Genomic DNA, 60,948 nt, shown 5'->3' with positions numbered 1-60,948 from the left:
TGTTAACTTTAATTTTATATCTATCGTATTCGTTAAGGAAATGTCGTTGTAAATTTGCTTCTGCATATTTTGAGCTCAAAGGTTATGTACGGTTCTTTTTAATTTATTTATCGATGTCATGATATCATTTATTAGAAATCAATATTTACTAAATGTATCGCAAACGTCATGTGAAATACTATCATTGCTGGAAATTGGTGATGTGTGTTTACATGTAAAAGCGATATTAAATTTTCTAAACAATCAAAATATAAGTTTAGTGAATGGTTTTACCAGTGTCAATAATCAAATTATCTTTAAAAGATTTCGAACCATCATTTATTTGTCAACCATCTAGTTTAAAACAATTTTTTATTGTTTTTTCAAGGGTTTTTAGTTCAAATGTGGTATATATTTGTAAAATAAAGTTTTTAAATATTAAATTTTTACAGGGTAAAATTATTAAATTAATATTAGTGGTTTATAAATGTTTTAGATTGTATTTACACAACTGGAGGCATAGGTCAAAAAGGTGAAACTTTATCAAGTGGGGAATTCTTAAATGTGAGGACAAATGTAAGAGAAAATATCCCTGACATGATTATTCCAAGAATGGGCCATGCATTACTTGCTGCAGGAGTTAAAGTTTTAATGTTAAACAAAATTCAGTTAACAAAACTGGTATTTTTTAATAATTTATTGTTTTTGTACAAAGTTATGTAACTGATAAAAAGATTTAATTTATTAGCATTGAAAATAGAACATGTTAAAATTGTTTAAGCTATATTTAAAACTTTAACTGTAAAATGTAATAGGTTCCAAAACAAATTTAAACGAACTGTTATTAACCCTTGCTATTACTTAAATACTTTAATAAGGTTAAAATGTTTTTTTTGGGTTAGGTAAATTATTTGCTATTGGGGAAAGTGATAACAAGAAGATGAGATCTGAATACTTTGATGTTAACGAACAAAAGTGGTATCTTATTTCTTCGATGGGGAGTTATATTCATGACCATGTAGCTGTTGTTTTGGACGACTATATATTTGTTATTGGTAAGTAACATTAGTAGTCTACCTAAAATATAATCTATTTGTCAAATAAATTTAAAGGATTACTTAATTAAATTAATAACAATTTTTGTTTTGTTAAAAATACACAAATAAGTTTTTGAGATGCAAATTTATTAGCGCTTCAGTCAATAATAAATATAATTTAATCTAAGGTGGAAAAAATTTTTCAACCCCAGTTTCATCAGTGATCAAATACAACATTTTAACTGATACATGGTTCGATGTTGCACCAATGAACAAGGCTCGATATGGTCACTGTGCCTCAGTTGTAGATGGCAAGATTTATGTTGTTGGGGGCAAGGATAATTGGTAAGTTAAACAAAATATTTAGTTTGTGATAATTTATTAACTCTGGTTTATTGTTTTATTATTTAGTTCTTCAGTTAATTCCATTGAAGTATTTGATCCCATGAACAACGAGTGGACAATCATTGCTGAAACAAATAGGCAAATATTAGATGCAACTGTGGCAAGCGCTTAATTCTTAACCGCTTTCCAACGGGTTAAGTTCATACGAGTTCACCGAGCCGACACGTCTTCAAAGTTGGTTCGGGCGTCAAGAAATTAGCGGCAAATGACGACGTTTTACCGGTCAGGCCATAAACAATACAATTTAACAGGCCAAACAACGCAATTTATCGGAACAATGCCAGCAATCAGACTTCTAACCGCTCCAGGCCGGTTCTAAAACGTCATCGCAATAGAAGAAACCAAGAAAAGGACGACTCGTATAACTTTCCCGACGCCACCTTGTTTTTATAATTATCCCGCCTTTTGGGTATATAAGCTTGTATTTTATTTTATAAAATCATTTACTCTCTGACGCTCTGACTCTTACGCTCTTACTCTTACTCTCACGCTCTCTTATTTAGTGTTTATGCGATCTGAAGTTTAGACAACAGCAGTCAAGTCTGGCCTTATGGCCAGACGCATTAATATAAAAATGTAATGTCAGTTTTAATTTAGTATCGCGCATTTAGTGTAATCAAGTACTTGTTTTATATTATTCGTGTGTGCAATATAACTCGCAATCCTTAGTTAAAAGTTTGTTATTATCAAATTAAATTAATCAGAAAGCTAAGGTGCAATTCAAGTTAAACGGAGTCTTGAATCTTAAACAATTTATTAATTAAATAGTCAGGTTTATCATAGACTTTAGTAATAAAGGCTATGATAGAACCTGTGGTGACCCCAAATTAGACAACTAACAATCCACAACTCAAATTCAATAAACCATCACAACCACCCCCCTCTAATATTATTAAAATTAATTAAAACGTTAAGAAAACCCTACACAAATAGTGACTTCCCGGTGTGATTAACGGTTAAATAAATGGTCAGTAGGTCCTGTTTAACCTAGAATACGCAAACCTTCCGATTTAAAAGTTATCAAATAAAAGTCAGACAATCAAAACCAAGCAAAAGTTAAAAACGCTAGGTGTAACGATTACGACGCTTGCAGAATAATTTAGACATTTTTTTAGAATAGAATACTTATAGAAACTTTATAGGCAGTATCAATAACAAACTTTTATTACAGCATAGGTTAAATTAAATCTGTTTAAATTTTGATAAGTGTATAAAGCTATATTTTGGTAATTTATTACCGACAAGATTTTTTTTCCTATTTTTTTTTATATTTATTTTTTTTAAACCTTAAACATTAATTAATAAACGATTCACGTTTATTTTACCTAGTTGTTTAATCGTTTTAATTGGAATCCGTTACTTCTGAAATAATTTCTTTACTCTTTTTATTTTTGTAAACACGACAAGCTATTTTAAATACTTTATCATTGATAACATAACTAACAATTCGTGTACTTATTTTTTCTGAAATAATTTGTTAAATAAGATCATAGATATTTTGTGCGTCATTTTGAGATATGAATTCTGATTTAGTCGACAAATCAGTTGTTAATATCGAAAAAGATACCGTTTCGCAATTCATGGGTAAAAATAATTTTTATGGCGTGAGCGTTTCACAGAAATTCACAACACCACATTTTAATATAACAACCACAACAACCTCTCATAATTCATGCTTTCCTACTTTTTCTCACTTAAATTCACGGTCTGCCGTGATTAATACGTTAAAACGCTGCTCTATTTCGCTTCCAACATTTTACGAAGAAGATGTTCAATTATGGTTCAAGTTAGTAGACCAGATTTTTAAGGAAGCCAATATTATTCAACAAGATTCTAAATATGTTTTGTGTTTACAAAACTTCAATAGCACGTTATTTGATAGAATAGCTTTCATCTTGCATGACATTGATAAAAATGCGCCTTACGACAACTTTAAAACACAGATGATAGAGTTATTTTCTGAAAGTCAATCTTCTCTTTTTAACACTCTTCTTCATAAATTAAAACTTGGCGACAACAAACCTTCGTTTCTTTTAAAAGAAATGCTCAAATGCATAAATTATAAACAGGACAACACAAGTATAAGCCTCATTCGCTTCTTGTTGTTACGAAATTTGCCGCCTCAAATTTCATTAATTCTTTCGTCCAAAACGGAACTATCTTTAGAAAAATTAGCTGACATGGCCGACAACGCAATGCCTTTCTTACACTCCATAAAAGACCAAACAACATTAAAAAGCAACAGACAAGCTCTTATTAATAACGTGTTAGCAAAACAGATAGCAGATTTAACGCAAGAAATAAAAATACTTGGGTTAAAACGACATGCACCAGTTAGTTTTTAGTTGGTTTTTGGGTTAAAACTTTGGGTTAAAACGACATGCACCAGTTAACAATGGTGGTTGTTCAATGCCAAAGAAGGTGTATTAGATTTTATTAGCTGTAATAGATTTTAATATTTAGAAATAGCTTTAACTTAAAACACGATTTTGTGGATTTATTGGCTAAATATGTTGGTAATAATATACCGTGTTTACTTTTTCAAAAAGTTAAGTTCATGATAAAAAAGTACATATCAAAAAACAAAGGAATGTTAGAAATAAATAACAACATATTTATTTTTTTACATTACAGTGACTTACTTTGGTAGTTACTGACTGTTAGAAAAATCAACTTCAATAACGGGTGTTCCGTTAATTAAATCGTGAACTTCGATAAAACTAAACCGTTACCTAAATACGAATGTATCGGAAGTTACCAAGAACGCTATAAAGACTACTGTCAGGCTGTCGACTGTACTATTAAACGTAAAAGTCTTAATAACCAGGCGTACAATTATGGCGCAATAAGAATGAAATAAAAACTAAAGCAAATTGCGCCACATTCGTCACATTTTGTAATTTGTTACCCCACCGTTTACGATGTAAGTATATATTGAGTCTTTAAAAGGTAACTTCGTTAATCAACGATTAACGGTTTGGTGCCCACCTTTGCCCATTTTACATAAAATTATGCGTTGAATATATTTAAAAACTGCATAATATTGTATTTAAATTTCTATATTAAAAACCGACCTCGAATTAATTTACTTTTGTTGTGCTACAATACCAGTTGCTTAAAAAAGTTTTTTGTATTCATAATTCATGCGTGTAAACTTTACCATAAGTGGTTGCTTAATCGTGTGTTGTATATGCAATGTAAACATGCATTTATATTTATTTTATTTTAGCGTTTTAATAATTTTTTTTGTGTTGCACTTAATTTTTTTTTTAATTTCTTCATTATTTGTAATTCAATATTACTGTGTTACCTTAATTATGCAATTGAATCCAAAATATATGCAAATAATTTATCATTTTCACAATAAATCATAGTTTTTGTTATATTTTTTACAGGCTTCATTAGCTCATCCTTTAATTCTTAAGTTAAAATATTTAAATTTTACTAAACTATCTTTATTATTTAAAACTCGACCTTTTTAAAATTGAAAAATACAAGTTACGTTCATATTACTGAAAACATATTAAAAACTTGTATTTGGTTAAAATAGCGTTTTCGGGCTTTAGATTTTTGGTCAAACGGCCCTTCTATTATAAGCAGTTAGTTTTGTAATTATACAAAATTACTTTTTAAACGTGAATAATTTTTACAACAACAATAATTACGTTTGTTAAGCTCCGCACAAATAGGTTTGTTAAAACAATAATTAATCCTTGAATATTTTAGAAATAGATTTGTGAGAATTTTTTTTTATATCTTTATATCTTTATCCTCGATGTGGGAAAGTCAAATGCGCGACTTAAACATAGAGTAACATAAGTTACTCCAACCCAGTCTCGAGTTGCCTGTGGCAGTTTGGGATATTATATAGTCTCTAATTGCCCGGTAATTATGCTGCTGATTAAGTGCTGGCTCAGCAGGAGTTTATACCGTTCATAACGCCTTACTCATGGGCGCTACAGCATGAGATCAGTGGGGATTGAACCCTCGACCTCATGTGTGGTGTAGCAAGTGTTCTTACCAAAGTATATATATAAACACATATATACTTTGGTTCTTACCACTTCACCACGCTGCCGGACAATGTAAATCATGTCATCTGCGTTGGTTTATATAATTACACTAGTTATTGTCGTAGTTGCTTTAATAAAATTATAAAATAATTTTTTGGCCGTCATTATTACCTAAGACTATATTATCATCAGTTATATCTAGTTTAGGCATCAACTAAGCATACGTTATGGCAGTGATTTTAAATCAATAATATAATGTGTTCAAAATAAAACGTAAGGACTAAACAATTTCACGTGGTATTTCGAACCTTAAAAACTTTAGCACAGACTATACAGTATCTTACCTACAAAAAAAAGTATTTTGCAACGCAAGTTTAGCTAGTTAGTTAAACTTAAATTTAGCTGGTTAGTTGAAGCTATTTTTAAATGTGGTTAGAAAATAAAAACAAAAAATATTTCAAAATTTAAGAATGGTAAAACTTTAAACTAAATTAATTAAAAAAAACATTAATTAAAAAAAAATTGGTTTTAACTAGATTTTTGTTGTTGCTTAGTACATGATAATTATTTGATATTAAATTTAATATTCATTTAAAATGTTTAACGTTTTTTGCCTGCCACAACATGATCAAGACTCTTGTTGATTATTTAAAATTTAAGTTTTTCGGAAGTTTGGTTGAAAAAATATTTTATGCAAATTATTTAATTAATTGTAAAGTTAAATGGTGTTAGAATCTGTAAATAACATGTTTATTAAACAGACACGACAAATTGTCATTACAAAATAATTTTGTAGTTAACTTACAATTGCCCAGTTTGTCAGTCTGCCGGTACTTCTGTACTTATAACCAAATTTGCCGAATTGGCAGATTGGGGATTGATTTTTGCATAGCAGCTTAGCCAGTTAGTTTGTTAGTAGGAGTTTAAGCGCTTTACTCGTGGGCCACACAGCATGGAAGCAACGGTGATCGAACTTAGGACATCATACCAATTATAGCGCCTTACTCAAGGGCGCTACAGCATTAGATCAGTGGGGATTGAACCCACGACTTTATGTGTGGTGTAGCAAGTGTTCTTACCACTACACCACGCTACTGGTCATATATATACAATATAGTGCTAAAACTTTTTAAGAACTATCAGACTATGTACCAACCTGATCTGCTGATGGGTTGTATTTGTAACTACCAAATTATTTGAATATTGTTTTTAAATTTTGGGTAAGAGTTCGGCAAAGTTAAAAGAATGTATATGGATTTTTTTTAGTTTTTTGTTTACGGCAATATTATTACTGTTTTAATAGATTTAAATATTAATTTAAAAATGTCAGCTGCAGATGAAGATACAGAATTGCGAGATCTTTTGCTCCAAACTCTGGATAAAAATGGAGTTTTAGGAAAAATTAAAGTAAGATGTTAGCTTTGTAATAGTCTTAAAAGAATTATTAAAGTTTGAATTTTTTAGAATTTACATATATATAATACTTTAACTTATTTTTTTTTTGTATAATTAGCGCAATCTATTTTAGGTTCAAATTTTGCAAAAAAAAATTTAAAAACAAAAATTTAATTATTTTTAGGCCGAACTTCGAGCCAGTATATTTCTTGCTTTGGAGGCCCATGATCAAAATAAGGTTATTCTTGAGCAATTTTACAGTTATAACATTTTTATGTTAACAGTCCATTTTACATTTTTTTTTAAATGCCTTTTCTTTGTAAGATCAAATATATATAATAGGCCTATTCATTTAAAAACACTAAATTTATGTTTTAAATGTTTAAAAACCTTTTTTTATGCTTAAAATAATTTGGAAAATTCTTCTAAAATTTGACCAAAAATATTTTAATTCAACAGTTTATTTTTACAACTTATTCCGCAGAATTCCAAAAGTTTAAGCAACCCGAAATTACAGAAGTTTCTGGCAGATAAAAACGGACAAATTTGTGTGGAGCTAATTCAAGAATTCCTCGATCATTTTCACCTGGATTACACTGCTGCTGTTTTCAATCCTGAAGTTTCAAGGGTTTGTATTGAAATTTATTAAAAGTAACAATTTAACATCAAATACCAATTTAAGTGTGATAGCCTATTAATTTTAGTATTAATTATTCAATACTAAATTGGGTCGGCAGCATGGTGTAGTGGTAAGAATACTTGCTACACCATGAGGTCATGGGTTCAATTCTTACTGCTCTCATGCCCTTGAGTAAGGCTCTATAAACGGTACGAACTCCTGCCGAGCCAGCACTTAATCAGCAGCATAATTATCGGGCAATTATAATCTATAATATCCCAAACTGGCACATGCAACTCGAGACTTGGTCGGAGTAACTGATGTTACTCTATGTTTAGGTCGTGCATTCGACCTTTCCACGAGGATAAATAAATATAAAATAAAGATTAAGTTCAATACTAAGCTAATGTAGTAAAGTTTAAGCATTTAAGGGTTGTTATTTTTTGCAAATAATTTAATTGGAATTTTTTTTTTAAATTTTTTAATTTTTTTTTAATTTAAACTTTAAAATTTAACATCAAAATGGCAGATTAAAAAAGACTAGTACTTACTAGTCAAATTTTGATAAATTTATATAGGCAAGATTAAATGTTTTTTATAAAATATACAAAATCATTTATAAAACATAACAGTAACATCAATATGTAAAATAAATTAATAAAAACAACGATAAACCACAAATAACTTGGTGGAAACAATGAAGTGGGAGGTTAATACAAATAAACTAAATTGTTTCACAAATATTTTTATGTCTACTTATGTATATAATGTATTTAATTTTTAAATATAAATCGCCTTTTGCCTGTCCTAAGATTGTATTTAACAAGAGCTAACATAAGTTTTTTTTGCAAGTTTTATACATAACATTTTTTGCAATTTTTGTTTATTTAGGTTTTTCACACATTAATGAAAGTAAATAAAAAGTTATATATACAATAAATATTACAACAATGCGACGGGAAAAAATGACAAAATTAATTTAATGATTTAAAACATGCCAAAAGTATTAATGTTTACACGAAGATTCTGTAGTATGTTATGGTATGGTCACAAACCTAAAATTTGTTACCATTAAAACATTATGTCTCTACAATTTAAAACGATTAATTTTTTTTTTTAATTATTATTTCTATTTCAAATATTAATTAATATATTATGTTCAAATATTATGTTTTAATTTCTAGCAAGGTAACAGTTCTCGTGAAAGCTTGAGTGAAAAATTAAAAGTTGATATTGAAGAAAATCAACCGATTCTTAGCTGTTTGCTCTCACAAAACAAAAACAAACCCAATAATGTAAATTATTTATAAATTTTAAAATATTTAAAATATTTATATAAATAAACAGTTTTTTTTATATATTTTAATTTTTTTTTCATAAAATTTTGCTATTTAAAATAAACAAATTTTTGTTTTTTAATTGACTTATTTTTTGTATAAATTTAAATTCATTTATTTTTTTATTTTTTTATTTTTTAGTCTCTTCCTTCATCTGAACAAATGGAAAAAGTGGAAGAGTGTTTTTCCCTTCACGAAGACAATGGTTTTATTGTTTCCACATCAGCCAATCAGGTTCTAGCTTCACTTTGTCCTCGATTTCCTGATTTCATGCTCCAGCGATTTCTCGATGAGGAATTACTAAACTACCAACAAAGTAAAAAAATTAAATAATCTTTTTTTTTATTTTGCATTTTAGCAAATTTAAATCTATTTTAACTTTATACATATATACACTTTATTCATGTACCCTTTTTGTATATATCTTTATCCTTGATGTGGGAAGGTCGAATGCTTGACCTAAACATAGAGTAACATCAGTTACATCGACCCGGTCCCGAGTTAACTTTGCCATTTTGAGATATTATATAGATTATAATTGCCCGATAATTAAGCTGCTGATAAGTGCTGGCTCAGCAGGAGTTCATGCTGTTTATAGCGCATTACTCAAGGGCGCTACAGAGTGGGATTACTGGGGATCGAACACAGGACCTCATGTAGTGTAGCAAGTGTCCTGACCACTACACCACACTGCCTGGTCAACTTCTTTTTAAACATTTTGTTGTTTTAAAATATTAAAATTTTTTAGATTTAAATTTACATGATGTCATGAGTTTGTACCAAAAATTACACGAAATATGTTACAACGTGGTCAGTCCTGGTTCTCCTAACAACTCAATAAATATCAATGATTTCACTTCAGTAAGGATGCAAAACTCAAAAGTAAGTTGATTTGTCTCCATATTTATTTATACTCGATGTGGGAAGGTCGACTTAATGACCCAAACAAAGAGTAACATTTGTTACCCTGACCCAATCTCTAGTTGACTTCAACAGTTTGGAATATTTTTAAACTAGTCCCATTAAAACTTAACTAAACAATCTACCTGTAGTGGGAATCAAACACAGAACCCCAGAATACAATTAATAAAACATCCTAATTTTTGTTTTTTTTTAAACATTTTTTCTGTTGTTAATTTTTATAAATTTTGTTTCAGAATGAAAGAAATATTTCTCCTTTATCTAAAAGTTTAACAGAACCAAAAGTTTCAGAAAATCAAGGTGAAAATTTTTATTAAATTTATTTTGTGACATTTTATAAATTATATATGTGAGTAATTTAACTAAATTTTAATTTGTTTGATAACTGACTTTTTAAACCAATTTTTAAGTTTTTACTAAATATATTCAAACAAATTTAGGTTTATCTGAAGATTATTTAAAACCAACCCAAGTTGAAGAAATGGAAAGTTCCGACAACTTTTTTGATGACGACGTTTACACATCAACTAAACCTGCTAGGTTCGTTTAATATTTTGATTTATCCTCGATGTAGGATTTGCCAACAACAAAATATTGAATTAGTTTTAATATTTCAACTTTCTCGATTGTTTGTTTATTAAACTAATTATTAGTTTATTGACTTAGCAGGAATTACTTTAAGGGCTAAAAGTTATTGCCTAACAATATATCAATCAATTTGTTTTTAGCAAATTACCCCCACTTACCCCATCCCAATCAACAAGCAACCCAACCATTTCAAACTGGCAGGGTAAGTTGAAACCTACAACTACTAATATTATTTTACAAACTAAATAAAGACAATTATTATAAGCCAAAAAGTGTATATTTTAAGATTCTAATTTAAATATTTGACAATATTTTAATAAACATGCACATATTTATTTGTTAAATGATGCTTATTGATTAATGTGTTAATGCTTTGTATGTCCGATTAAACAGCCGTCAAAATAAATAAAAACTGCCAGTTGTGGTGCACGGGTAAATTATCACAGGCATATATGTTAGTTGAGAGTTGTAACCATATGATGACAATTAAAATGCCGACCAAAGCACCGAGAATCAAAGGATCAACTAGTTTTGTTGATAAAACTTTACCAATATCATCACCCTAATAATAATAATATTTTATACCTTTAGAATAAAACTTATACTGGTAACAATATTGTCAATAAAACTCTAATATCAATAAGGTTTATAGTTAATTTATTTTAATTTGTAGCTGGTAGAAAACAACCCGATTATGAAGATGATTTTAACAGTGCGAGTCATCAAACTGCAAGTATTAGTGAAGATATACAGGTAACATTTTGTTTACATTTATGTTAAGAATATATTTCTTTATGTAAAATTATTCTGTATTTTTTTAGTAAGCTGGTTTTATTATTTATAATTTTTTGGTCTTTAAATTTACTTTGACCTAATGGTTCTCACTGAATTGTTTTATTAATTTAAATGTTACTTAAAATATATTTATGTACCCGGTCCTACTAATTACCACACAGGGTTATATAGGACAATACATTTACTGCACAAGATATAAAATAAAATCACGAAGACTGTTTATTTTATATTAGGGCAACTCGGGGCATTTAGTAAAAGAGAGTTAGGGCAAGGTTTAACAAAAAGTGTATTATTGTCGGTACCTGGCTTTTAATAAATGACAGTAAAAACAGTCAACGCGTCCTGTGTAGTTCTGTGCAGTAAATAGTTGCTTTTGTTTGGTAATTAGTTGGATCTTTTATTTTCCCTTGCCCCTATATATACCCTTCATAACTCTATAGTCACTACTTATCCAATGATTGGTTATTACTTTAATATTATTGCAATAATTAAATAATATTGTTCTCAATATTTTTTCTGTTTCAAAATCTCATTACTTTTTAGGGTCCAAAAAATTAAGTTGTTCAAACTGAAAAAAAAATTAAATATTTAAAAAAATATTTTATTTAACCCACTCACTTACATTAAAGGCAGGCGACAGTGTAATGAGTAGCACTCAGAGTTCAATGATTGACCTCACTGAAGATCACTCAATTGGAGAGAAACAACCTCGAAGGATGGACTACATGGAGGAAGTAAAATAAAAGGGAAACACTGAAATTTTGAGTCGTAAGAAGTGTTTTTTGTAACAAGTTTTGTACGAATTTACTTTGTTTATATACCTAAAGCAAAACCCTGTGTTTTAAGCTTAAATTTTTGGTTCTATTGTTGGATTTTTAAGTTTGTAAACTTTTGTTAACTGTTTGAGTTTTTAAATTTGTTAAAAAATGTTTTTTGGATTTGATTGAAAAACCAACCCCTGAAAAACCAACAAGTAAAAAAATATTATTTAGTTACCTATTATACCATATGTGAGAATTACTTGCCCCGTAAACTTTTAAACAATGTTTTAAAATTAATTTTAGATCATAAAGTAGATTTTTTGACTAAACCTCAAATTTTTTTTATAAATGCGAAAACAAAAGACAATAATTTGTATAAATAAAAATAAAAAAACAATTTAATATAATTTTAAAAATAAAAACCTTTTTCTTTACATATAGTTTGTTACTGTAACAAAATTTTGGGCATCATTTTTACACTTTTTTTAATCTTCTTTTATCTGTAAATTTCATATTTTCAAGTTCTTATCTTTTAACTCCAAAAAACAGTTTTTTGAAGTTTTTAGATTCAGTCCCCAATCATAATTTTCTGTGTAGTTGCTGCTAGTTGTGTAACAAAGTTTTACTTCTTTTAAAAATGAAACAATCCGATTTTTGTAACTTTTTTGTGGTTTTTTAATTTACAAGTTGACCAGGTACGATCACAAAAAAACTTCCATTTTTATAATTATTCCAATATCTAAAACAAAATTTAAAATTATTTACTAATAGTGTTTAAGAGTTAATACTGCCACAACATTTTTAGACCAAAGGTCTTAAGTTTAATCCCACTACTGTCTTATTTAAGTAGGGCACCAATGTTTAACAATAAAAATAAGGCTTTTTAAGAGAGTTAGGCTTAATCTTATAAGCCTAACTCTCTTAAAAAGCCTTATTTTTATTGTTAAACCCCATTATCTGTTTTTTATTACCTAAATTTCAATTTGTTTGCAAAGATTTTTACCAATCTAAAGGTTACTAGGAATTAAGTAGCCCCAAACTATATTAACACATGTTAAACTCAAGTTACAAACAGTAGGCATTTATTTTACCTGATTTGCATATAAATTGTAATAAAATGATATCGATACCAATCTGCTAAAGAATACCAAACTTCACGAGCAGTATGTATAAAATTTGCTAGTCCTGAGTTGTCCTAAAAATTAAAAAAATGAAGTTAGTTCTTTAAAAAAGGCTTTAAGTTTAGAAGATTTCTAGTAAAATGTCCAAGCACCTGAAGTTTAATTGGCAGTGTTGGTGTAGTGGTCAAAACACTTGGCTACAAAACATGAGGTCGTGGGTTCGATCCTCACTGCTTTCATGCTGTAGTGCCCTTGAGTAAGGCACTATAAACGTTATAAACTCCTGCTGATCCAACACTTAATTTGCAGCATAATTATTGGACAATTACGATCTATATTAACCCAAACTGCTAAAGGCAACTTAAGACTGGGTTGAGGTAACTGATGTTACTCTATGTTTAGGGCATGAGGTCGACCTACCAACATCAAGGATAAAGATGTACACAAAAAATATTTTTGGCGTAGTGCCCTTAAGTTAGGTACTACAAACGATATGAGGTCCAATTCAGCCAAAAATCAATATATACCTGCCAGTGTAGTACAAGTAATAAATATTGAATAGAAAATGTGGCCAGAAATCCAAAACTTAGACTTGATATTGCTAGAAGAATAATTCGTAGAATACTAAAAAAACAAAATTTTTATTTGTTGTATTTAAAATTTAAATTATCTATAATAAAGAAGATAACTTCACATTTTGATTACCACAATCATTTATTTAATAAACTAATTTAATCTTGGCAACAGCGGTAATCAAACCCATGACCTTAAGGCAAAAATTATAAAAACGATTACACATTGTAGCCCGATTTAAGTTACGTTATACTTACAATATAATTCTCCTAAAACTTAATTTCATTTGATGGCTAATGACTGTTGAGTCTGTCATAAACTAAAAATATTAAAATTCATTTATTTTTTGTCCATTTTATTTTCCTAAAATTTACGAAATCAAAACAATAAAAATCAGCTGATTTGTTGACAATAAAGTTTATGACCGTAATGTGACTTCAAATAAAAATCAATTATTATTATTTTTGTAATTAACAAATAAAAAATTATTTTTACTGAAATTTAATTAATTATAAACTACGTATTGTTAATTATGATCTAAACTTGATCGTGACGTCATTGGCAATAACAAGTGACGTCACACTAGTTCTTGTGTACGATTTGTAAACACCACTGTCATTCTGCTAGAATTTTTTTTTTTTTTAATCCTAGCAGAACTCCGCATTTTTCCGCGTAAGTGCATGTTGATATAAATTGGTAAATCGGTAATACAAAAAACTAAACATGATAAATTATTTATTGTTACATGAATGTTAATATTATTCTCTTTGTTTATTCCGATGTCGACTCGGATAATAATCCAGGCAATTTTGCAAAATGCAGATTTTGCGGTAGCGCAAATTATCGACCTTTTAAATAATATTAAATAAACAATATTGAAAGTTATATTAAAGTCAAAAAACAATAAAGAAACAAGATTTCGCTCCGACCCAATTAAAAATACTTTCCGAAATTTAACATCATATTAAACGAATTTTAATAAAAGTGTATGTTAGTTTTCAAAATGAACAAACTTAGTTTACGCGAACTATTGGCCGAAAACTGTTTTTTTGCGTTTTCGCTTATTATCGACATTTTAAATACTATAAAAGAAACAATATCCCGCTCCTTTAGGCGAAAAACGAATCCCACTCTCCAGCAGAAACTACCTTTCCAAAAAAATATACGAGCCAAATTTTATTTATAAATAAGTAATTGTAAATTAAAATTGCAAGCAAAGTTTAAAGCGAAAAAACATTTGTTTGCAAAAGTTATAGTAATTTCAAAAAACAATGAAGAAACAAGATTTCGCTCCGACCCAATTAAAAATACTTTCCGACATTATGAAATTTAAAAAAATTTAACATCATATTAACCGAATTAAAAAGAAGGTGTATGTTAATTTTTAAAATGAACAAATTTCGTTTACGCGAACTATCGACCGAAAACTGTTAACAAATATGTCGAAAATTCGACAAATCTTTTTATTTCCGAGTTATTTTAAAATACTTTCCGACATTATGAAGTTCAAAAAAATTTAATCACAGCTAGGTTCTGCAATTATCTAAAAGTTTGCGCAGTTTTAAGTTGCACATTTTGCGTTTTCGCTAATTATCGACATTTTAAATACTATAAAAGAAACAATAACCCGCTCCTTTAGGCGAAAAACGAATCCCACTCTCCAGCAGAAACTACTTTCCCAAAAAAATATACGAGCCAAATTTTATTTATAAATAAGTAATTGTAAATTAAAGTTGCAAGCATAGTTTAAAGCGAAACAACCTTTGTTTGCAAAAGTTATAGTAATTTCAAAAAACAATGAAGAAACAAGATTTCGCTCCGACCCAATTAAAAATACTTTCCGACATTATGAAATTTAAAAAAAATTAACATCATATTAACCGAATTAAAAAGAAGGTGTATGTTAATTTTTGAAATGAACAAATTTCGTTTACGCGAACTATCGACCGAAAACTGATAACAAATATGTCGAAAATTCGGCAAATCTTTTTATTTCCGAGTTATTTTAAAATACTTTCCGACATTATGAAGTTCAAAAAAATTTAATCACAGCTAGGTTCTGCAATTATCTAAAAGTTTGCGCAGTTTTAAGTTGCACATTTTGCGTTTTCGCTAATTATCGACATTTTAAATACTTTAAAAGAAACAATAACCCGCTCCTTTAGGCGAAAAACGAATCCCACTCTCCAGCAGAAACTACTTTCCCAAAAAAATATACGAGCCAAATTTTATTTATAAATAAGTAATTGTAAATTAAAGTTGCAAGCAAAGTTTAAAGCGAAACAACCTTTGTTTGCAAAAGTTATAGTAATTTCAAAAAACAATGAAGAAACAAGATTTCGCTCCGACCCAATTAAAAATACTTTCCGACATTATGAAATTTAAAAAAATGTAACATCATATTAACCGAATTAAAAAGAAGGTGTATGTTAATTTTTAAAATGAACAAATTTCGTTTACGCGAACTATCGACCGAAAACTGTTAACAAATATGTCGAAAATTCGACAAATCTTTTTATTTCCGAGTTATTTTAAAATACTTTCCGACATTATGAAGTTCAAAAAAATTTAATCACAGCTAGGTTCTGCAATTATCTAAAAGTTTGCGCAGTTTTAAGTTGCACATTTTGCGTTTTCGCTAATTATCGACATTTTAATTACTATGAAAGAAACAATAACCCGCTCCTTTAGGCGAAAAACGAATCCCACTCTCCAGCAGAAACTACTTTCCCAAAAAAATATACGAGCCAAATTTTATTTATAAATAAGTAATTGTAAATTAAAATTGCAAGCAAAGTTTAAAGCGAAACAACCTTTGTTTGCAAAAGTTATAGTAATTTCAAAAAACAATGAAGAAACAAGATTTCGCTCCGACCCAATTAAAAATACTTTCCGACATTATGAAATTTAAAAAAAATTAACATCATATTAACCGAATTAAAAAGAAGGTGTATGTTAATTTTTGAAATGAACAAATTTCGTTTACGCGAACTATCGACCGAAAACTGATAACAAATATGTCGAAAATTCGGCAAATCTTTTTATTTCCGAGTTATTTTAAAATACTTTCCGACATTATGAAGTTCAAAAAAATTTAATCACAGCTAGGTTCTGCAATTATCTAAAAGTTTGCGCAGTTTTAAGTTGCACATTTTGCGTTTTCGCTAATTATCGACATTTTAAATACTATAAAAGAAACAATAACCCGCTCCTTTAGGCGAAAAACGAATCCCACAACAGCGTAAAGATTAACCCACAGGAATAGGTATTTTTTGTAAGCATATAAACGCTTCCGGTTAATCCTTACACTAATTGCCTTGACCAAACCGTGATTTTTTTAAATGAAATAAAAATGACTTTAATTAATATTCCCATAAATTTAACATTCGCAGCACTAAATTTTACCTTTCAATATTTAAAGATACCTGCAGTTACACCCAAACCGAAGCAGGTTATTACAGACGATGAGCACTTTGACTGTGGCAATCTCCCATCCGGAGATTGCAACATTGATCAACGCGGTAGAACACCATCGTCGTATCGTAGAAAAAAAATGAACCTAATTTTCAAACAAATTGCTGAGTATTTGGTAGCTAATAATATTGTTGATTTTAGGAATATAAAACATCTAGACAACTTTTTGAAAAAATCTAACTTCTATAGAGCTAGTAATCCGACAATACGACGCACTAAAATCTTAAACTTATGTAAATTGTATAGAAACGAAATAGATATAATTATGCAGAAATCTTCGCGATTGAAAAACTCGTTACTTCATCCAACTAATCTGTTTGAAGCTATTGCTACGCACTACCAAACGTTTCCGCAAGTATCGCTTTCTTGGTCCTGTGTTAAATTTTATATGCAACTTAATAAGGCAAAACCATCGCAAAAAAATATAATTAAAATTCGAAGAGAGTGGGGTGTAAATTATATTTTAAGAAAACAAATCGAAAAAATGTTTTCAAATATTGACACTATTTCACCAGTTTCATGTTCAACCACGAGCGTTCGAGAAGTATCATTGCCCCCTCTTATTATTACATGTAGTCCGACGACCGAATATTTTACAATAAAATGCACTCATTGCGGGAATTTATTCGACCCTAACAATATATTTCCATGCGGTCATCTTGGCAGGCTATTAACAAAAGATCAATGGAAGTTATGTCGTTTAACTTGTGATATTTTTAAAAATTCGGCAAATCTCCACCAAAATAATAATTACTTGTCGTTAAACCACAAAACTTTAAAAAGCGATCTTAATTTACCCTCGTCCGATAAATCTAATGTTTCAAGTGATTGGGAAAATTCATTTTGTGTGGATGACGTGTTTTGCTTGTGTAAAAATATTTGGATTGCTGGGGAGCTTATGGTTGCGTGTGAAAGTTGTAATGAATGGTTTCACCCTTGCTGTGTTTTCGATAAACAACACATTGCCCTTACATTAACTGAGGAACAATGGAAAGTGTGTGGTTTGGTTTGCGAAAATGAAAGTGTTTACATAACCAATCGCACAGTGGTAAGACACTGTGTTACGCCAACTTTTTGTAGTCATTTTTTGTCAAAAAAACTATCACCTCCCAAAACTGTATCAGGCGCGTTAGATTTAAAATGTAATTTTTCCACCTCCCAAAACTGTATCAGGCGCGTTAGATTTAAAATGTAATTTTTCCACCCCCAAAACTATCTCAGGCGCGTTAGATTTAAAATGTAATTTTTCCACCCCCAAAACTGTATCAGGCGCGTTAGATTTAAAATGTAATTTTTCCACCCCCAAAACTATCTCAGGCGCGTTGGATTTAAAAAGTAATTTTTCCACCCCAAAAACTGTATCACGCGAATTAGATTTAAAAAGTAATTTTACCACCTCAAAAACTGTATCACGCGCATTAAATTTGAAAAGTAATTTTTCCACCCCCAAAACTATATCAGGCGCATTAGAGTTGGAAAGTAATTTTTCCACCCCCGAAACTGTATCAGGCGAATTAGAGTTGGAAAGTAATTTTTCCACCCCCGAAACTGTATCAGGCGCATTAGAGTTGGAAAGTAATTTTTCCACCCCCAAAACTATATCAGGCGCATTAGAGTTGGAAAGTAATTTTTCCACCCCCAAAACTATATTCAAAGAACTAAAAACATCAGAATTAAAATCCGATTTTTTGCTACTTGATACCGACGCGAGTTCTAAGCTATTTTTTTCAAATAAATCTTTAGAGAGTCTAGCCTACATGAATGAATCCATTGCAGACAAGAAAAAGAATAAAAATGTAGTAGTTAACATCGATTCGTCTTTTGTTTTATCTAACGCACAATGGAAAAAAATGATTCACAACCGTGGTGAAATACATTTTGGAAATCTTATTTACAAGCATGTTGTAATTGAAGGTGTTCATGCTATTTACGACGGTTGCGTACCATGCATTCGTAATAATTATTTAAAAAGGGTTGGTAATGTTTTAAACATTAAATCTTCGACTGAGAGTTACGAAGAAGGATGTGTTACCACGTATTGCGCGCACGCGAAATGCTGTGGTTGTAAAGTACAAACCACAGTTACACTAAACTCTACGATCAAAGAGGTAGTAGCGAAGGTTAAGGTTTATGGAAAACGATCGCATAAACCATCATGTATAAAAAGTAGACGCGTCTCCGGAATTCAGGCACAAGAACTAAACGACGTTCTTCGTAATCGCACCGCAGCGCAAGCAAAACGCCATTTAAACAGAAAATTAACTGAAACCGAGCGCTACCTTGGATCTTATACGTTCGCACCATCCCAATCTGTTTTACGAAATTTTAAAGCTAAAGGTAATTTAACAGAGCGTTATACTAGCAACTGTAGCTATAATTTAGAGCTTTTGCGCCTTGAATATATTAGGTTAGGACAAGACTGTATTCGGCAAATTACTGCGCATGAGCAAGGAGTAATAATGTACTCGCTTGGGCAAATTGGGCGTTTTGTGATTTATCAACTAGGGACGTAGTTTATTTTGATGCAACTGGAAGTGTAATTCAGCACACCGAAAACAAAAGCGATTTTCAAATATATACTTTGTTAGTAAGGAATCCTAATGAAGGTGAAATCGCATTACCGGTTGCAAGTAACATTACGCGATCTCATAGTGGAGTTAGCATTAGTCATTTTCTTGAAAAATTTTTATTCGACAAGCTTAAATTTTGCAACAACTCTAAAATGCCTGTTATGGTTATGATCGACGGTAGTATGGCTATGTGGAATGCGGTTCTTAAAGCGTTTTGTAGGGAGAATAGAGTTGAATATTATCAGCGGTGTTGGCGTATTGTTAAAGGAAAGGCGAAGTCTAGCGATATGACGACAACTTTTGTTCATAATTGTTTAAGTCATGCGATGCGTGCTGCGAAGCGAATTGTAATTAAACATTATAAAAGTTCGGCGACGCGTCTTTGCGTTATGTATTGGATATCTTTACTTTTTTCTTCGACGACTTTAGAACAATTGGATAAAGTAATGCAAAGCATAATTATTATGACTAATTGTAAAAATACTTCGGATTTAGTTAAAGCGCATTTTGAGAGTTTAAAACAAATGTCGGACAATATTGAGCACACAACAAATCTGGATTTTGATTTTAGCCAAAGTGATTCGGGTTTATCTTCGGATGAAAGTGAATCCGAGGAAATAAATTTTTTTGTTAGTAAAAGTTCAGACAAAAAACAGGAACAAAATTCACCTTTTTTTATTCACTATAAACGGCTTCACTGTAAATTTTTGGATAGTGTTGTAAAAATAAATCACGAAATTGATGATTCGATTGGGCCTAACAAATATTGTAATATAAATTTTTGCACCAATATAATTAAAGTTATATTAAGTAGGATTTCAACTACATCCCAATTACTGCTGGGGGATTTATCCAGGCATCAACAATCAGTTAACAAAAAAAATTTTGTATTTTATCAAAACCAATCCGAATTTATAAAATCTCTTAATTCGTTGAACTTGCAATCTGTTAACGTAAACAATTTAACTCAAGGTATAATAGAGCAACATTTTAGAGAGCTCAAACTTACATATTTAAAAGGTAAAAGATTTAATAGACTAGATAACTTTGTTGAAGAATTTCAAAAGGAAATTGTAGAAACAGAAAAACAATTTGCATATTCAATTATTCATTCTAAAAATGCCAAAAAAAGTAGTGATCCAAAAAAAAAACGTTAGTTGATTCCGAAATTTACGCTTCGCCAACGCAAAAAAATACGTCCGCGAAAAAAGGAACCCCAGTTGTGGTGTCGTCCTTTAAAAAAAGAAAGCGTCGCAATAAAGGATTTTACACGTCGAAAGGTGCGTCAAAAGTATTACGCTACGTTAACTTGGTTGAACCCAAAATACCTGAAAGAAAAACATCTAAAATCACGGTAATAATAGACACATCAACTAAACAACCTTTGGTCTCCCCTTCCCCTGTTGTTATTGATGTGGATTCATTACCATATAAAGAAATAACCAAACCTTTAATGATATCTAAATTATTCACACCCAGTTGTTATGTTTTACTTGATTTAAATTTGTGGAAACTTAACAAAATAGAAAACTTTGCCAAACAAATTTGGAATGCAGTACCAACAGGCTTAAATATCAAAACGTTAGCTTTAAATACTTTTGACGAACACAAAATTAAGTGGGTGGATTTGGCAACAGTAAACGTGGACCCGTCGTTAGAGATACAACGCTCAATTCGCATTTTTTATAAGGAATATATGAACGGTTGGTTTTCAACAACAATAGTTGACGCTTACGTTTCGTCCGTCGTGCGCCATCGCAACAGCTTTAAAAATTGTTTACACTTCGGAGCTGTAGATTGCGACGTAACTTATAAAATTGTAGAGGGTAAGTGTAAATTTGAACGCTATCGACGTTGTTTTACAAGCATATTGCAGGAAGATGGACAGCTTAGAGATAACGTCATTTTTCCTATACTGTGGAAAAATCATTTTTTGTTAATTGCGTTTGTTAAAAGTAAAGGTCACGTAACTTTATATGACTCGGCGGATGGTAGTAATTATTCACTTATTAATCTTATTAAGACCAACATGATTTCCTTGCTTAACGACTTAGGTTTCACCGATGACGTAAGTTTTTCGCAGCGTACGCTTATTATACAGCGCGATGGTTATAATTGCGGAGCTTGTGTTTGTCTTACAACAGACATTTTATGCGAAAATACTAAAATTAAAAATGTTTTTTTTCAGGATTTAGATTTATACAGGTGTTGGGTTGTTTTTACTTTGTTTAAAATTGCGACAAACTTTAATTCTGGCATACAAGCTATTGTATCAAATGCACACTTGCATTTCACAGGTTTATTAAATAGTGACAACATTTGTTGGTTTAATTCAGTTATGCATGCTCTAATGCCAATAGTTGAACCATTTTTCATAACCGAAACCATGATAAATACTATAAATTCAGATTGGCTTAATCTTTTTCAATTAATTCATACAATTAGTTTAAACGATAACGTTGATAATCAATTTCATTTAGAAACCGTAAAAAAAGTTTGTATGATTTATAATTTTCAATTCGGAAATCAACAGGACGCAAGCGATTTTTTTGTAAAAAGTAATGATTTTTGTGACTTGTTAAATTTGATCGGTTGTGACACAGAAATTTTATGTAGTTCGGTTTTAACTTGCGAATCGTGTAATTTGGTTCGTCCCGCAAACTTTCAAATAACCCCTAATATAATGTTAATTCCGATCAACCCTACAATTAAAGATAGTAAATTATCAAGTTATATTTCTAATTATTTTAAAGCAATTAATGAACCCGATAACTGCCAGGAATGCAACTGCAAAAATATCAATAATTGCAATTTTATTAATACCCCAAGTTTATTAGTAATATCCTTACTTAGAGCAGGCGAGCTGCAAAAAATTCAAACTCCAATATGTCCCGACAAACATTTAGAATTCTTTAATTCCGATTCTAATACTCAAAAAACTTATAAGTTAAGGTCTGTCGTAGTGCATTTGGGCGCATCTCTTGTTTCTGGTCATTACGTAACTTATAACATTTTGGACAATGGCAAAAATATATATAAATGCGACGACACTGCTGCAACAATAATTAAAACTGTTAATCATGAAACGGCTTACGACGACATTAATAAAAACGGCTATTTATTTTTTTATACGTTAGTTGGTACTACAATACTTGGTGACGATGATAATAGTTGTGATGTTCCCGAGAAAAATGTAATTTTACCCACAGAAAGTCATAAAACAGAAGCGAAGAACATTATAAATACTGATCTTAAATCGACCTTAAATAAGCAGGTAGATGGCGGCGACAATTTACTTGGATGTAAAACTTTCGATAATAATGATTATAAGTCTTTACATAAACTTAAGACTTTCTTTATGGACTGTAGTTACAATTACGTAAAGGATGTTTCTTGGCCAGAAACAAGTAGCCCGTTGTTACAAAATGTACAAAAACAAATTTTAACTATCATAACATTGCCATTTGATAAATCAAAAAACACTGTATATGGTTATCGTCATTTTTTATTTTTAAAGGGTAGAAATTACAAACTTAGTCAACACAATATGTTTAGTTGCCCTGTCACTGAAAATATTTATCGCAACTTAACTTTTTTTATCAAAAACCAATTTTGTCTGGAACAGCATACAGAGCATTCCACAAAAAAAATCGGTGACCTCGTTATTCCACCCAGAATTCGTTTATTGTTTAAACCATCTATCTTAAATTACAAACATGATCTTTATCATTATCTTTTAAGTTGCGAAAATGAAGAGCAACCCCTTGTCGTGGGATCCGGGCTTTTAAACTAAGATTGCTCAATAATTAACTTTGAAATTTTAATCGCCATGGTTGATATCAGTTTTCGGTCGATAGTTCGCGTAAACGAAATTTGTTCATTTTAAAAATTAACATACACTTTCTTTTTAATTCGTTTAATATGATTTGAAATTTATTTTAATTTCATAATGTCGGAAAATATTTTAAAATAACTCGGAAATAAAAAGATTTGCCGAATTTTCGACATATTTGTTATCAGTTTTCGGTCGATAGTTCGCGTAAACGAAATTTGTTCATTTTAAAAATTAACATACACCTTCTTTTTAATTCGGTTAATATGATGTTAAATTTTTTTAAATTTCATAATGTCGGAAAGTATTTTTAATTGGGTCGGAGCGAAATCTTGTTTCTTCATTGTTTTTTGAAATTACTATAACTTTTGCAAACAAAGGTTGTTTCGCTTTAAACTTTGCTTGCAACTTTAATTTACAATTACTTATTTATAAATAAAATTTGGCTCGTATATTTTTTTGGGAAAGTAGTTTCTGCTGGAGAGTGGGATTCGTTTTTCGCCTAAAGGAGCGGGTTATTGTTTCTTTTATAGTATTTAAAATGTCGATAATTAGCGAAAACGCAAAATGTGCAACTTAAAACTGCGCAAACTTTTAGATAATTGCAGAACCTAGCTGTGATTAAATTTTTTTGAACTTCATAATGTCGGAAAGTATTTTAAAATAACTCGGAAATAAAAAGATTTGCCGAATTTTCGACATATTTGTTATCAGTTTTCGGTCGATAGTTCGCGTAAACGAAATTTGTTCATTTTAAAAATTAACATACACCTTCTTTTTAATTCGGTTAATATGATGTTAAATTTTTTTAAATTTCATAATGTCGGAAAGTATTTTTAATTGGGTCGGAGCGAAATCTTGTTTCTTCATTGTTTTTTGAAATTACTATAACTTTTGCAAACAAAGGTTGTTTCGCTTTAAACTTTGCTTGCAACTTTAATTTACAATTACTTATTTATAAATAAAATTTGGCTCGTATATTTTTTTGGGAAAGTAGTTTCTGCTGGAGAGTGGGATTCGTTTTTCGCCTAAAGGAGCGGGTTATTGTTTCTTTTATAGTATTTAAAATGTCGATAATTAGCGAAAACGCAAAATGTGCAACTTAAAACTGCGCAAACTTTTAGATAATTGCAGAACCTAGCTGTGATTAAATTTTTTTGAACTTCATAATGTCGGAAAGTATTTTAAAATAACTCGGAAATAAAAAGATTTGCCGAATTTTCGACATATTTGTTATCAGTTTTCGGTCGATAGTTCGCGTAAACGAAATTTGTTCATTTTAAAAATTAACATACACCTTCTTTTTAATTCGGTTAATATGATGTTAAATTTTTTTAAATTTCATAATGTCGGAAAGTATTTTTAATTGGGTCGGAGCAAAATCTTGTTTCTTCATTGTTTTTTGAAATTACTATAACTTTTGCAAACAAAGGTTGTTTCGCTTTAAACTTTGCTTGCAACTTTAATTTACAATTACTTATTTATAAATAAAATTTGGCTCGTATATTTTTTTGGGAAAGTAGTTTCTGCTGGAGAGTGGGATTCGTTTTTCGCCTAAAGGAGCGGGTTATTGTTTCTTTTATAGTATTTAAAATGTCGATAATTAGCGAAAACGCAAAATGTGCAACTTAAAACTGCGCAAACTTTTAGATAATTGCAGAACCTAGCTGTGATTAAATTTTTTTGAACTTCATAATGTCGGAAAGTATTTTAAAATAACTCGGAAATAAAAAGATTTGCCGAATTTTCGACATATTTGTTATCAGTTTTCGGTCGATAGTTCGCGTAAACGAAATTTGTTCATTTCAAAAATTAACATACACCTTCTTTTTAATTCGGTTAATATGATGTTAAATTTTTTTAAATTTCATAATGTCGGAAAGTATTTTTAATTGGGTCGGAGCGAAATCTTGTTTCTTCATTGTTTTTTGAAATTACTATAACTTTTGCAAACAAAGGTTGTTTCGCTTTAAACTTTGCTTGCAACTTTAATTTACAATTACTTATTTATAAATAAAATTTGGCTCGTATATTTTTTTGGGAAAGTAGTTTCTGCTGGAGAGTGGGATTCGTTTTTCGCCTAAAGGAGCGGGTTATTGTTTCTTTTATAGTATTTAAAATGTCGATAATTAGCGAAAACGCAAAATGTGCAACTTAAAACTGCGCAAACTTTTAGATAATTGCAGAACCTAGCTGTGATTAAATTTTTTTGAACTTCATAATGTCGGAAAGTATTTTAAAATAACTCGGAAATAAAAAGATTTGCCGAATTTTCGACATATTTGTTATCAGTTTTCGGTCGATAGTTCGCGTAAACGAAATTTGTTCATTTTAAAAATTAACATACACCTTCTTTTTAATTCGGTTAATATGATGTTAAATTTTTTTAAATTTCATAATGTCGGAAAGTATTTTTAATTGGGTCGGAGCGAAATCTTGTTTCTTCATTGTTTTTTGAAATTACTATAACTTTTGCAAACAAAGGTTGTTTCGCTTTAAACTTTGCTTGCAACTTTAATTTACAATTACTTATTTATAAATAAAATTTGGCTCGTATATTTTTTTGGGAAAGTAGTTTCTGCTGGAGAGTGGGATTCGTTTTTCGCCTAAAGGAGCGGGTTATTGTTTCTTTTATAGTATTTAAAATGTCGATAATTAGCGAAAACGCAAAATGTGCAACTTAAAACTGCGCAAACTTTTAGATAATTGCAGAACCTAGCTGTGATTAAATTTTTTTGAACTTCATAATGTCGGAAAGTATTTTAAAATAACTCGGAAATAAAAAGATTTGCCGAATTTTCGACATATTTGTTATCAGTTTTCGGTCGATAGTTCGCGTAAACGAAATTTGTTCATTTCAAAAATTAACATACACCTTCTTTTTAATTCGGTTAATATGATGTTAAATTTTTTTAAATTTCATAATGTCGGAAAGTATTTTTAATTGGGTCGGAGCGAAATCTTGTTTCTTCATTGTTTTTTGAAATTACTATAACTTTTGCAAACAAAGGTTGTTTCGCTTTAAACTTTGCTTGCAACTTTAATTTACAATTACTTATTTATAAATAAAATTTGGCTCGTATATTTTTTTGGGAAAGTAGTTTCTGCTGGAGAGTGGGATTCGTTTTTCGCCTAAAGGAGCGGGTTATTGTTTCTTTTATAGTATTTAAAATGTCGATAATTAGCGAAAACGCAAAATGTGCAACTTAAAACTGCGCAAACTTTTAGATAATTGCAGAACCTAGCTGTGATTAAATTTTTTTGAACTTCATAATGTCGGAAAGTATTTTAAAATAACTCGGAAATAAAAAGATTTGCCGAATTTTCGACATATTTGTTATCAGTTTTCGGTCGATAGTTCGCGTAAACGAAATTTGTTCATTTCAAAAATTAACATACACCTTCTTTTTAATTCGGTTAATATGATGTTAAATTTTTTTAAATTTCATAATGTCGGAAAGTATTTTTAATTGGGTCGGAGCGAAATCTTGTTTCTTCATTGTTTTTTGAAATTACTATAACTTTTGCAAACAAAGGTTGTTTCGCTTTAAACTTTGCTTGCAACTTTAATTTACAATTACTTATTTATAAATAAAATTTGGCTCGTATATTTTTTTGGGAAAGTAGTTTCTGCTGGAGAGTGGGATTCGTTTTTCGCCTAAAGGAGCGGGTTATTGTTTCTTTTATAGTATTTAAAATGTCGATAATTAGCGAAAACGCAAAATGTGCAACTTAAAACTGCGCAAACTTTTAGATAATTGCAGAACCTAGCTGTGATTAAATTTTTTTGAACTTCATAATGTCGGAAAGTATTTTAAAATAACTCGGAAATAAAAAGATTTGCCGAATTTTCGACATATTTGTTATCAGTTTTCGGTCGATAGTTCGCGTAAACGAAATTTGTTCATTTCAAAAATTAACATACATTTTTTTTATAATTCGTTTAATATGATGTTAAATGTCGGAAAGTATTTTTAATTGGGTCGGAGCGAAATCTTGTTTCTTTATTGTTTTTTGACTTTAATATAACTTTCAATATTGTTTATTTAATATTATTTAAAAGGTCGATAATTTGCGCTACCGCAAAATCTGCATTTTGCAAAATTGCCTGGTTTATTATCCGAGTCGACATCGGAATAAACAAAGAGAATAATATTAACATTCATGTAACAATAATTAATTTATCATGTTTAGTTTTTTGTATTACCGATTTACCAATTTATATCAACATGCACTTACGCGGAAAAATGCGGAGTTCTGCTAGGATTAAAAAAAAAAAAAATTCTAGCAGAATGACAGTGGTTTGTAAACACGCTGCATGATAATACAAAATTTTTTTACAAAGTTAAAGTAAATTTATCATTTTCTTCTTAAAATATTGAAAAAATTAGAACGCTATTCAATAAGGTTTACAACTTGATATAATATTTTATTAAAAATTTAACATTTGTCTGCAGATAAATAAAGATAAAGTTAAAATGAATCAAAAAATATTGGTCAACTGCGCTTTTAAGTTTATGTCGATAACTTTACGAAGAAATACAACAAAAGTTTTAGTTAATGGAGGTTCAATTTTACAAACCTCTCCATATAAAACTTATCCAAATATATCTTTATATACAAGATCATATTCTACTGATGATAGTAAGTTTTAAATTTAAAATAAAAACGTTTTTCAATATTTTAATAAATTAACTTTTGCAGTTAATAAAGTTCAGTTAATGAAATTAAGCGAGGATCAGAAAAAGCGAATGGTTATGTTTGGAAAGTTTAAGAAAATTGAGGATGTTCCAGATGAAGTATCGTAAGTTTTTTTGTTTTCTATTTTTTATTGTTTTTGTAAAAAGGTTGAATTTTTAATACTCTATAGGCTAAATTACAAGGCAGCGTGATGTAGTGGTCAGAACACTTTCTACACTACATGAGGTCGTGGGTTCAATCCCCACTGATCTCATGCTGTAGCGCCCTTGAGTAAGTAGCTATAAATGGTATGAACTTCTACTGAGCCAGCACTTAATCATAAGCTGAATCATCGGGCAATTATAATTTATAATATCCCAAACTGCCACAGGCAACTCGAGACTGTGTCGGAGTAACTGATGTTACTCTATGTTTAGGTCGCACATTCGACCTTTCCAAATTGAAGATAAATTTACATACAAAAAAAACTTTTAATACGTTACTAAATCAAAAAATATCACAAAGGCACAACAACTGGAATTAGAAATAAGATTTTAGGCCATAGGAAATTAAACTGGTACTTCAATTTCTTAACATATGTTACTGATAGCACTTAGTTTTATTGCATAAGGTTTGATTCCCACTGCTGGCGATATATACCATATTGATTCTGCTAGAACTAAAACCAATTACTAGTTTTCTTATCAGGAAAAAAATAAACAAAAATATCCCAAACTGTCAAAGTTAAATTAAGACTGGGTAACAAATGTTACTTAAAGTTAGACCATGAAGGTGACCTTCAAACATCAAGAGTAAATAAATACAAAAAATATTTAATATTTAATTTATTATGTTTTAAATGATAGAAATGAATTTTATGAGAGTTATTTATGGATTGTTCGAATAAGGTATATGATGGTTGGAATAGTTTGTTGGTTCATCGGAGTTCTTTGTCTGATGTTGTATTGGAATAAGGTAAACCTAAATCTAAGTTTTTTCTCAAGTATTTTATTTGTTTACAGTAACCCAGGTTTTTTTTATATCTTTATTCTTGTTGTGGCAAGGTCAACTTCACGACTTAAACATAGAGTAACATCAGTTACCCCAACCAAGCCTCGAGTTACCTGTGGCAATTTTTTGGAAAATTATAAATTATAATTGCCTGATAATTATACTGCTGATTAAGTATTGTCACAGCAGAAGTTTATACCGTTTATAGCGCTTTACTCAAGGGCGCTACAGCATGAGAGCAGTGGGGATTGAACCCACGACCTTAAGTAGTGTAGCAAGTGTTCTTTCCACTACACCACACTACGCTGCCGGTTCAAAAATGAGTCAAAATTTTGTAAAAAGGCAGGAAAAATAAAATATTGTATAAGCCAATAAACACATTTTAAAATATTTTGGTATCTTATTAAAGATTGTATTAAACATTTTAGTTTAATAATATTTTTTTTTTCTTTTTTTAACACAGTACTTTGTTTATAAGATGATTTTATCATAAATTATGGCAATTTTAATATAAACAAATATCTTCTTTTAATTTTCATGTCTGTTATTATAGTCCAAGGAGAACGAGCATCACAAACTTATGCACGAACAATTTACTGATTATATGAGTGACAAAGACAAGGAAGCTTACCTATCTCAGTTTGAGAAAAAAAAATAAATTCTTTACAAATATTTTTTATATATACAAAGTTCAATATTATTTCTAATTGATGTCTAGTCTGACAGAACTATATACAACTATTGTCATCTAAGGGTCTTAAGTTAAATACTTTTTATTTGTGGATACTTTAATATTTTTTCTTCTTTTTATAAACATCATTGGAAGACTCTTTGTTGTTCTAGAATATATTTGTCTGTTACAGGATTTTTGCTTTATACTAATTAGCTTAAGCTTTTAATATAAATTATATATATATAGCAAAGCTTATATTTTTAGGCCTTTTTGGATATCTTTATATTTATTACGATTTTTTAATTTTTTTTATACACAGCAAAGAATTAAATAATATTTTAACTTTTAGTCCCAAAATGAACTTAATTTTACATACATGCAAATCTGTTTTGCCGATGAACCAAGCATTTAAAATTTGGTTGAAAAGTTTAAACTGTATTTTTTTATTTAAACTTTATTGAGTAAAGTGTTGGACCTCTGTAAGGAAAAGTTAAAACACTGTGCTAACTTCTATATCTTGTGCTTCTAACTTTATATTCTTTGCATATGTGTCATAATAAACTGAGAGAGGAAGTAAAATACCTATTTTAAAATAAGGAGTACAGTTATAATTCCAGCTTTTTTAGGTTCGAAAATTATACAAAAATGCAACAAGATACAACAACAAATTCTACGACATTTTTAAACTTGTGCCGCTTTCTTTTTAGCGACTTTTTGCTTTACGTCCCAATTGTAAAGTCGAGCCATTGTAACCTCAGTGGTTGTGAATTGATCGCGAAGGTAATCAAGGTCGTTGTTTATTGTTTCCAAGTTGACAATAGCTGAGCTGTAATTTTTAGTGAGAAGATCTAATGCTTCTTGGGTGGTATAAGTTAACATCACATTTGCCTGTAAAAAATAAGTTAACCATTAAGGGAGGCTTGGCTTTATTAAACTATTAACCCCCTTTTTAATTTTTGTTTTGGATGTGACCCACCTTTATAACTCCAACTCAGTCTCAAGTTTATTTTTAGTTTGAAATTTAGTTAATTCTAGTTGGTCAATAAGTATGTTGATTGGTTTTTAGATTGGCATTAATTTATACCATCTATATCATTTTGCTTAAGGGTGCTACAGCATAAGAGCAGACCTGTGACTGTATGTAGTCAAGCCAGGTGTTTTACCTAAGACACCATGCCATTTGTTCAATACAATTTTAAAAACCAGTGTTAAAAAAAATTTAACATGTTTTTCTTTATACAAATTTGTGGCTTAGAACTTAATTTAAAGCTACATTACCAACTTACCCCTAACCATAAACCCACTTCATTGGTCGGTGGAATTTTAGCTTTTGCATGAACTGCCCCCGACAACAAAAATCTTGTTGATATTTCTTCCTTAGAATCCTGTAATATTGGGATTAATTAGTTTGCTTGTAGTTTAAGGATGTTGTTGGTTCTACTTTGATTATACACCGAATTAGCTTTTATAGATATTGTATATAAAAACTTGAGGTGTTTTGTTTACAATGTTTGGATCATTTTAAGTTTACAGTTTTCATACAGTCAGGAGCTGTATAAGTGGTAGGAAATTTGTATTTTATGGCACTAAAATGTCCTATTACAAATATCGTGAAAAATGAGTACATATATATATTTAAAAGCTGTAAAAATAACATAATTTTAATTTTAGTATTTAGTTGTGAAATCAACTGATTTAAGGGGGTTTGTGAAACATTGAAATAAAGAATCTGGGTAAAAATAAAGATTGTATTCCAAGGTTAAAATCACCTTTTTACTATGCAGATGTTTAACAATATCCAAAGTTGATTTTAACTCGGGCAATTGTTGTTTTAGTCTTCTTTTCTTTTGCACCAAATTGACTTCATAAAGTTTATATTTCTGGTAATTTTCATCAAGTTTTTGAAGCATTGCTTCAGCTGACGACATGTTATTTTCCTTCATGTAAGTTTCAACGTCATCTAGAAATATTGCTTCTGGAATCCCAGAATGAGGTTTCACTTCTTTACTGTCCCCCATTTTTAAAACTTAAATTATTTTAAACAACAAATATTTTGTCAATATCTAATTTTTTACAAGCTTAAAGAAAAAGTAAATTTTTAGACATTCAATTAGGTAAAAATAGTTAATATATAACTTTGTTCAACTTTAAAAAAACTTGACTTTACGGCCTAAACAGTAAACATTAAGTAATATTTGTTACCCCGACCCATTCTTAAGTTATCTTTAGTAGTTAAAAAAAATAATGATTTTAATTATCTAATAATCTTATAATTATTAATTAGTTTTTTTTTTGGTTTTTAGCACATTGATAAAAGTAAATAATAAATACGATATACAATTAATATTACAACAATGCGACGGAAAAAATAACAAAATCAATTTAATGATTTAAACGCTTGAGTTGTTGTGCCTTTATTATAGTGCCTTACACAAGAACGCAAATAATTAAATTTATATTCGCCAAAATTGCCACTTTTGTTTCTTCTTATTATTGCACATTTTTACTTCGTTGTTTGCATTTAAATAAAACGTGATAATTTTGCCTGGGTTTAAATGCGTGAGAAATGAAACGGGAATTTACCAGTGTTTCCCTTTTACAATATTTTTTTTCACGGAAACCCTACAACCACCCTTTGTCATAGAAATACTAAATATTTCAAAATACATAACTAATTTAATTTAAAAATTGGAAATTAAAAAAAACACTGTCTTTTGTATGTCAATGTGAACCCCTATATTTAAATTTAATTAAATCTACTTTTATTTTATTAAAACAAAAAAAGTTAAAATATCGACAAAAAATTAAGGAAGAAAAACTAACTATCTACAGAAAAAGAGCAAAACTAACTGAAGTGTATTAAGATCAGTATTTTTAAACTACAGACAAGTATAGTTAGTTGTTCAAGCATAAGACCATATCTCAAACAAGCAACCAGCTGAATGCATTCGAAAGAAAATACTCAAAGGTCGACAAATCATTAAAATCGTCGTCCATGCGCTACTACCATAGAACAAAAACTGGTACGAATGAGTTACAAACGCTGTTCCGTTTAGCGATAAAAACATCCACATGCTGGCGTTAGAGAGCAACAGGAACATTATCACACCGCGTAACCATAACCTAAGGTTATCAGGTCTTGCTATGCGAGTTTCGGAAACGATTTTAAGTAAAGCCTCTTTGCCTAAAACTTCAAGGCTAGCGTTTGATACTTTGTCGTCGGGGATATTATCGTCTCTTTGTTCGTTCACAGCTAAATTCACTTCGATATTGTTCTGGTTGGCTTCATCTTCGTTTAAGTTATCGTTATTTTCATCGGTGACAATTATCTGTGGCGTGGTCACAATTTTATCATTACCCCCGTTTTCTATTAAGTTAACATCGTTAGCATGTAACTCAGATGTGTGGTAAGGTTGAGGGTGGGCGAGTGCTGAAACTACTGACGTAATAGAACCACGACGACTACGTAAAAATGTCTTATTGTCGTGAGCTTCTTTCCCGAAGTAACCAGCGCCTTCGTCTTTATCAGGAGCGTAACTGCGTCCTAGTTGTTGGGCTATGCTGTAAAGCAAAAAATATCATTTTGTTTTTTTATGCTTATTATATATTCTCGATGTGGGAAGGACGACTTCACGACCTAAACGTAGAGTTACATTAGTTACCCCAACCCAGTCTCGAGCTGCTTTTAGCAGTCTGGGATATAACTCAAGGGCGCTACAGCATTAGAGCAGTGGGTATCAACCTCAGGACCTCATGTAGTAAAGCTAAGTGTTCTGACCACTACATCATGCTGTCATTGATGCTTTGACCTACATCATGCTGTCATTGACTACGTCATGCTGTCATTGATGCTTTATTAATAAAGGTTACGAATGTTTATGTTTACTTTCAAGATTAATTTAACTTTTTTAAAGTAAAACACATTGCAAACCTTCTTCGTAGATTTTCAGCTGTTTCTTTTGAGTTTGCAGATAGGATTGGTTCGCGTTGTAGTCCGTACAAGATTAAAATCAACTAAATGACATAAAATGTGATTTATTTAACTAATACTAGAAGTTTTTTTGTCCCAAAAAGCAGAATAAAATTCAATTTTTTAGATTCAAAAAGTTAGCGCGCACTAGATTTTAATGTTAAATCAATTCGTTTTTTTTTTAAATAAATAGCTAATGCATTTAAATGTTGAGCCTATTTAATTGTCTATCAAATTAAATCATAATTTAAAACAGCGTATGTTACCAATATTACGTTATACTGCCGATATATTCACCTGTACTAAGCATTGTATAATATCAGCTAACGGGGCACCAAGTGCTAGCACCCATCCCGACACTTTGTTATCAGTCCCCGCAATTACTGCCACCATAGAGAATATACCGAGAGTTAAGGGTCCAATGATGCAGATGAATAACAAAACGTTGTCCAAGGCTGATGTGGATTCTATAGGACGAGGTATTCGGTGGTAGAAATAAAAACCAACAAAGCAACCAATCAGCATACAAGTTTCTAGAATAATCTAACAAAAGAATTTAAATTATAAAGCCATTCAAAAAAAATAATTAAACAAAACAGTTTTTTTTTCTGTAAAAAATAACAAAATCAATTTCATGAATTAACACATGCTGTAAATATTAAGGTTTACATTAATATTTTACAGCATATATTTTTTATAGTAAATATTACTATATTTTTTTACCATAAATGAGTCTAATACAATATTTTGGGATGTCTCTGTGAAATAATTCTCCTCGCCAGGTGGGGCTTCGGAGGGCAGTGTTGCCAAAATAATCATTATAATTACTGTAAAAAATAAGGCTGCTAGACCAAGACCTCCACCTAAAAATATAATTTAAAATTGTTAAAAATTTTGTATTTATTTAAAAAAATAAAATTTCTTTTGGCTTATGCTATTTCTTTGGTAAAAATGTGTAATTTTTTGGCAGTTAAGTCGACCTTTACATTTGGTGTACATAAAAGGATATTTTATTCAAAATTCTTATTTCAGTAAGATACAAAAAACCTACCTCCATAAGAATTATAAAACTTGTAACTTGGTTTCGTTACGCCCTCACATGGCGGTGGTTTCTTCCCAATATTGGTCCATGTTACATACAGAACAGTCGAAGCTACCAAACTAAACTCCACCAAAAATGGAAATAAAAATTTCTCGGCCGCGTGAACGGTTGTACAAAACTCAGAATGGCATTCGCAGGGGTCACCATGGTCTTCTATTTAATTAAATAAATTCATTAACAGCAAAAATTTAATTTAAATTTTATCTTAAAATTATTTTTAACTGTCTATTAAAAAAATGTTTGGCGCCATATTAAGTATTCATAAGCACCATTTAATTTCGTTTAAAGTGACGTCATAAGTGGAATAGTTTACAAACAAAGACTAACCTGAACTGGCGTAATGACTTTTTGTAGAATTTAGGCTCGAATAAGTTGTAGTTTCTAAGAAATATTTAAAAAATGTGAATAAGATTTGAAAAAAAACATAAAACGTTATTACTAATAAATACCGGCATCGTGGTGTAGTGAACAGAACACTTGCTACACCACCATGAGGTCGTGGGTTCAATTCCTACTGCTCTTATACTGTAGCACCCTTGAGTAAAGCGCTTTAAATGGTATAAACTCCTGTCGAGCTAGCACTTAATCAGCAGCAAAGTCATCGGGCATTCATAATCTAAAATATTCTAAACTGTCAAAGGCAACTTGAGACTGGTTCGGAGTAACTAATGTTACTCTATGTATAGGTCGCACATTCGACCTTTCCACATCGTGGATAAACATTTGTATAAAAAAAATTAATTTACCACCACTTCCATGCGGTTCGGTTGCATCCACAGTCGTAGAATGAATTTCTAAAGCGATTAAAGTTTCATCCACTATTGAAGCTATCCATATTGATAAGTTAACTGCTATTATAAACATCAACCCTGTTCTGTAATAAACAAAAACTGTTACGTAATAATAACAGTTATTTCGATCATAAAACACTAGTTAAACTTCACAAATGTTACCTTGAGCCTATAGAGCAGTTTCTGATGTAAACTTTAGAGTAGCGAGCAATATAAGTTACTTGTCCGATAACAAAAGCTGCATGGACGATTGACATAGCTGCCTTTATTTTATTTTCATGACAGACGCTGCTGTCGCTTAGTAATTGGGCTAAAAATTCAAGGCCATCTTTTAAGATAATAGCCAGACCAAAAATTCCGATGACACCTAAAATAATAACAAAATTTGAAGTAAAATTTATTTAAAAGTCCGTATTGGATTTTAAAGTGTTTATTTTAGGTTTAATTTCTATACTACCTCCTTTTTGGCAGCTTAATTATCAAGTAATTATAATTAATAATAACCCAAACTGCCAAAGTCAACTTAAGACTGGGTCGGGGTAACAAATTTTACTCTATGTTTAGACTGTAAATTTCATTGTCCCACATCGAGGTTAAAACAACAAAATATTTAAAATACAAAAACTAATTTTTACCTTTTAACCAACGGTTGCTACTTTGGTTATTTTTAAGAAACAAAATTTGTTTTTTGAATAATCTTCCCCTAAATAAGAAGTAAATAAGCCACAAATATGCCATTGAATAAAGGGCCAACATGTATTCGCTTTCTATTATCGAAGTTATCTGTAACAATATAACAATTATTTCTTATTTAAATAAATAGTTTAATAAAATGTGTTTTTAATAAACATGTTAACACAATTTTGAACGAAAAATGAACAATTAAGATAATAATTTAAGATAATTAGCGATTAAAAACTAATAGATCACGTGTACTTTACAATCTTCAAAAAAATAAAATTGTGAAGTTAAAGAAAGAATTATGAAGGACTGTAAAGTACGAAAGAGAATCAGTTAGGATCGTAAAGTACAAAAGAGAATTAGCGAGGACTGTAAAGTACGAGAAAGAATTATGGAGGACTGTAAAGTATAAGAGATAATTATGGAGGACTGTAAAGTAAAGGAGAGAATTAGCGAGGACTGTAAAGTACAAGAGAGAATTAGCAAGGACTGTAAAGTATGAGAGAGAATTATGGAGGACTGTAAAGTATAAGGGAGAATTATGAAGGATTGTAAAGTACAAGAGAGAATTAGCGAGGACTGTAAAGTACAAGAGAGAATTAGTGAGGACTGTAAAAGACAAGAGAGAATTAGTAAGGACTGTAAAGTACAATAAAGAATTAGCGAGGACCATAAAGTACGAAAGAGAATCAATTAGGGCCGTAAAGTACAAAAGAGAATCAGTTAGCATCGTAAAGTACAAGTGATCCTAAAAAAATTTAGTTTTTTCAGGTAATCTTTATTTAACCAACCGTTTCAGTTAGAGCAGCAGATAGTTTAATAACCAGAGTAATTAAAAACATAATCAAGGCTAATATTCCTGACAAAAGAGTAATCAAACTTTGACTGTTCGCTTCATTTTCTTCAAATTTCTGACTCGCGTCACCCCCTAGTGTTCTAAAATTATAAATAATTTAAATATTAAAAAAGCCAAAAAACGTTGTTTATACCATATTTATGCAAAAATATGCAATTTCTAAACGACAATATATTTGCTTTAAAATTTATAAAACTGCATACAGAAAATAATTTTTATAACCATTCACAAAAAATATAATTTAAATATCAACAAACAGAGTTTTAACAAAAAATTTCATTTCTGAAAGTTTGTTTTTTTAAATTTTAAATACTATATTCAATCACTATAAATATTGACAAATTTGGGGCAATATTTAACAAATAAAGATAGAATGTTGTACTTAAAAATATTAAATAAACAACTACTGTTTGCCAACATGATAAACTATTTTTAAACTCACGCTAACCACTAAATAAACATCGGTAAAATACAGGTAGATTTTAAGCACTGTTTAAACAAGTTTTATTTGAAAAATTAATCATTTTTATCTTTTTGTTTGTTAATATTGCACAACCACAATGCAATTTTACACTTATAATAGTTGAATTTTAGTTTAGCGAACACATATAAATTGAAAGCCTCTGCCAAACCGGGCCGAAACACATAGTAAAATAAATTTACTCACTGAACGTGAACCTCGGTCAAACTGCGTCAAAACGCATAGTAAAACAATTTTTTTACTGAACGTGCTTGGTCAAATCACGTCAAAACGCATAACAATTTTTTTACTGAACGTGCTCGGTCAAACCGCGTCGGAACCGATAGTAACACAAAATTACTTACTGGACATGAACCTCGGTCGAACCGCGTCGAAACACATAATGATTTTCTTCGACTTTTTCGATTGGTTGATCGATGTGGAGAACTTCTCCGGTAGCAAACGACACCGATTTTGAGGCACTACTTTCATCATAAACCTGAGTGCCTTATACAAAATTTAAGGTATACAAAAGTAAGTCCTATTGTGTATTATATAGTCAAAGATTTTGGGTAATTTAAAATCATTGGTACAGTCTAAAATTATTAAATTTCAAAATGGATCTTTTGTAAAATAAACACAATCTAATACAGCAAAATATAAAGTAAATATAAAGTAATAATGTGGCTAACAATATAATTAGCCAGATAATACGTATAAATTTGAAAATATGTTAATTTGAGTATTAGACTTAACAAAAAATCAATTTTAGATTAAATTTAAAATAAATTTTATTTAATAAAAACTTACTTTCAGTTGTCCTTGTGGTTCCGGTTGAAATTGATGTCATTTCCGCATTTTTATCGATTTTATTTTCTGCTTTATTATCGTCGGTCATTTTTAGTATATTGAAAAAATTTCTAAACGACAAATATTTAAATGGTAAATTTAAAAATGTAATTTTTGCGTTTTTAGTTTTAAATAAACAGTCTTGTAAAAGACCTAAACTGAATGTCATTTAAAAGGCTAACCTACTAAATTTAAAATAAAACTGTCCTTAATTCGATTAAGTTTTAAATTAGGTTTTAAATTTGCTTGTGTTTCTCTAAATGATTAAAACCTTACAAAGCAGTATTTTAATACATGAAGCCTTAGGCAAATGATTAACCAATTTAAGTTTAAATATACCGTCTTGGCTCGAAAGAAAATTGGCAAACATATTTTATTATGTTAAATAGAATGCTGGGTAATTGTGTAAATATTTTTACAGTATATTTCTTGAAAATGTGCATTGAAATTTTGCAGTATCATTATGACACTAAGAATTGTTAGTTTATTTTATTTAAAAACTTTTTTTATTAAAGCAAAGTTGGTTTTAGTTCATAAGTTGTTGCGTAATTTTAAATCTGTTAACTACGCTTGCTAAGGTTGTCACCCAAATATTACGAAAATACACATAAGAAAAATAAAATGCTTAGGAAAATAAAATGTTTAACACAAAATTGTGCGTAATAATGTGTACAAAATTTGCTGCTTGTAAATATAAGCTCTAAAGATAAATATTTTTAAGTAAATAAATAATTTATGCAATTAATAGAAGTTAATTTTTGTGTTAGTTAAATTTAAATAAGAATAAAAAATATTTTGGCGCTACATTTGATGATCGTTTAGTTGTTTTTAATTGTAAAATTTTAAAAGAGTGACGGGTTTTAATATTAAATTTGCGATGTCATAGTTCCGTAATTCACAACGATTCAATAAAAATATGAGGATAAACTATCTTTTATTGAAATATTTTAACGAACGTGTGGAAGTAGATAAAATAAATACATTCGGTTTAATTTTTTTCGTAGATTTAACTAAGTAACTAAAAGGATTAAATAGTATGTAGTAATTATTTAACATTCTATAGGTTGACGTTACTATTAGTAGTCTTATTTTTTACTATTGATAAATGTATAAATTTAAAAAAAACGTCAAACAAACAGACAAAATTAAAATTAAATTTTTATTTATTTATTTTGGTTTTTCACACGTTGATAAAAGTAAATAATAAATACAATATACAATTAATATTACAACAATGCGACGGGAAAAAATGACAAAATCAATTTAATGATTTAAAACATGCCAAAAGTATTAATGTTTACATAAAGAAAATGTTTTAACTTTTTTATCATCACTATTAACGTTACTCTTTATAGTTACATTATAAACTAACAAATGAATTCTTAGTTATTTATATTTAATTACATTTATATTTTCAGCTATAGGTAAATTAAGCTAAAAACCTAAAAACAAATTTAAGATGCCGGACTATTTGGGAAATGATCAACGAAAAGTAAAAGATGATGAGGAAAAAGATAAACCCATCCAAGCTCTTGATGAGGGGGACATCGCTCTTCTTAAAACTTATGGACAAGGAGCTTATGCCAAGCAAATAAAAGCTGTGGAGGAAGATATTGTAGCAATCACGAAGAGAGTTAATGAATTAAGTGGCATTAAGGAATCTGATACAGGTTTAATATTACAATAAGTTGTTTTTACATAGTTTATGTTCTTTAAAAAGGTTGATAAATCATGGTCTAGAATAGAAAAAAAAAAGTTTTATACTTAGATTTACAAACCTTATAACAATGGCCGGCAGCGTGGTGTAGTGGTAAGAACACTTGCCACACCAACATGAGGGCGTTGGTTCGATCCCCACCGCTCTTATGCTGTAGCGCCCTTGAGTAAGGTGCTATAAACGGTATGAACTCTTGCTGAGCCAACACTTAATCAGCAGCCTAATTATTAGGCAATTATAATTTATAATATCCCAAACTGCCACAGGCAACTCGAGACTGGGTCGATATTGTTGGGTTAGATTGTCCAGTTTTAAGTAGTCTTCTGGGTTACATGGTTATCCAAAAAAATATTTAATGTCTATATAAAAAAAAATTTCAAGGTTTTTTTAAAACATAAAAATATTTTGTTGTTGTAATAACTTTATCCATCTTACCATTGTTAATGTAGTGGGGTTGGAAAACTTAAAGTGTTGGTAGGTTTTGCTTTGATATTAAAATTATTTTTTATAGAGATGTTAACAGTATAAGTTTATAAACAAATTTAATGTTCAAATTGTATCTGATAACTTGCAATATAAGAAAATAAATTTAACAGAATGTATTTAAAAACAAATTCGTAAAAACACATCTAAATCGTTAATATAGGCTATATAGTTAACTTGGCAATTAAAATATTTATAAAAAGCCAAGTATAAAAAAGTTGCTCAAGTAATAAATATAATAAAACAATCTAGTGTAGAAAATCTGAATGTAAATTAATCTCAAAAGTAAATTACCTAAAATACAAATTAAAACTGAAATTATTTCAGGACTTGCTCCACCGGCATTATGGGACCTTGCTGCCGACAAACAAACTTTACAAAGCGAACAACCCCTTCAAGTGGCCAGATGTACTAAGATTATCGATGCAGACAGCGACAATGCAAAGTACATCATCAACGTGAAACAATTTGCTAAATTTGTAGTGGAGTTGGGGGACCAAGTTGCCCCAACCGACATAGAAGAAGGAATGAGGGTCGGAGTGGATCGGAATAAATATCAAATTCACATCCCACTTCCTCCAAAGATTGATCCAACTGTGACCATGATGCAGGTTTGGATCTTGATAAAAAATTTAAATAAATTGATCGGCAATGTGTGTAGTGGTTAGAACACTTGTCGTCACTAAATTAGGTCTTGGGTTCACTCCCCACTGCTTCCATGTCTTACTCTTAATTAAGGCAATATAAATGATATAAACTTCCCCTGAGCCATTGATTAATTAACAGCTTAAATTTTTGGCAATTATAACTAAAAATATCCCAAACTGAAAAAAAAATATATATGTCTGTTTATTGACTCTTAACTTAAAATAATTTTTTAATTAAATAATCTTAAAATTGTAAAAAAAGTATTTTATTATTATAAATTTTTATTAAAATTGTTTGACCTCTTATTTTTTTCGTCAAGGTTGAAGAAAAACCTGATGTGACTTACTCCGATGTTGGAGGTTGCAAGGAGCAGATCCAGAAGCTCCGAGAAGTTGTGGAAACTCCTCTCCTGCATCCCGAGAGGTTTGTCAACCTTGGGATTGATCCTCCAAAAGGTGAGTGCTTCTTAGTTCAGGATTTTGAGTTATAAACGTAAATTTTAAACCAAGTTTTTAGTTCGATTGTGCTTTAATATGGTATAATAGTCATGAAATTGGACTATGAGCCAAAAAGGTTCCTGGGTTCGAGTCGCACCAATGCCACACTATTTGCTTTTGAGCTCGTTGTTTATGGATAGCTCAAACATGTCACAACAGCACCTATTTTTAATAAATATAAACAAAACTATTGCCATACTTCTTAAATATATGTGTAAAAAAATGTTGCATATTACTGTAAATGTACCAGTAACAAAACCTTTTTTTAAATTTATTTTTTTATTTTGGTTTTCGCACATTGATAAAAGTAAATAATAAATACGATATACAATTAATATTACAACAATGCGACGGGGAAAATGACAAAATTAATTTAATGATTTAAAACATGCCAAAAGTAATAATGTTTACATAAAGATTTTAAGTATGTTATGGCATGGTCACCAAACCCAGAATTTTTTGTTATTAGAACGTATTTTCGATACAAAAATGGACACAAACTCCAAAATTAAAATATTTTGTTTTGTATTTAAGGTGTGTTATTATTTGGACCACCAGGGACTGGTAAAACATTATGTGCCAGAGCTGTTGCCAACCGCACAGATGCTTGTTTTATTAGAGTGATCGGGTCGGAACTTGTACAAAAATATGTCGGTGAAGGAGCAAGGATGGTGAGAGAGTTGTTTGAGATGGCGAGGACTAAGAAAGCTTGTTTGATCTTCTTTGATGAAATTGACGCAATTGGGGGAGCTCGGTAAGAATTTATAAAAAAAACTTTTGTTACGAATAAAAAATGTTAAAAAACTTTTTTGTTTAATTTTATTAATTTCGAAAAAAAAGTTAAAATTTTCATTTTAACATTAAAACTTACTAATTTTTAATGTTTCATTAGAAAAGTTTGTTTATTTTTAAATGGTATATATTTTTTAGGGTAGGGCCTTTAATAACTTAAGTTATATTACTTCTGGAAACTAAGCATTGCTCCAACTATGTAAAAAATCTCATATTTAATTAAAAGCTTAGCTAATTTTCAATTGTTTTTTTGTTAGGGTAAGGTTTTAAAGTCAGTAAAAAATCATTTTTTTATAGAAACTAAACATTGCTCTAATTCTAACCTATTATAAACTTGTACAGATGGTCTTACTAAATTCTCTTTAAATGTTTACAGGTTCGATGATGGAGCAGGTGGAGACAATGAAGTTCAACGAACCATGCTGGAGCTAATCAACCAACTTGATGGATTTGATCCTAGAGGAAACATTAAGGTGAGGTTTAAATTATTTTTTCTTTTATTTGATGCACTATTGTAGGCATTATAGTTGTCATAATAAATAGGGACATTTTTATAATTGTCATAAATCACCACAAATAGCAGTTTTATTTAGTTTGTAGGCCAATAATTGGATATACATAAATAAATGGTTCACTAAGCTTCATTATATACATATATATATATATATAAAATATATATATGTATTTTTATATAAATCTTTCTTTGTTGGCTTTAGATTAGAATTTGGTGCTTTGACTTTTAATTTCTTTTTAAGTCTTTCTTATTATTGACCAAAAAGGGTTTCTTTTTTCTAAATTTATTTTTAACAGCATTTATTAAAAAATATCTTAACTCCAAAATCAGTAAAATTTTAGGTTTATTTGTACCTTACCATTCTTGACAAACTCACGTACTTAAAGGTACTCGTCAAGTCTTTCTTATACTAAACAATCCATTTTTTCCAGGGACAAAATATGAAAGTGATATAAATATAATTTTAAATATTTTCTAACAAATTTTGATTCTAACTAACTCCTTTTATCCAGGTACTCATGGCCACCAATCGACCTGACACCTTAGATCCAGCGTTGATGCGACCAGGAAGAATGGATCGAAAGGTCGAGTTTGGTTTACCCGATCTTGAAGGACGAACGAAAATATTTAAAATCCACGCGAGGTCGATGTCAGTAGAACGTGATATTAGGTACGAGTTGTTGGGTAGGTTGTGTCCCAACAGCACAGGGGCTGAGATTCGAAGTGTTTGCACAGAAGCTGGGATGTATGCTATCAGAGCTCGTCGTAAAATTGCCACTGAAAAAGATTTCTTAGATGCAGTGAACAAAGTGATTAAATCGTACGCTAAGTTCAGTTCAACCCCACGATATATGACTTACAATTAGAAAACTTTTTGCTGTTTTTTTCTGCTCAGAATAAAAGTAAAGTTCATTTATATCCTCAAGTTTTTTTTGATTTTGGGACACAGTATGTCCTTTAAAATTTCTAAATAAAGTAAATGTGATTTCTACAACATGAACCAAATTTTAAAGTCGTTTTCGTTTAAATAGTGAAAAAGAATTATTTTTACTTGCTTGGTAATTTAAAAATATTTCCGTACCCGTTATTTAAATGTCTTTGGTATTTACAATACACCAAGTTTGTTATGTATTTGTTAAATCTATGAAAGTTGAGATAAAAATGTTAAAGCATTAAACATAGATAATTAGAAAACAAACTTATGAACTATTAGGTGTAATATACGTACTCTGGTAGCTCGAAAATGTAAAAGGATGTACAAACTCTTGATAAAAGGTGTTAAGTTTATATTTTCGCTTGCAAAACTTTACTAAAAATTTTTGATTTAAAATTCACCATAAAAGAAATTTCTTGTTTCTTTATCTTAAAATGTAAAGAAAGAGGTAGTGCGCTTATACCCTAACACAACTAAAGTTTTGTTACTTTAACTTAGTATTAAGCTGCGATTTGTTCTTAATTTTGCTGATTATAACTGTGTGTAAGTATATTTAGTTTAAATTGACAATAGCACCATTATACAAAAATAACATTTGTGAACAGTAGAATCAACCTAACCAGCAGCACAGTAAAGTGATTCAACACTTGATTTCACTACATGAAGTCCTGGGTTTAATCCCTACTGCTTTCGCGCTGTAGCGTCCTTAAGTGTTGTTTGAAAGCATATTTATGTTAAATATTATGCAATAATTTCTGGCATTTTTGGATTAAATTTTTAACAAATGCTAAAAGCCTTTTAGTGAAGATTTTTTAATATTGATTATTGTGTAAAGTTAATGTAAATAATTAGACTTTAAAATTACACTGATAATTATTGTGTCTTGATAATTTGTTTATGATTATAAATTGTTAATATTATAACTATTATGTATACGTGCAATTGATTGCCTTTCTATTAAAACTATGTGATATGTAATAATACAATAAAACAAAGTAACTTGTATAAATAATGTTAATGTCCTACAACCAGAAAGTGCTAATGTGCTCACTTACATATAAAAAAAATTACCAAAAATTGTACGATTTTTCAAAAACTTAGGACGGTAGAAGTAAAAACAAATGTATTGGTTATCAACAATATGTATTAAATAAGACGTTGTTTTCTTGTGGTTTTTGTGTAATCGGTTAAAAAGTTATGCTAAAGTACCAACACAGTGTTTATAAACGGCCATTTTTGCCCGTTTGACAGGTTACCATTAAAAACGGTCGTGCCTTTCTAAAAGTTGTTTAGTTTTTGTTGTTTAGTTTTTTCTATTGCTGTTAAAATTTTTCGACAAAACTAGATTTGTGACGTCATATGTTGACAAAATAATTTTAATTTTGGTGATTTTAATAAGTAATTAACAACCACAAAACTACATTTTTTTAATTAAACAAAAATACGAATGAATAATATAATTTACTATTATAAAACTAGGTCTGTTGTAAAGCATAGGAACTTTAAAATTTTCCATTAAGCGAGGCGCGAGGAATGTTACGTCATAATTAGTGCGCTTCTCTGAGAAGCGCCGCCCCGAGAAATCCTTTAACACGAGATCCCGGGTTGTTGCATCATGATAAGAAATTTCTTTATCGAATGTTGCGAAATAATGCGCATTGTTAACGCACGTCGTGGTTGTTATGTCATAATTAAAGATGTTAATTGTTACAAATATTAATTAAAAAGTAAATAAAGATTGAGATATTATATCAAGTTATTAGTTAATGTTGTTATATTAACATTTTAATATTTTGTTTAAAAGATTTAAGCAGATATATTTTGATTGACAGTTTGGGTAACGCTTTGCAGTGTAAGCGCATCGTGCAAGCACACACGTCACCTCACGTGACTGTGGCGTAGTGCTTCGTGGCAAATTTGAATTGAAATCGGAATTCTAGTTATTCTGGATGAACTTCTAAGGTGAGTTGACGTTTTTTTTAGTCCTTTTTAATTTAGTTTTTAAAGTTTATTGTTCATAGTATTAAGTGTGGCATATTATAAGCAAATTTTAAATAAATATTTTTTAATTTATGATAAAAATCTCCTTAATATTTATGTAACAAACCTAAATTAATATAGTTTTTATTAGTGCAACAGTTGGTACAATATATAAATTTTAAAATAAAATTTTTATTTTAGAAAGTTATGAAGTTGAACTTGCTCTGGTGTGACATTTTGCGACCAAGTTATTTCAAACTGTTTCAGGTTAGTTAACTTTATTTAAAGTGAAAAATCTTTTTTTTTAGTTTTAAGACATTTTTGAAAAAGTAAAATGATTAAAAATATTAAAAATAGAAACAATCAAACTATTTAAATTTTTATTTTATTATAATTAAAAATTTATGAACCTTATTAAACCTGTGTTGATGCGCAGGTACTTTCACAAAGTAGTTAACGGAGGTATTTAAACCATAAGTTAACTATATATTTGGCATAATTTAAAATATCTGGCATTCTAAATTTTAAATCGGCATAATTATCATTGGCACAAATAATTTATAAAAATGACATAAATTAAAAAATTTGGCACAAATTAATGTATTTTATATTTCTGTATTAGCCATTCGTAAAAATCATTTGTTTAATTAAAGTAGGGTTTAGTGTCTTCTACCTTTTTTCTAAACAATATTTTCTATATAGAAAAAGTGGATTATATTTGGATTATTATTGGATTATATAATTGGAGGAAAAAGATAATGGCAGAAATTGGAGGAATGGAAAATGGAAGGAATCATTATAAGTCTCCTTTGCAACTGGCAAAGGAGAAGTTAAGTTAAAAAAACTCGGGACCCGAAGACAACTTCGGAATGAATTAGATTATTTTTGAACTCAAAAAAAGTCTCAGGACCTCACTTCATTCAACCTGACAAACTCAAAAAAAACTCAGGACCTTTAATATTATATTTAATAATAAGATCAGGTCTGTAGGGTCTGTAGGTTTTCACGTGACTATTTTCTTTTTATTTGTGAATAATAATCAACTCATAATCAAGCGCTTAAAAATTTAACGGGTTAAAAGTTTTTTCACGTGTCTACTTTTTTTTTTATTTTGTGACTGGTTAAAAACTCATAATTTTGCGCAATAAATGTTGATAGTTGACACAGTCCCAAGTGTGTTTAGGTTTCTGTGTGTTCATAATTATATTAAACGGGACTGTTTAATGGGTTTTTAGATGTTTTAGCGCAAATATATATTCAATATAGAATAGGTTTTTTTAAAGAACTAGGCCTAAGTGTGGGTTATTTATATTATTTATGTGTGTATTTTATGCAATTTACTGTATTTTTTTCGCCCTATGTTATATTTATGCAAACCTTAAGATAGTTGGAGACTGTATAGTAGTATAGAATCACGTGCTTATTCTTTCTATTTTATGACTGGTTAAAAAATCTTAATAAAGCGCGGTAGTTTTTAAGTGCAAAATAGAAAACTAGGCCTAAATGTGTGTAAGCTAAGTGTATTTTATGCAATTTACTGTGTTTTATTTGCCTTATGTAAGATTTATGTACTTAACTTAAGTGTGTGGGTGGGTTGGAACCCAACATAACTAATTTAACTTTGTGGGCGAAGCCCGATATAAAGCAATATATAATTTAGTGGATGGAAATCCAAACTAAAATAAAATTCACTTTCGTGGGTTGGAACCCAAAATAACATAGCAGCAATAGAGTTAAGACTTAAAACAACTTTAAAATATTTCCGTTTTCTACTCTCTTATTTTTTACAGGCTAATCTTATTTTCTTCTGCTTTCAAAGCTCTGTCAAATTAACTTATCTTCTACCACAGCAGCCATTAAAATTGTCCATTTCTAATTTTTTACAGGGGCGTATTACTAACCAAATTATTATATTTTACACAGGGGCCTTCAAAATTTACTAATTTTTTTTTACAGGGGCATTACTAACCAAATTTTTATATTTTACACAGGGGCCTTTAAAATCTACTAATTTTTTTTTACAGGGGCATTACTAACCAAATTTTTATATTTTACACAGGGGCCTTTAAAATCTACTAATTTTTTTACAGGGGCGCATTTCTAACCAAATTATTATATTTTACACAGGAGCCTTTAAAATCTACTAATAACTAAATTTTTATATTTTACACAGGGGCCTTTAAAATCTACTAATTTTTTTTACAGGGGCGCATCACTAACCAAATTAACCATTTTTACAGTTTTTTTTCAGGTTAGATTACCACAAACAAATATTAACATTCTGTTCTTTATTTTTAGATTCTGGTTGAATATGTACGAAGAGCTCGTCGATTTGTTTTTGGCCAATTTTAATTTGTTCTTTATTTTTAGAGTTCCTGTTACAAGAAAATTCGATCTAACATTTTTTTTCCGCATTTTTTACGCATTATCATAAACAAATACTAACTTTGTTCTTTATTTTTAGATTCTGGTTGTCAAGCAAAAGAGTTTGTATATAACCATTTTTCTATTCTTTAACTTTGTTTTACCAACCAACACAAAACATTTAACTTTATTGATAAATTACAGTAAACAACATTATCACAATCAAGTAATCATAAGCACATTGTTTAAATTTTTGTAAACAAATTTTTAATCTTTATTTTATTACAGGAAAAGAGATGGGCAACTTACTTAACCATATTTGCGGAGGTCACCAACATTTTTTGCCGAGTAATCGAACTTTTCAAAAGGTTATCTAATGTACTGTTTAATATAAACAGTATCAACTATTAAAGACAATTACTATGCACAAGTTTTAAACTGTAAAACCCAGTTTGTACAACTAATACTTGACATTTTTTGCATACTATATGCTATTTACTGTTTTGCAATAATTTTCTACATTTAAAATCAAAAAAGTCTTGAAATTTGTGTGTGTATTTATTTCTATTTATGTATGTATACTTCTAATGTTCATTTTTACCTGCCGTTTATATCTTGTAATTTTTAATGCTTTACCCAATTGTACTCATACTCTTAATTGTAATTTATCTCGTTACTCGTGCATTATGTTAATTCTTGTGCATTGCCTTTTTTTTTAATAATTCTTTTTTCATTTGTTTAACCTTACGCAATTTTATCATTCTTTTATTGCACAATGCCTTATTTTTTAATTTTTTTAACTTACAAATTATTAGTCCTTATTAGATTAATGCATCTTAAAATATTTTTTTTATTTTATATTTTTCTACTCACCTTATTTGTATTTTTATTGTGTTTTGCTTTTAGTGTTTGTGCTGGTAAATAAACATAAGAAACAATGTTTTTTGATGTTTATTCAACTTTAGGCCATCAACTCAACTTTTAAAAACCAAATTTTGTCACTATTATCCTAAATACCAATTTCGTAAAAAATAATTTAGATTTTGTAAATTACTATAATAAACAATTTATACTTCGTCATTTACTATAAAAATAATTAATACTTTGTCATCTACTGCAACAATATCTAAAATTGCGGTCTACTTTAATAAATAGTTAATATCGTGTCATCTACCATAAAAAATAATTAATACTTTATTGTCATTTACCATAAAAAATAAATAGTACTTGTCATCTACCATGAGAAATAAATAATACTCTGTCATATACCATAACAAATATTTAAGGTTTAGAGTTTGCCATATAATAAAGATTATTTTTTTACGATAAAGGCCAAGTTTTTATTAAGTATAATTATTACTTTAATGTTATATTCAATAAAAAACGGTACATGTTAAAATAAGTTATTTACACAATAAACAATACAATGATAATTACTTTTTAAATTAAAGCACTTTTAAATATTTTCACAAAGTACGGGCAAGCCAAATGATCAATTTGGTAAGAAAATGCGTTTTTACATAACGTTTCTAACTAAAGATAAGGTGTTAAAGAACAGCTTATACTAGCTGCATTACGTTTCGAAAAATGAGACAATAGTTGAAGCACAAATTTTATAAATACAAGAAAACAAGAATCATTTAAAAGTAATTAACTGCAGTATTTGTAGACAGGTGTATTAAAAAGGTGGATATTAATGTATTGATATAAATTATGTTTTAATTGGGATTTTATTGTAGTTTTGTAAATGAATAATTTTAAAATTTAAATGGAGGTATTATGTTTAATGAGCCGTATAAGCTTAATTTTTTGATTATCTTCTATATTTTGATTTTTAGGAAATAATAAAATCACCACATATTTAAAGTAAATAATAATATAAAAGCTTAATTTAACAAAAATTTGTAGAAACTATTAAATATTTGCAAAAAATACCGCAATAATGATTTAAAAGCTATATAAAGTTTGCTCGAAAATTCGTGACGTCACCAATTCACGCTTGCTTTCTTAAAAAAAATAATATTCATATAAGTTATGATACTTTTTCTAAAAATGTATGAAATTTCAAAACTTAAAATAACATATTTTATCAGACGCGCACTGTGCTAATTAACATTCAAGATAAAACATTTCGCGAAAATATTCAGTAGAATAAAAATTTGAGCTAATTTATATTTCGGGTATTAATAAATCACGTGACTTTTTTCGACCAATAATATTGTACATACAAATTTAAAAAAAAAATTAAAAAATTTTAAACTGAAAAATATTTGTTTTATCAGAACTGCACAAGTCTTAATAATATGTTTACAAAATATTTATAAAAAAAATTAATATTCATATAAGTTATGATACTTTTTCTAAAAATGTACGAAATTTCAAAACTTAAAATAACATTTAAAAATTTTAAATCGAAAAATAATTGTTGTGTTAGAACCGCACAGGTCCAATTACCGTGTTTACAAAACATTTTTCGAAAATACTAATATTTATAAAAGTTATGAAATTTTTATTAAAAATTTATGAAATCTCAAAACCTAAAATTTTGTATTTTATTAGACGCGCATTGGCCTAACTAACATTCAAGATAAAACATTTCGCGAAAATTTTCAGTAAAACAAAAGTTTGAGGTAATTTTTATTTTGGGTTTAATTAGGTCACGTAATATTTTTGGCCAATGATATTGCATACAAATTTTTTGAAAAAAAATAAAAAATTTTAAATCGAAAAATAATTGTTGTGTTAGAACCGCACAGGTCCAATTACCGTGTTTACAAAATATTTTTTGAAAATATTAATATTCATAAAAGTTATGAAACTTTTAATAAAAATTTATGAAATCTCAAAACCTAAAATTTTGTATTTTATTAGACGCACATTGGCCTAAATAACATTCAAAATAAAACATTTCGCAAAAATTTTCAGTAAAACAAAAGTTTGAAGTAATTTTTATTTTGGGTTTAATTAGGTCACGTGATATTTTTGGCCAATGATATTGCATACAAATTTTTTGAAAAAAAATAAAAAATTTTAAATCGAAAAATAATTGTTGTGTTAGAACCACACAGGTCCAATTACCGTGTTTACAATTATTGGACAAAAATATCACGTGACCTAATTAAACCCAAAATAAAAATTACCTCAAACTTTTGTTTTCCTGAAAATTTCGCAAAATGTTTTATCTTGAATGTTAGTTAGGCCAATGCGCGTCTAATTAAATACAAAATTTTAGGTTTTGAGATTTCATAAATTTTTAATAAAAGTATCATAACTTTTATGAATATTAATATTTTTGAAAAATATTATGTAAACACGGTAATCGGACCTGTGCGGTTCTAACACAACAATTATTTTTCGATTTAAAATTTTTTATTTTTTTTCAAAAAATTTGTATGCAATATCATTGGCCAAAAATATCACGTGACCTAATGAAAACCAAAATAAAAATTACCTCAAATTTTTGTTTTACTAAAAATTTTTGCGAAATGTTTTATCTTGAATGTTAGTTAGGCCAATGCGCGTCTAATAAAATACAAAATTTTAGGTTTTGAGATTTCATAAATTTTTAATAAAAGTATCATAATTTTTATGAATATTAATATTTTCGAAAAATATTTTGTAAACACGGTAATTGGTCCTGTGCGGTTCTAACACAACAATTATTTTTCGATTTAAAATTTTTTATTTTTTTTTAAAAATTTGTATGCAATATCATTGGCCAAAAATATCACGTGACCTAATTAAACCCAAAATAAAAATTACCTCAAACTTTTGTTTTCCTGAAAAATTTCGCGAAATGTTTTATCTTGAATGTTAGTTAGGCCAATGCGCGTCTAATAAAATACAAAATTTTAGGTTTTGAGATTTCATAAATTTTTAATAAAAGTATCATAACTTTTATGAATATTAATATTTTCGAAAAATATTATGTAAACACGGCAATCGGACTTGTGCGGTTCTAACACAACAATTATTTTTCGATTTAAAAATTTTTATTTTTTTTCAAAAAATTTGCATGCAATATCATTGGCCAAAAATATCACGTGACCTAATGAAACCCAAAATAAAAATTACCTCAAACTTTTGTTTTACTGTAAATTTTCGCAAATGTTTTATCTTGAATGTTAGTTAGGCCAATGCGCGTGTAATAAAATACAAAATTTTAGGTTTTAAGATTTCATAAATTTTTAATAAAAGTTTCATAACTTTTATGAATATTAATATTTTTAAAAAATATTTCGTAAACACGGTAATTGGACCTGTGCGGTTCTAACACAACATTTATTTTTTGATTTAAAATTTTTTATTTTTTTTCAAAAAATTTGTATGCAATATCATTGGCCAAAAATATCACGTGACCTAATGAAAATCAAAATAAAAATTACCTCAAACTTTTGTTTTACTGAAAATTTTCGCGAAATGTTTTATCTTGAATGTTAGTTAGGCTAATGCGCGTCTAATAAAATACAAAACTTTAAGTTTTGAGATTTCATAACTTTTTAATAAAAGTTTCATAACTTTTATGAATATTAATATTTTCGAAAAATATTTTGTAAACACGGTAATTGGACCTGTGCGGTTCTAACACAACAATTATTTTTCGATTTAAAATTTTTTATTTTTTTTCAAAAAATTTGTATGCAATATCATTGGCCAAAAATATCACGTGACCTAATGAAAATCAAAATAAAAATTACCTCAAACTTTTGTTTTACTGAAAATTTTCGCGAAATGTTTTATCTTGAATGTTAGTTAGGCCAATGCGCGTGTAATTAAATACAAAATTTTAGGTTTTGAGATTTCATAAATTTTTAATAAAAGTTTCATAACTTTTATGAATATTAATATTTTCGAAAAATATTTTGTAAACACGGTAATTGGTCCTGTGCGGTTCTAACACAACAATTATTTTTCGATTTAAAATTTTTTATTTATTTTTTTAAATTTGTATGCAATATCATTGGCCAAAAATATCACGTGACCTAATTAAAACCAAAATAAAAATTACCTCAAACTTTTGTTTTACTGAAAATTTTTGCGAAATGTTTTATTTTGAATGTTAGTTAGGCCAATGCGCGTCTAATTAAATATAAAATTTTAAGTTTTGAGATTTTGTCAATTTTTAATAAAAGTTTCATAACTTTTATGAATATTAATATTTTTGAAAAATATTTTGTAAACACGATAATTGGACCTGTGCGGTTCTAACACAACAATTATTTTTCGATTTAAAATTTTTTATTTTTTTTTAATAAAATTTGTATGCAATATTATTGACCAAAAATATCACGTGACCTAATTAAACCCAAAATAAAAATTACCTCAAACTTTTGTTTTCCGGAAAAATTTCGCGAAATGTTTTATCTTGAATGTTAGTTAGGCCAATGCGCGTCTAATAAAATACAAAATTTTAGGTTTTGAGATTTCATAAATTTTTAATAAAAGTATCATAACTTTTATGAATATTAATATTTTCGAAAAATATTATGTAAACACGGCAATCGGACTTGTGCGGTTCTAACACAACAATTATTTTTCGATTTATTATTTTTTAAAATTTGTATGCAATATCATTGGCCAAAAATATCACGTGACCTAATAAAAACCAAAATAAAAATTACCTCAAACTTTTGTTTTACTGAAAATTTTCGCGAAATGTTTTATCTTGAATGTTAGTTAGGCCAATGCGCGTCTAATAAAATACAAAATTTTAGGTTTTGAGATTTCATAAATTTTTAATAAAAGTTTCATAACTTTTATGAATATTAATATTTTCGAAAAATATTTTGTAAACACGGTAATTGGTCCTGTGCGGTTCTAACACAACAATTATTTTTCGATTTAAAATTTTTTATTTATTTTTTTAAATTTGTATGCAATATCATTGGCCAAAAATATCACGTGACCTAATTAAAACCAAAATAAAAATTACCTCAAACTTTTGTTTTACTGAAAATTTTCGCGAAATGTTTTATCTTGAATGTTAGTTAGGCCAATGCGCGTCTAATTAAATATAAAATTTTAGGTTTTGAGATTTTGTCAATTTTTAATAAAAGTTTCATAACTTTTATGAATATTAATATTTTTGAAAAATATTTTGTCAACACGGTAATCGGACCTGTGCGGTTCTAACACAACAATTATTTTTCGATTTAAAATTTTTTATTTTTTTTTAAAAATTTGTATGCAATATCATTGGCCAAAAATATCACGTGACCTAATGAAAATCAAAATAAAAATTACCTCAAACTTTTGTTTTACTGAAAATTTTCGCGAAATGTTTTATCTTGAATGTTAGTTAGGCCAATGCGCGTCTAATAAAATACAAAATTTTAGGTTTTGAGATTTCATAAATTTTTAATAAAAGTATCATAACTTTTATGAATATTAATATTTTCGAAAAATATTATGTAAACACGGCAATCGGACTTGTGCGGTTCTAACACAACAATTATTTTTCGATTTAAAATTTTTTATTTTTTTTCAAAAAATTTGCATGCAATATCATTAGCCAAAAATATCACGTGACCTAATTAAACCCAAAATAAAAATTACCTCAAACTTTTGTTTTACTGAAAATTTTCGCGAAATGTTTTATCTTGAATGTTAGTTAGGCCAATGTGCATCTAATTAAATATAAAATTTTAAGTTTTAAGATTTTGTCAATTTTTAATAAAAGTTTCATAACTTTTATTAATATTAATATTTTTGAAAAATATTTTGTAAACACGGTAATTGGACCTGTGCGGTTCTAACACAACAATTATTTTTCGATTTAAAATTTTTTATTTTTTTTCAAAAAATTTGTATGCAATATCATTGGCCAAAAATATCACGTGACCTAATGAAAACCAAAATAAAAATTACCTCAAACTTTTGTTTTACTGAAAATTTTCGCGAAATGTTTTATCTTGAATGTTAGTTAGGCCAATGCGCGTCTAATTAAATATAAAATTTTAGGTTTTGAGATTTTGTCAATTTTTAATAAAAGTTTCATAACTTTTATGAATATTAATATTTTCGAAAAATATTATGTAAACACGGTAATCGGACCTGTGCGGTTCTAACACAACAATTATTTTTCGATTTAAAATTTTTTATTTTTTTTCAAAAAATTTGTATGCAATATCATTGGCCAAAAATATCACGTGACCTAATGAAAACCAAAATAAAAATTACCTCAAACTTTTGTTTTACTAAAAATTTTTGCGAAATGTTTTATCTTGAATGTTAGTTAGGCCAATGCGCGTCTAATAAAATACAAAATTTTAGGTTTTCAGATTTCATAAATTTTTAATAAAAGTATCATAATTTTTATGAATATTAATATTTTCGAAAAATATTTTGTAAACACGGTAATTGGTCCTGTGCGGTTCTAACACAACAATTATTTTTCGATTTAAAATTTTTTATTTTTTTTTAAAAATTTGTATGCAATATCATTGGCCAAAAATATCACGTGACCTAATTAAACCCAAAATAAAAATTACCTCAAACTTTTGTTTTCCTTAAAAATTTCGCGAAATGTTTTATCTTGAATGTTAGTTAGGCCAATGCGCGTCTAATAAAATACAAAATTTTAGGTTTTGAGATTTCATAAATTTTTAATAAAAGTATCATAACTTTTATGAATATTAATATTTTCGAAAAATATTATGTAAACACGGCAATCGGACTTGTGCGGTTCTAACACAACAATTATTTTTCGATTTAAAAAATTTTATTTTTTTTCAAAAAATTTGCATGCAATATCATTGGCCAAAAATATCACGTGACCTAATTAAACCCAAAATAAAAATTACCTCAAACTTTTGTTTTACTGTAAATTTTCGCGAAATGTTTTATCTTGAATGTTAGTTAGGCCAATGCGCGTGTAATAAAATACAAAATTTTAGGTTTTAAGATTTCATAAATTTTTAATAAAAGTTTCATAACTTTTATGAATATTAATATTTTTAAAAAATATTTTGTAAACACGGTAATTGGACCTGTGCGGTTCTAACACAACATTTATTTTTCGATTTAAAATTTTTTATTTTTTTTCCAAAAATTTGTATGCAATATCATTGGCCAAAAATATCACGTGACCTAATGAAAATCAAAATAAAAATTACCTCAAATTTTGTTTTACTGAAAATTTTCGCGAAATGTTTTATCTTGAATGTTAGTTAGGCTAATGCGCGTCTAATAAAATACAAAATTTTAAGTTTTGAGATTTCATAACTTTTTAATAAAAGTTTCATAACTTTTATGAATATTAATATTTTCGAAAAATATTTTGTAAACACGGTAATTGGACCTGTGCGGTTCTAACACAACAATTATTTTTCGATTTAAAATTTTTTATTTTTTTTCAAAAAATTTGTATGCAATATCATTGGCCAAAAATATCACGTGACCTAATGAAAATCAAAATAAAAATTACCTCAAACTTTTGTTTTACTGAAAATTTTCGCGAAATGTTTTATCTTGAATGTTAGTTAGGCCAATGCGCGTGTAATTAAATACAAAATTTTAGGTTTTAAGATTTCATAAATTTTTAATAAAAGTTTCATAACTTTTATGAATATTAATATTTTTGAAAAATATTTTGTAAACACGGTAATTGGACCTGTGCGGTTCTAACACAACATTTATTTTTCGATTTAAAATTTTTTATTTTTTTTTAAAAATTTGTATGCAATATCATTGGCCAAAAATATCACGTGACCTAATTAAACCCAAAATAAAAATTACCTCAAACTTTTGTTTTCCTGAAAAATTTCGCGAAATGTTTTATCTTGAATGTTAGTTAGGCCAATGCGCGTCTAATAAAATACAAAATTTTAGGTTTTGAGATTTCATAAATTTTTAATAAAAGTATCATAACTTTTATGAATATTAATATTTTCGAAAAATATTATGTAAACACGGCAATCGGACTTGTGCGGTTCTAACACAACAATTATTTTTCGATTTAAAAAATTTTATTTTTTTTCAAAAAATTTGCATGCAATATCATTGGCCAAAAATATCACGTGACCTAATTAAACCCAAAATAAAAATTACCTCAAACTTTTGTTTTACTGTAAATTTTCGCGAAATGTTTTATCTTGAATGTTAGTTAGGCCAATGCGCGTGTAATAAAATACAAAATTTTAGGTTTTAAGATTTCATAAATTTTTAATAAAAGTTTCATAACTTTTATGAATATTAATATTTTTAAAAAATATTTTGTAAACACGGTAATTGGACCTGTGCGGTTCTAACACAACATTTATTTTTCGATTTAAAATTTTTTATTTTTTTTCCAAAAATTTGTATGCAATATCATTGGCCAAAAATATCACGTGACCTAATGAAAATCAAAATAAAAATTACCTCAAATTTTGTTTTACTGAAAATTTTCGCGAAATGTTTTATCTTGAATGTTAGTTAGGCTAATGCGCGTCTAATAAAATACAAAATTTTAAGTTTTGAGATTTCATAACTTTTTAATAAAAGTTTCATAACTTTTATGAATATTAATATTTTCGAAAAATATTTTGTAAACACGGTAATTGGACCTGTGCGGTTCTAACACAACAATTATTTTTCGATTTAAAATTTTTTATTTTTTTTCAAAAAATTTGTATGCAATATCATTGGCCAAAAATATCACGTGACCTAATGAAAATCAAAATAAAAATTACCTCAAACTTTTGTTTTACTGAAAATTTTCGCGAAATGTTTTATCTTGAATGTTAGTTAGGCCAATGCGCGTGTAATTAAATACAAAATTTTAGGTTTTAAGATTTCATAAATTTTTAATAAAAGTTTCATAACTTTTATGAATATTAATATTTTTGAAAAATATTTTGTAAACACGGTAATTGGACCTGTGCGGTTCTAACACAACATTTATTTTTCGATTTAAAATTTTTTATTTTTTTTCCAAAAATTTGTATGCAATATCATTGGCCAAAAATATCACGTGACCTAATGAAAATCAAAATAAAAATTACCTCAAACTTTTGTTTTACTGAAAATTTTCGCGAAATGTTTTATCTTGAATGTTAGTTAGGCTAATGCGCATCTAATAAAATACAAAATTTTAAGTTTTGAGATTTCATAACTTTTTAATAAAAGTTTCATAACTTTTATGAATATTAATATTTTTGAAAAATATTTTGTAAACACGGTAATTGGACCTGTGCGGTTCTAACACAACAATTATTTTTCGATTTAAAATTTTTTATTTTTTTTTAATAAAATTTGTATGCAATATTATTGACCAAAAATATCACGTGACCTAATTAAACCCAAAATAAAATTACCTCAAACTTTTGTTTTACTGAAAATTTTCGCGAAATGTTTTATTTTGAATGTTAGTTAGGCCAATGCGCGTCTAATTAAATATAAAATTTTCAGTTTTGAGGTTTTGTCAATTTTTAATAAAAGTATCATTGGCCAAAAATATCACGTGACCTAATTAAACCCAAAATAAAAATTACCTCAAACTTTTGTTTTACTGTAAATTTTCGCAAATGTTTTATCTTGAATGTTAGTTAGGCCAATGCGCGTGTAATAAAATACAAAATTTTAGGTTTTAAGATTTCATAAATTTTTAATAAAAGTTTCATAACTTTTATGAATATTAATATTTTTAAAAAATATTTTGTAAACACGGTAATTGGACCTGTGCGGTTCTAACACAACATTTATTTTTTGATTTAAAATTTTTTATTTTTTTCCAAAAATTTGTATGCAATATCATTGGCCAAAAATATCACGTGACCTAATGAAAATCAAAATAAAAATTACCTCAAACTTTTGTTTTACTGAAAATTTTCGCGAAATGTTTTATTTTGAATGTTAGTTAGGCTAATGCGCGTCTAATAAAATACAAAATTTTAAGTTTTGAGATTTCATAACTTTTTAATAAAAGTTTCATAACTTTTATGAATATTAATATTTTCGAAAAATATTTTGTAAACACGGTAATTGGACCTGTGCGGTTCTAACACAACAATTATTTTTCGATTTAAAATTTTTTATTTTTTTTCAAAAAATTTGTATGCAATATCATTGGCCAAAAATATCACGTGACCTAATGAAAATCAAAATAAAAATTACCTCAAACTTTTGTTTTACTGAAAATTTTCGCGAAATGTTTTATCTTGAATGTTAGTTAGGCCAATGCGCGTGTAATTAAATACAAAATTTTAGGTTTTGAGATTTCATAAATTTTTAATAAAAGTTTCATAACTTTTATGAATATTAATATTTTCGAAAAATATTTTGTAAACACGGTAATTGGTCCTGTGCGGTTCTAACACAACAATTATTTTTCGATTTAAAATTTTTTATTTATTTTTTTAAATTTGTATGTAATATCATTGGCCAAAAATATCACGTGACCTAATTAAAACCAAAATAAAAATTACCTCAAACTTTTGTTTTACTGAAAATTTTCGCGAAATGTTTTATTTTGAATGTTAGTTAGGCCAATGCGCGTCTAATTAAATATAAAATTTTAAGTTTTGAGATTTTGTCAATTTTTAATAAAAGTTTCATAACTTTTATGAATATTAATATTTTTGAAAAATATTTTGTAAACACGATAATTGGACCTGTGCGGTTCTAACACAACAATTATTTTTCGATTTAAAATTTTTTATTTTTTTTTAATAAAATTTGTATGCAATATTATTGACCAAAAATATCACGTGACCTAATTAAACCCAAAATAAAAATTACCTCAAACTTTTGTTTTCCGGAAAAATTTCGCGAAATGTTTTATCTTGAATGTTAGTTAGGCCAATGCGCGTCTAATAAAATACAAAATTTTAGGTTTTGAGATTTCATAAATTTTTAATAAAAGTATCATAACTTTTATGAATATTAATATTTTCGAAAAATATTATGTAAACACGGCAATCGGACTTGTGCGGTTCTAACACAACAATTATTTTTCGATTTAAAATTTTTTATTTTTTAAAATTTGTATGCAATATCATTGGCCAAAAATATCACGTGACCTAATAAAAACCAAAATAAAAATTACCTCAAACTTTTGTTTTACTGAAAATTTTCGCGAAATGTTTTATCTTGAATGTTAGTTAGGCCAATGCGCGTCTAATAAAATACAAAATTTTAGGTTTTGAGATTTCATAAATTTTTAATAAAAGTTTCATAACTTTTATGAATATTAATATTTTCGAAAAATATTTTGTAAACACGGTAATTGGTCCTGTGCGGTTCTAACACAACAATTATTTTTCGATTTAAAATTTTTTATTTATTTTTTTAAATTTGTATGCAATATCATTGACCAAAAATATCACGTGACCTAATTAAACCCAAAATAAAAATTACCTCAAACTTTTGTTTTCCAGAAAAATTTCGCGAAATGTTTTATCTTGAATGTTAGTTAGGCCAATGCGCGTCTAATAAAATACAAAATTTTAGGTTTTGAGATTTCATAAATTTTTAATAAAAGTATCATAACTTTTATGAATGTTAATATTTTCGAAAAATATTATGTAAACACGGCAATCGGACTTGT

At 28.5% G+C, this 60,948-nt stretch overlaps 7 protein-coding genes across 7 annotated transcripts; 4 read left to right on the top strand and 3 right to left on the bottom strand.

The window, feature by feature from the left end:
- Positions 1-528: 528 nt before the first annotated feature.
- Positions 529-2,078, top strand: LOC145760862 (uncharacterized). Its single transcript, XM_082574540.1, has 4 exons — positions 529-660; positions 882-1,034; positions 1,205-1,361; positions 1,428-2,078. The coding sequence occupies exons 2-4, from the start codon at positions 920-922 to the stop codon at positions 1,531-1,533; spliced, it is 378 nt and encodes a 125-aa protein (XP_082430666.1). The 5' UTR covers positions 529-660; positions 882-919; the 3' UTR covers positions 1,534-2,078.
- A 4,663-nt stretch (positions 2,079-6,741) lies between these two features.
- On the top strand, positions 6,742-12,721 carry LOC145757857 (uncharacterized). Its single transcript, XM_082572472.1, has 11 exons — positions 6,742-6,841; positions 7,014-7,067; positions 7,314-7,457; positions 8,633-8,743; positions 8,927-9,101; positions 9,534-9,667; positions 9,943-10,006; positions 10,147-10,246; positions 10,435-10,496; positions 10,968-11,047; positions 11,719-12,721. Exons 1-11 carry the CDS (start codon positions 6,758-6,760, stop codon positions 11,830-11,832), a joined length of 1,122 nt encoding a protein of 373 aa, XP_082428598.1. The 5' UTR covers positions 6,742-6,757; the 3' UTR covers positions 11,833-12,721.
- On the bottom strand, positions 11,725-13,936 carry LOC145757873 (uncharacterized). The gene is made up of 4 exons (XM_082572473.1): positions 13,802-13,936; positions 13,499-13,595; positions 12,942-13,045; positions 11,725-12,589 (listed from the first exon to the last, which is right to left on the bottom strand). Exons 1-4 carry the CDS (start codon positions 13,858-13,860, stop codon positions 12,526-12,528), a joined length of 324 nt encoding a protein of 107 aa, XP_082428599.1. The 5' UTR covers positions 13,861-13,936; the 3' UTR covers positions 11,725-12,525.
- A 13,946-nt stretch (positions 13,937-27,882) lies between these two features.
- Positions 27,883-30,382, top strand: LOC145753610 (uncharacterized). Its single transcript, XM_082570016.1, has 4 exons — positions 27,883-28,064; positions 28,125-28,224; positions 28,967-29,075; positions 29,665-30,382. Exons 1-4 carry the CDS (start codon positions 27,899-27,901, stop codon positions 29,767-29,769), a joined length of 480 nt encoding a protein of 159 aa, XP_082426142.1. The 5' UTR covers positions 27,883-27,898; the 3' UTR covers positions 29,770-30,382.
- Positions 29,721-31,860, bottom strand: LOC145753599 (prefoldin subunit 3-like). The gene is made up of 3 exons (XM_082570005.1): positions 31,554-31,860; positions 31,071-31,169; positions 29,721-30,672 (listed from the first exon to the last, which is right to left on the bottom strand). Exons 1-3 carry the CDS (start codon positions 31,800-31,802, stop codon positions 30,466-30,468), a joined length of 555 nt encoding a protein of 184 aa, XP_082426131.1. The 5' UTR covers positions 31,803-31,860; the 3' UTR covers positions 29,721-30,465.
- An 827-nt stretch (positions 31,861-32,687) lies between these two features.
- On the bottom strand, positions 32,688-38,542 carry LOC145742418 (proton channel OTOP2-like). Its single transcript, XM_082560200.1, has 12 exons — positions 38,455-38,542; positions 38,010-38,151; positions 37,120-37,264; positions 36,283-36,430; positions 35,810-36,014; positions 35,603-35,730; positions 35,184-35,237; positions 34,806-35,009; positions 34,478-34,617; positions 34,052-34,297; positions 33,716-33,798; positions 32,688-33,345 (listed from the first exon to the last, which is right to left on the bottom strand). Exons 1-12 carry the CDS (start codon positions 38,540-38,542, stop codon positions 32,688-32,690), a joined length of 2,241 nt encoding a protein of 746 aa, XP_082416326.1.
- A 1,373-nt stretch (positions 38,543-39,915) lies between these two features.
- Positions 39,916-44,972, top strand: LOC145764055 (26S proteasome regulatory subunit 7). The gene is made up of 6 exons (XM_082575623.1): positions 39,916-40,163; positions 41,021-41,304; positions 41,661-41,796; positions 42,373-42,592; positions 43,007-43,103; positions 43,657-44,972. The coding sequence occupies exons 1-6, from the start codon at positions 39,953-39,955 to the stop codon at positions 44,008-44,010; spliced, it is 1,302 nt and encodes a 433-aa protein (XP_082431749.1). The 5' UTR covers positions 39,916-39,952; the 3' UTR covers positions 44,011-44,972.
- Positions 44,973-60,948: the final 15,976 nt, after the last annotated feature.

The sequence above is a fragment of the Corella eumyota genome, chromosome 1 (genome assembly GCF_963082875.1).
Source record: "Corella eumyota chromosome 1, kaCorEumy4.1, whole genome shotgun sequence".
Lineage (NCBI taxonomy): Eukaryota > Metazoa > Chordata > Ascidiacea > Phlebobranchia > Corellidae > Corella > Corella eumyota.
Note: the sequence above shows the minus strand (reverse complement) of the source record. Positions and strands in the feature narration are given on the sequence as shown.

Excerpts from the sequence above, each read along its gene's own strand:
- LOC145742418 (XM_082560200.1), bottom strand. The coding sequence starts at position 38,542 with ATGACCGACGATAATAAAGCAGAAAATAAAATCGATAAAAATGCGGAA. Across the intron at positions 36,015-36,282 it reads TAGCAACCGTTGGTTAAAAG|GTGTCATCGGAATTTTTGGT; the intron begins GTAAAAATTAGT and ends TTATTATTTTAG. Across the intron at positions 35,010-35,183 it reads AAGTCATTACGCCAGTTCAG|AAGACCATGGTGACCCCTGC; the intron begins GTTAGTCTTTGT and ends TTAATTAAATAG.
- LOC145757857 (XM_082572472.1), top strand. The coding sequence starts at position 6,758 with ATGTCAGCTGCAGATGAAGATACAGAATTGCGAGATCTTTTGCTCCAA. Across the intron at positions 10,007-10,146 it reads AAAAGTTTCAGAAAATCAAG|GTTTATCTGAAGATTATTTA; the intron begins GTGAAAATTTTT and ends AAACAAATTTAG. Across the intron at positions 10,497-10,967 it reads AACCATTTCAAACTGGCAGG|CTGGTAGAAAACAACCCGAT; the intron begins GTAAGTTGAAAC and ends TTTAATTTGTAG.
- LOC145760862 (XM_082574540.1), top strand. The coding sequence starts at position 920 with ATGAGATCTGAATACTTTGATGTTAACGAACAAAAGTGGTATCTTATT. Across the intron at positions 1,035-1,204 it reads CGACTATATATTTGTTATTG|GTGGAAAAAATTTTTCAACC; the intron begins GTAAGTAACATT and ends ATTTAATCTAAG. Across the intron at positions 1,362-1,427 it reads GTTGGGGGCAAGGATAATTG|TTCTTCAGTTAATTCCATTG; the intron begins GTAAGTTAAACA and ends TTTATTATTTAG.
- LOC145753599 (XM_082570005.1), bottom strand. The coding sequence starts at position 31,802 with ATGGGGGACAGTAAAGAAGTGAAACCTCATTCTGGGATTCCAGAAGCA. Across the intron at positions 31,170-31,553 it reads AACATCTGCATAGTAAAAAG|GATTCTAAGGAAGAAATATC; the intron begins GTGATTTTAACC and ends CCAATATTACAG. Across the intron at positions 30,673-31,070 it reads AAGTGGGTTTATGGTTAGGG|GCAAATGTGATGTTAACTTA; the intron begins GTAAGTTGGTAA and ends TATTTTTTACAG.
- LOC145753610 (XM_082570016.1), top strand. The coding sequence starts at position 27,899 with ATGAATCAAAAAATATTGGTCAACTGCGCTTTTAAGTTTATGTCGATA. Across the intron at positions 28,065-28,124 it reads ATCATATTCTACTGATGATA|TTAATAAAGTTCAGTTAATG; the intron begins GTAAGTTTTAAA and ends TAACTTTTGCAG. Across the intron at positions 29,076-29,664 it reads TGATGTTGTATTGGAATAAG|TCCAAGGAGAACGAGCATCA; the intron begins GTAAACCTAAAT and ends CTGTTATTATAG.
- LOC145764055 (XM_082575623.1), top strand. The coding sequence starts at position 39,953 with ATGCCGGACTATTTGGGAAATGATCAACGAAAAGTAAAAGATGATGAG. Across the intron at positions 41,305-41,660 it reads CAACTGTGACCATGATGCAG|GTTGAAGAAAAACCTGATGT; the intron begins GTTTGGATCTTG and ends TTTTTCGTCAAG. Across the intron at positions 41,797-42,372 it reads TGGGATTGATCCTCCAAAAG|GTGTGTTATTATTTGGACCA; the intron begins GTGAGTGCTTCT and ends TTTGTATTTAAG.
- LOC145757873 (XM_082572473.1), bottom strand. The coding sequence starts at position 13,860 with ATGACAGACTCAACAGTCATTAGCCATCAAATGAAATTAAGTTTTAGG. Across the intron at positions 13,046-13,498 it reads TACTTGTACTACACTGGCAG|GACAACTCAGGACTAGCAAA; the intron begins GTATATATTGAT and ends TTTAATTTTTAG. Across the intron at positions 12,590-12,941 it reads ACAATTTATATGCAAATCAG|ATATTGGAATAATTATAAAA; the intron begins GTAAAATAAATG and ends ATTTTGTTTTAG.